This window comes from Dipodomys ordii, unplaced genomic scaffold (genome assembly GCF_000151885.1).
Source record: "Dipodomys ordii isolate 6190 unplaced genomic scaffold, Dord_2.0 Scaffold90, whole genome shotgun sequence".
Lineage (NCBI taxonomy): Eukaryota > Metazoa > Chordata > Mammalia > Rodentia > Heteromyidae > Dipodomys > Dipodomys ordii.
The window spans coordinates 4,670,538-4,742,626 of NW_012267306.1; the positions used below are offsets into that span (position 1 = coordinate 4,670,538).

At 37.0% G+C, this 72,089-nt stretch overlaps 1 protein-coding gene across 3 annotated transcripts; it reads left to right on the forward strand.

Annotated features, from left to right (window-relative positions):
* The first annotated feature begins 25,539 nt into the window (after positions 1-25,539).
* On the forward strand, positions 25,540-51,301 carry Steap4 (STEAP family member 4). Of its 3 annotated transcripts, none has more exons than XM_013026084.1 (5): positions 25,540-25,659; positions 43,563-44,020; positions 44,805-45,332; positions 47,041-47,205; positions 48,489-51,301. In XM_013026084.1, exons 2-5 carry the CDS (start codon positions 43,565-43,567, stop codon positions 48,750-48,752), a joined length of 1,413 nt encoding a protein of 470 aa, XP_012881538.1. In that variant the 5' UTR covers positions 25,540-25,659; positions 43,563-43,564; the 3' UTR covers positions 48,753-51,301. The 3 variants fall into 3 exon arrangements, with proteins under 3 accessions (XP_012881538.1, XP_012881540.1, XP_012881539.1); XM_013026085.1 differs by lacking the exon at positions 25,540-25,659 and adding an exon at positions 34,781-34,814; XM_013026086.1 differs by lacking the exon at positions 44,805-45,332.
* The last annotated feature ends 20,788 nt before the right edge of the window (positions 51,302-72,089 follow it).

The window sequence follows — 72,089 nt, forward strand, 5'->3', positions numbered from 1 at the left end:
TCCAATAAAATACTCAGAAAAGGCCAGAAGTGGAACTGTGGCTCAAGTGGTACAACACTAGCCTTGAGCCAAAGAATCTTAAGGACACACACACAAAAATAAAAATCACGTAGTACATTAAAAACTCTTCCTATGATATATCTCCTGTTGTCACTGTACTTGATTTGGGTATCCTGCATATTTTATATACATTTGTCTACTTATGGGAATGAAAGGGGTATAACAAAATTCTGAAACAAGGACACAGGATGACCCATTGCAACAATGATACTCACAGAACACTATGTTGGAAATGAACTTTACAACTTGGGGGAGGGAAGTGAGGGAAGTGGGGGAAGACAAGTGATAGTAGGGGAAAAACAAAAGAGGGAGTAACAATGCTCGACAAGAAATGTACCCATTACCTTAGACACGCAATTGTAACCCCTCTGTACAGCATCTTTACAATAAAATAATTTTTTTAAAGAAAAGAATCTCAAGGACAGTGCCCAGGCCCTAAACTCAAGTCCTGGGAAAGGAACAAAATAAAAAGCTTCTATTTAGTACTGTGAGACATGGTACAGTATCATTGCCACTGTTATGGATTCTGAATATGGTTTAAAATTCACATGGCTGGTCCTATGCAGCCATGTGAACCAGAACAATTCACATTCAGTCCCTGGGCCTTCATTTTATCACCTGTAGTAAGGATCAATACTCTTAACCCAATATTGGACAATATGGTAAAAATTTGCAAATTTTAGCAGTAAATTAACAGTTCTGCAAAGTCTGTTAGCTTGAATTAGTATGAATTATTTGAGAAAAAAGAAATCTAAATAAAGTTTGCAAACGTGTTTTATTTATATCCAGATGTTAACTTATATATTGAGAAAATGAAAAAAAATGAGACTAAAAATTAAAAGCAAGTGACTTTGACCTCAACCGATCCTTTTTTCTCAGTAACTCTTAGTATGGAATAAATTTTCATTGCACACAGCCACCCATTTATAATACATACGTGTGCATGCACACACACACACACACACACACACACACACACACACACACCAAACTTAAAAAGGTTTCGGAAAGAACAGTCATTGCAGTCTTTTGTACTGTCTTCTATTTCCATTTATCCAAACACTGATGGCAATCTGTGCATCTCACGATTGTAACCTTTTAAAGAAATACTGTATCACCAATTTTTACAATGAGAAAACTGCTCTTCCCAGTCCTGACCTCTCTTCCATTTAGACAAGCTCCCTTTTGTAATAAGGGAAACAGACAATTCCCAACATAACCTGCTACCCTGATTTCTAGTCCTGGTTTCAGCTATTCTTCTCAGCCCTTTCGTGATCTGCAGGATATAAGGAATCAATGTTTTTGCCTGGGAAAATAAACCTCTCTCTGTGACCTAAAGTTCTTCTGCCTAACATGGACATGGGAGGCAGAAGGCTCGAGAAGGAAGAGGTTATTAACCTCTAGAGAGCTGTGAAGAGCCTCTTTCAAACCCCAGAATAAACATCATGACCTTAGTCATTTTATCCAATTTGTGGCCAAAGTAGCACATGGCACACAGCATCTAATTTAATCCATGACACTGAAACACCTACCAAAGGCTTTAGAGACTGAAATTTTGTATGACAGCAGATGCAAGGCCAGATTAAATATATTCTAAGATAAACAATGATGATTTTCATAGTAAGGTATCATTTTTATTTTTCTACTCAGGCCACTGTGTATCATAGAATTCCACTTTTGGTCATGGTTCACATTTCTTACATTCTTTTAAGAACATAACTCTACTCATTGGTATTCATACTTGAAGGATTAAATTAAAGACCAGAGAACTTTATATCACAAAGCAAATTATAGAGTTCTAAAGATAGATGTTACTCAATAATGTGAATGTACTTAATGGCACTCCCTTATTTATTTAAAAATTATTAAACAATAATGTTCAATCATAATTAAACTGTTATTTTCATTTCATCACAATTTTGAAAGTAGATTTGTTTAAAGTTTTAAATTTGAGTTCTTCTTAATTTAAATCTTCCCACCTTGCTTCTAAAAACCAAAAATAAATACATAAATAAATGAGCATGTATTATATTTAATAGTATATCAAGTAGGATTTAATTAATTATTTAGATCTTTTAATCTGTTATTTGTTACCATTTTCTAGTCTTTGTGATTTGAAGGAATAACCAGAGAAATCAGAACTATCCTTCTTAATCTCTCATTTAACCAAAAGTCTCCATGCATTCCTACCACTTTTCCACTGATAAATTTCTTCAGAATAAATGGGTATTTATAAACTGTTATTTTTACTCCTGAAATTTTGTGGCAGAAACCTACGACTCAATTACAATTGTTTTTTAAAATAATCTCTGTGGAGAATCAAACAAACGTACTATTCTAAAAATATTAAAATAGAAGGATTGCTTAATAATTTCTTGTTTGATTGCATCTCAAAAACTAAAGAAAATAAGGACAGTTTATCTAGATGCCTCTATTAAGTTAGGTATAGTTTTTAAACAGAGCCTTGAAGGAAATAGAATAGCAGTTCATTTAACATAAGCTTCTCATTGACCTTGCAAGACACCCACCTAGCATCCTTAATAAAGAACGTGTAAACAAGTATGCTCTCTTACCTTTGAATTTTGATGACCTCAGAAGGCATTGGAGCTTCCCCTCTGTGGTTAAAGTGTCATTGGGCTCTGTTTCTAGTCATCTGTGAATAGCTTGGTTGTAGCTTCCAATTACCATACTATATATGCTTCCCTCTCATGCTCATCTTATTACCCAAGCAAACATTCTACTAAGAGACAAGCTACTTCATGTAAGATTTATTTTAAAAATCTAACTTTAAGCTTGTTTCCCAGAGCTTGAATAATGCATTTAGTATCTCTCATTCTTAATTCTAGTCTTGAAATGTAATAGCATGTCAGCCACAGTCATATCCTCCCTCACTGCTCTTAATGTCCCAAATAACTGATAAGATGTTAAACCCAATCTAACAAAAATCTAAGGCTAAATATATGGATACTTGTTTATCCAAAAGACGAATGTGGTAAAGCTAAAGGTGTACAGTTAAAGTCTATTTTGTGGCACTGACCTAATCTAGCATCAAAATTAATTTCTAGCCAAAAACAGCAAATAAATATCTCCAGTATGGATTCTGCAGTGTACAATCCTTATGTACTTAAAGATTTGAACAAGGGGAGGGGGGGTCGGTCAGCTTCCTAGAATTTCAAGGACAAAGCAATGCAAATAGCCCTGGCTAGATCATATTCATACAAAAACTAAATCACAAAAACAAGCTGCTTTTAAAACATCCTACCAAAGAGATTCTGTAATTAGCATAAAGATCAAAAGATGAAGATTTATAAGGGCATACCTTAAAAGTAAACCATTTTATAAAGAAAGAAATCTCAACCTTGGAGCCCTAAATCTCTTTGTAAACAGGAAGTATATTTCATCCAAAATGTTAGTGGAATTTTATTTTCATTAAACAGAGAATTTAAATAGCTATGAAGGATTAAAAATAATCAAATGTATTTTACATATTGGCCAGTTTGCACTCTTTCATCTTTAGATATTCCCCAGAAATCTTTTAAGCTTGCAGCCAGGAAACCTTTCCAAGTGAGTCAGCTATGCTGAGTTCTTCTTCTTCTTATTACAATCTACTCTGCATAAGTAAGTGGCTTCTGAGAATTGTTGCTCTTTCAATTCCTACTCCTCACTTTGATTTTCACTAACTCCTTCTACTCCTCTACTCAAGAAGAAAAGAACTAAAAAGTTTTTTAAGGAGGGAAATGTGAGGAATTCATACAAGGGGAAAAAATAAACAAAAGCATAATTTACATGAGTCAAAAATACCTCTCTTCATTCCTTTCTTTTTTGCAAGTTAACTAAATTCAGTACCCCTGTATTGAAATTCATTCTGATAATAATAATAGATCCCATTTAGAATATCTTAAGAGTGAGGCATTGTTGTAAGCATGTTACAAATATCTCATTTGATATTCATAACTCTACAAGATGCGTAATGTTAATGTTCCATTTTGAAGACAAAAAAATGTTCAGTAACTTGATTCTGGCCACAGAACTAGTAAATTCCAGATCCAGCAAACAGTGCAATAAAACTACTTATAAATCTCTTATTTATTATCTTACATTGCTTTTCTGTGTTAGAGGACTCACTAAGCACCCATATACTTGTGGGTTCTGTTTTAATATTCTGCACTCATGGGGCAAGGTAATACAATACTAGGGACTTCTTTCTTTTAAAGCACTTATGATAAACATATTCTACATGATTTGCCAGGCTTGTACTGTCTGAAAGAGACAGAAATATTAATAAATCCTGTTCAAGGGTTAGGTAAATGCATACTCCAGTAACGAGGGTAGGCTTTATACAATTCAGTGAAAGCAGTGATTGATTACACTAAGATATCCAATGGTGCTATTGAGAATGAGGGAGAGGTGCTGGTGTAGCGATAACTAACTCCTTGGAAATCGTTCAGGAAATTGTTGCCAGGAAGGTTAAAAAGTGATCAAAGTTCGGGGGGACAAGAATTCTTTAAAATAGGAAAGGCAGAGGAAATCAGATGTCCATATTTTGATGCTTTATCTTTATTTAGGAGCTCTGAATGTCCACATTCCACTTCAAGAACAAATATTAAAGAAATAATCTTCAAACAGGAGGAGAAGCATACATCACAGAGTAGTCATACAGTCTCCAATCCCTTTGCAGTCCCTGCTCTAATCTTTTGAGAGCTACTTATATTCTTAGTCCTGTATCCTACTTTCCTTTTATTTAACTCAATTTGATTTTCATCAGTTAAAACCAAGTGGATCTTAAATAATATTTCAGAATCTATGTGACATGTTATTATTAGCCCATTATCTAGGATATAGTGACAACGGGAGAAAGGAAGGAAGGAAGGAGTAAGAGGGATGGAGAGAATGGAATGAAGGAGAAATGGAGAAATAAATTATTGTCAATTATCTATATCTGTCACTACTTAAAACTCCCACTCCACTCCACCATAGGGAAGATGATAGTTTCATATCCTAGGTTTCAAAAGTGCATTGATGTATTTCCTATAGGGAAGTAGGGAGGTCAGGTCTGGCCTGTGCTATATTGGCCAAATGGTGGATGATAGGGTTTGACATCTTGTCTTCATGGTGGGAGAAGGTGAAACCCCTGCCTCCCAAGTGATGGTGTGCCAGATCACTGGAGGCAGGGGCGGGCACTTGGCTGATAGGTTACTGAACCTATCAGTCCAGTGCCTGGGCCTGGAAGTGTCCTGTGACCCTGCCCCCTGGCCTGACCCTATTTAGGCAGAGAACAGCAATGGTGCCATTACCCATTTCATGTGTCTCCGTGTTTACATCGTGTGTCCTGTCTCCTGGCTCTCCTCTGGTCATCATGGCCTCCCAATTCAGCTCTCCACTGGAGCTGAATTGGTTTGTTAGTATTGTTTTTGTCTTGTCTTTCATATGTGGCCTGTTTCCTAACAATGTTAAGTGAATTTGTGGGTGGCTGGTCTTTGTAACAATTGGCTGCCTGCAGATTGCTAGCACTTTAATAAAGACTCCAAGATTCAATCTCTCAAAATGTGGGTTCTCTGAATTCTTGCCTTACAACAATAGAAACAATTAATTTGGTGATTTCAATTTCCAGATGAATTTATCAGTGCTTTTGGAAAATGAACCGGGTGGTAGGTAGTGGGTAGGATGGGGAGTAAAGAGAGGAACATGGAAGGAATACAAAGGAGGGATCAGTTGGGAAAGAAGGAAAATCGTTACTGTAGACAATGAGAAATGAGCCTGACAATACCTAGAAACTAACCAGCTGCATGGGACAGTGAGGGAAAGGAGTCAAAGGTGACTATCTCATGGTGACTACAAGGGGGAGCTAAAGCCTGACATCAGCAGGAAGACTGCATTTATGGGGATCATGAATTCATGTGGTATCAGCTGGCTTCTGTGGAAAGGTCCCACCTGCTCAGGAGGAAAAACAAGAGCAGAACTACATATCTGGGTGTTTTTCCATGGGGCTGATGGATGACCTGAGCCCACTTAGGAAAGACGTTACAAAGATAGAAGAAGGACAAGAGCAAAGTCATGAGGAAGAGTACCCACATTTAAGAACATATGGAGGAAAGAAAATATAACCAAAAAACCACAAACAAAGCAGGTGGAACCAGAACAATGCAATGCTGGGGATGCTCAGGAGTTTTAAGGAGGTGGACAACAATGTTAAAGACATTAGAGAGGTCAGGAAAAAAAATTAAAATTCTGAGAGTAGCCACAAAAATCCACAATTAAAAAGCAGTTGAGCATTTTCAACAGGTTTACATAAAAGAATATCAGATTGCAAAGGTGTGTGGAGTTTAGCAGTAAGAATCAAGTAAGGAGAAATCTTTGAAGAAGCTATAGGGAAAAGAAACAGAGAAAAAAGACCTGATTGTGACCTTTTTCCTCCTTTTTAAAATTTTTGGTCTCTTTGTTCTTCCCTTTCTTTTTCTTGTATTTCCCACCTTTGGATATAGAGGGCCTATGCATAGCAATTGGATATAAAGGACGACGGCACAGTGCACACACAGATTAAAAACACATATAAGAGTAAAACTGGTAGAAACAAGATTCTCAAGGAACAGAAAGCATGACTGAGCGTAATTCATCTGATTTAGAGGTAAAGGCAATTAAGAAGGCCCAATGGCATCTACCCTGCCTGTTGAGCTACAAGAAGGATGGCCTCCAAGGTAAGGATGCTGGCATACAAACACACAATATACAGTACAGACATATGACACAAGCAGCACCTAAAGATACTGTCTCATGTGCACATCGGTGTAAATATACACCCAACAATTTCTGTTCCTGATGGTTTTTCAAATTAGCTCATAAAAGGAAGAACATTCTACAGCCATCAGCCCCAAACAGACCCAAAAGTGACAATAACTTCTACTTGTATCAGACAACAAGAGGGGCATCATTAACTGATAGGCCAGTGAATCTGGCCATACCTATCTACTAAGAAAGCCAATTCATCAGTGGAATAATTTGCCATTATGACAGGCAAAATAAACTGAGAACATTTTATTTCTGACAAGGAAATTCCATGATATTCTTCCCACATGAACTTCTGCTATTGTTGTTTTCCTAGAAAATGGTTTTGTGCCTTCCATCATGAATATTTGCTTCTATCTGACCCAAATAAGGCTCGTCAAAATATGAACAAGACAGAGTAAAGATTCTAACACATGTAAAACTAAAACTGACAGTTGAAGATGATTGAAGATTATAATAGAGTACCCCTTTTTTCAGAAAATCACATAAAATTTGCCCAGTATTATACATATGAGCTTATATATGTGGGTGTGGATTGTGTAAAATTTGCTCAGTATTGCATACAAACACACACATACCTACACACACACAACAAGACCTTGGGTCCTTAAGGAAAATTGTAATGTTACTTATGGTCAGTTACCTGTGTCCTTGAAAGGAAACATGTTTAGTAATTCAATTTGCTCAAGGACCAAATGATCCAATAGTCACAAAGTTTAGCTATATTTCTTACAAAGAGCTAACGCAGTAATTAAAACTTTCTGTGTCATATACTTCTTTGGCAACTTGACAAATGCATCTGAAATATATATACACATATATATGTATATACATATGTATGTATACATACTATATACGTGCTTTTGTTGGTGTGTATGCATCACAACTCCAGAGTTCAGAACTTACAATAACAGTTGAAAGAAATTGTCAGTTTTGGTGTGAGCTTAATAGAATCCCTCTCCCCATCTGAAAGTTACAAGCACCAGCTTACAAGCTTGAACTCCAATTTGTCCCTTTCATATAAACTGCAAATATTGTTAGTGTTCACTGACTGCAATTGCTAACTAAATTAACACCATCTCTTACCCTCTAAGAACTTCTAAGACTTCACTTAGTTTTCAAAGAGCACAGAAATAGAACTGTGGCTATAGCTACAAAGGGAAGATTAAAGTTCCATGAATGTGGAGAATCTCTGATGTACTCTGAGAAACAACATCTAAGAAATTGACTTCACTGTGAAAGCCACTCTCGGAAGAGCCCTGGAAAGATGAGTATGCTGGTGCCTCTCTCCATTATCCCACACAGCATGCATTTCTCTCTGTGCTCTGAAAACCCATAATGTACAAATGATCATCTTAAATACCTAAGACTATGCTGTCATGTATGTTTCCTCACTGTAACATGTTCATTGAGCCTTGTCTGGAAGATCCGAATTCTACTAAAAATAAAAAAAATTAAGATTCCCCCAAATCCTGTCAATCACGGTTAATTCGAAAATTAATGAAGGATGATCATAATGAGATTATTAATAAAGCCATATATAAAGCACTCATAAAATAGTTAAAACAGGGGGCTGGGAAGGTGGCTCAGTGGTAGAGTGCTTGCCTTGCATGCCTGAGGCCCTGGGTTCGATTCCTCAGCACCACATAAGCAAAAAGAAAAAAGCCGGAAGTGGTGCTGTGGCTCAAGTGGTAGCACTAGCCTTGAGCTGAAGAGCTGAGGGACAGTGCACAGGCCCAGAGTTCAGGCCCCATAACCAGACCCCCCCAAAAAAATAGTTAAAACAGCAAATTCATAAAACTAAGATGTCTCTTTATTTAGTTGGCTGGTTGATGGTTGTTGATATAGGATTGTTTTTACTATAAAGGATATAAAGATAGCCTTTATCCTAGCCAAAGTGGCTATCTCATGATGCACAGTAGCAGAGGATCTTTGTGGCCTCACTCAAACCAGAATTTATTATTTTCCTACTTATATGTAAAAATATTCATTTCCTAGAGCTATTATAGTAAATTGCCCAAAATCACAAAACTTTACTCACAGTACTAAATGCCACCAGTAAAAAATCAAGATGCCAGGAGCCAGGATTGATGTTGCAAGACTGCCATTACAGAACTCAAGAGACAGAGAGGACATGAGTTCAATTCCAAACTCAGCTACATAATGAGATCCTGTCTCCATAAATAAATAAAACAAAAAAAATAGACCATGAATGTAGCTTAATTATAGAGTTCTTGTTTAGGGTAGGCCAAAGATGATGGGTTGGAATTGTAGCACCAAAGAAATATATGTCTAGGACAAGCAGAAAATGTCAAAAGCTATGTACATTGACCATATAAGATGATGCTAAATGAAATGAACCCCAAGATAGGGACACAAGGGGTTTTGTTTTTCTTGCTGTTGTTTTTAATGTATTTCTAATGTACTATGTGATTTTTTTGTTGTTTCTTTTGTATATTCTTCCCCCATGGTATAATCCCTGTTTTCACTGTATTTCATTCTGATGTCCTGCATCTTGTATATACATATTTCTAATTTGGGGAGGGAAGAGAAACAACAAAATGCTGAAATAAGGTTGACCTATTGTAACAATGAGATATACAAGATGCTATGTTGAAAATTAGCTTTACAGTTTGGGGGTTGAGGGAGGGAAAAGTTGGGAAGGTGGGGAGGGAAGGGATGGTAGGAGAAAAAAATGGGAGGGGATAACAATGATCGATAAGAAATGTACTAATGTGCTAGCTTCAGCAGAACATATACTAAAATTGGAACTATACAGAGAAGATTAGCATGGCCCCTGCACATGGATGATACGCAAATTCCATATTTTTGAGAATGGTAATGGACACAGGGGAGATACAGGATCTTCCCATCCCTGCCCCCCCCAAAAAAAATCAAAGAACTCTTTTTTGTACCTTTTTTAAAATTTTTATTTTTTAAAAAAATTGTTTTCTATTAATCTTTTTTTTCTCTTATAATTTTTATTCTAGGTGTATATGTATGTGTGTGCTGTTTTTTCAAAAATCTCTTTGACCTTTTGGTCCTTTTTTGTTTGTATGCTTGTTTTATTCTTTTTATTTTTTTCCTCTATCTTTTTTGCGTGACTTAATTGCTATTCTGCTCAACCCCAGATATATACCCATCATCAATTGTTAGACCTTATCCCCCGTTGTGTACATACTTAATCCAGAAATTTATTACTCAATTCATACCTCTTAGGCTTAACTTCTTTAATAGCACTATTATCTCTTTATAGATATATAATTTTCAAGTAACTAACTTTAAGAATTTTTATTTTTTAGTTTTTCATATATCCTTTCTATCCCTCTCCTCCTCTCATCCTATCTTTTCTTCTCTCAATATCATTTCTTTAAACTTACATCATTTTTAAGTGTTTTACTTTTAAAATTTGAATTTTTGTTTTTCCTTTTTTTTCTTTTTTTTTTCTTTAATCTATCAATTTGTCCAATCCATTTCCCTCTCTGAGTTTAGGACTTGGTTAAATTCACTCCTTTTACCTCTCCACATCCCTCTACTCCTATTTTTTCCCACATTTCTCCCTAACCCTAATAATTTCTGGTTTGCCAAATTCTTCTTTGCTGTTCTTAGACCATTAATCCATAGTTGGTTGATGCTGAATGCATTGTATCTGTTGAACTAGATTGTATCTTCAGCCATTTTGACTGTGAAACTACAGGACTCTGGTTGATACTTGCCTTAAAATAGTGTTCTAGGCACAAAATTGGTGTTACTTTCATACCAAATGGACAGAACAAGCAGGAAAAACACAAGAAAAATGGCAAGTCTGGGTATCTCAACTCCCACTCATGATAATCAGGTGACAGAACACTACTGTCACTACTGGTAAAAATGGTAAATGAAAAGACAGAAAACCTGCAAAGGACTCAGTGTGAGCATGCTGGGGAGTGGGAGACAAACCAAAGATTAATGCAGGAATCTCGTGAGCGTGAGGAAGCTACTCAAAGATAAATACAGGAATTGTGTGAGCAGGTTGATAACAGTTAAAGAGAAATAAAGGAATTGTGTGAGCAGGCTGAGAACAGTCAAAGAAAACTACAGGAATTGTGTGAACGTAAGGAAGCTAATCAAAGAGTAATACAGGAATTACAAGAGCAGGATGACAATAGACAAAGATCCATAGAGGCATTCATGGAATCCATAAACAGACATCTGAAAGAATTCAGGGAGACCACAAAGGGAATGCTGAATGGAGCCAAACAGAAGGAATGGGAGTCCAAGGAAACCATAACCAATCAACTAAATGATTTGAGAATAAACACTGAACACCAAATTAAGGAAGTAAAGAAGTTCATACAAGATCTAAAACAAAGCTCAAACAAAGAATTTGAAGCCATCAAAGCTGACCAATTAGAAGGAAAAGAAATAAAAAACAAAGTAGAAAGTCTTGACAGTAAGTTAGACCATGCAGAAGGTTGAATCTTGGGATTGAAGACAGCCTAGATATTATAGAGAAAAAGGGACAACTATCCAAGACAAATCCAAGAAATATGATAGATCTATCCAACACTTGGAAGACACCATCAGAAGGCCTAATCTAAGGAGAATGGGTGTAGAGGAGCACCTAGAGACAGAAGTTAATGGTTTAGGAAATTTGTTTAACAGGATCCTAGCAGAGAACTTCCCAAACATGCAAAAAGATAGACCTACTCAGATACAAGGAGCTGTTAGAACCCCAAATAGACCAGACCAGAATGGGACATCCCACTGTCACATTATAATCCACACAGGATCAACTCAGACCAAGGAAAAGATCCTTAAAGCTGTCAAGGAGAAAAGGATAATCACCTATAAAGGGAAACCAATTAGAATCACCTCAGATTTCTCAGCAGAGACAATTAAAGCAAGAAGAGTCTGGAATGATGTATGCCATGCTGTAAAGACAAACAACTATCAGCCAAGAATACTGTACCCAGCTAAACAGAAGGTCAAATAAAAGCCTTCCATAACAAAGAAAAACTGAAACAATGTATCTTCACCAAACCAGCACTACAACAGATTCTTAAAGATGTCCTACACATAGAAAACCAACAAGACCACAATAAAGGCCAAGGAACTGCATTCAAACTGAGAATCAGAGAACCAAAGGAAGAACCCAGTTGTCATAACCCCCAAAAAGGTAGATAACATGGCAGGAACTACCAAACACCTCTCAGTACTAACTCTCAACATTAACAGACATAGACTGTCCGTTAAGTGACATAGACTGTCTAGTTGGATTAAAAAACAAGATCCTTCTATCTGCTGCTTTCAGGAGTCACACCTTGCCCATGAAAACAAACACATTTTGAAAGTCAAAGGCTGGAACAAAATCTACCAAGCAAAAGGCCCACATAAACAGGCAGGAGTTGTAATCCTATTATCAGATAAAATAGACTAAAAATAAAAATTAGTGAGAAGAGATACAGAAGGTCACTACATACTAAGTAAGGGATCGCCCTTCAGGAGAATATTACAATTTTAAATAACTATTTGCCAAACAACAGAGCACCCAAATTTCTCCAAGAAACAAAACTTTCCCTCAAATCTCACATAGATCCAAAGACATTTATTGTTAGGGACTTTAACACACCACTATCCCCACTAGATAGATCAACTCAGCAAAAACTCAACAGAGAAACTGCAGATTTAACAATTGCATAGATCAAATAGATTTAACAGTCATCTACCAAATATTTTACCCAGCAGCATCAGAATACACGTTTTTCTCAGCAGCACACAGAACATTTTCCAAAATAGGTCACAAAGCAAACTTGTACAAAATCAGAAACATTGAAGTTATACCTTGCATTGTCTCAGACCACAAGGGAATAAAATTAGAACACAGCACCAAAAGCCACCAAAGAAAGTCCTCTAACACATGGAGGCTGAACAACACACTGTTGAATCACCAGTGGGTCATGGAAGAGATTAGAAAGAAAATTCAAATGTTCATGATATTCAACAAAAATGAACACACAAATTACAAGCTCCTCTGGGACAGGGCAAAGGCAGTACTCAGGGGCAAGTTTATAGCTCTGAGTTCCTACATCAACAAGTTGGAGAGATCTGAAACCAACAATTTAATGAGACATCTGAACCTCCTTGAAAAAGAACAGCAAGATAAACCCCAATCCAGTAGACAGAAAGAAATAATAAAAATTAAATCAGAATTAAACAAATTAGAATCAAAAAAAAACATAGAAAGAATCAACAAAACAAAGTTGGTTTTGGAAAAAATTAGTAAAATTGACAGAACCTTAGCAAATCTTATCAGAAAAAGAAGAGAACACACCCAAATTAATAAACTCAGAGATGAGAATGGAAACATCACCACAGGAAAAAAAAAAAACAAGATTCAGAACATTATAAGGGAATACCTCTCAAACCTTTATGCTAATAAGTTTGAGAACTTGGCAGAAATGGACTTTTTCCTAGCAAATATCGACATGCCGAAACTAAACCAAGATGAGTTAAACCATCTTAACAGGCGTATATCAAACATTGAAATAGAAACAGCAATAAGAGACCTCCCAGCTAAGAAAAGCCCAGGACCAGATGGATTTACAGTAGAATTCTACAAGGCCTGCAAAGCAGAGCTCACACCAATACTGCTCCAACTCATCAATGAAACTGAAAGTGAAAGTTCACTACTGAACTCATTCCATGAAGCCATCATAACCCTCATCCCAAAATCAGGCAGGGACTCATCAAAGAAAGAGAACTATAGACCCATTTCTTTGATGAACATTGATGGAAAACTTCTCAACAAAATTTTGGCCAATCGACTTCAACAATTCATCCAAAAAAATCACACCACAATCAAATAGGATTCATTTCAGGATGCAAAGCTGGTTCAATATATGCAAATCAATTAATATAATGCATCAGAAGAATAAGAACCACATGGTTATCTCAATAGATGCAGAAAAAGCATTTGACAAGATCCAACACCCCTTTATGATGAAGGTTCTTGAAGAACTAGGAATCCAGGGAACATTCCTCAATATAATAAAGGCTGAATATGACAAACCTACAACCACCATTACACTTAATGGTGAAAAACTAGAGCCATTTCCTCTTAACTCAGGAAAGAGACAAGGATGTCCATTCTCCACTTCTCTTCAATTTAATATTAGAATGCCTAGCTACAGCAATAACACAAGATACATACATAAAAGAGAACCAAATATGGAAAGATGAAGTAAAACTCCCCCTCTTTGCAGATGACATGATCTTGTATTTAAAGAATCCCATAGACTCCACTCCCAAATTACTAAAGCTGATCCAAAACTTTGGCAAAGTAGCAGGATATACAATTAACTCTCAATAATCAATGGTTTTTCTGTATGCCAACAATGAGAAAAGGGTGGCTGAAATCAGGAAAGCAACTCCATTCCTAATAGCCCCACAACAAATAAAATACCTAGGAATTAACCAAAGAAGTGAAGGACCTCTATGATGAAAATTTTAAAAACCTGGAAAAGGAAATCAAAACATAATTTAGAAAGTGGAAAAACCTCCGATTCTCCTAGATTAGAAGGATCAACATTGTGAAAATGGCAATATTTCCCAAGGCTATCTACAAATTTAATGCAATACCTATCAATATTCCAACCTCATTCTTCAAGGAAATACAAGAGGCAATCCAAAAATTCATATGGAACAATAAAAGACCCCAAATAGCAAAAACGATCCTCAACAGAAAGAACAATGCTGGAGGAATATCAATACCAAATTTTAAACTCTACTAAAAATCCATAGCAATCACAACAGCTTGGTACTGGCACAAAAACAGACCTCAGGACCAATGGAATAGAATTGAAAACCCAGAAATGAACTCAGACCTATAAGCCTTCTAATCTTTGATAAGGAAGCTAAAAAAATAGAATGGAAGAAAAACAGCCTCTTCAGTAAATGGTGCTGGCAAAATTGGTTAATCACTTTTAGAAAACTAAAGCTAGATCTTTATATAACATCCTGCACAAGAATCAACTCCAAATGGATCAAAGACCTTGAAGTCAAAGCAGACACTCTGAAAACTTTACAGGATGGAATAGGAGAAACCCTAGGTCTCCTTGGCACAGGCTGAAATTTTCTTAATAAAGACCCAGAAACACAACAAATCAAAGAAAGGTTGGACAAATGGGATTGCATGAAGTTGCAGAGTTTCAGCATGGCAAAGGACATAACTAGCAAGATCAATAGAAAGCCCACAGATTGGGAGAATATCTTCACTGACATTCAATTGACAAGGGTCTCATATCTAAAATATACTTAGAACTCAAAAAATTAAATGCCCCAACAACAAATCTTCAAAGATACAACTGCCCAATAAATAAGTGGGCTAAATACTTACAGAGAAACTTCTCTGAAGAGGAAAGAAGGATGGCCAATTGACACATGAAGAAATGCTCCACCTCCCTAGCCATAAAAGAAATGCAAATAAAAACACCATTGAAATACCACCTCACCCCAGTTAGAATGGCTAAATTGTTTAAATAGGGATACAGGTGGACCCATTGCAACAATGAGATGTTCAAATCCTTGTGTCGAAAAATGAACTTTACAACTTTGGTGAGGGGAGGGTAGTGGGGAGGAGTGGGGGGTGCGGATGATGGGAAAGGATGGGAAAGGGAAACAGAGGATGAGGCAACAATGCTCAATAGGTATTGTACTCATTACCTTGCTCATGTAATTGTAACCCCTCTGTACAGTATTTTTACAATAATATATAAAGAAAGGAAGAAATGCCTACATAGATTGATTTATTAATTAATTAAAATATTAAATGCCATGAGGATCCAGTTCCCTCTGAAACAAAAATCTCTTCCCTGCCTCGCTTCCTCTTTCTGGTGTTTACCAGCAACTCATTATATTCTCTATCTCAGGACTACAAAACTCCATTCTCTGACTGTCAACATGCAGGAGGAAGGTCTCCCTCCCTAAATCCAGGATAATCTCTTCATTCTTATCTGATGACATCTATACTCTATTACCAAATAAAGTTATATTCTCAGGTACCAGGGATTAGGAATGACATGCTATTTTAAGGGATATAATTCTACCAACTATGCCAAAGCTTCCTAAAATTACACATACTTTATTGCAGAAACATTTTAGTCAAAGACAATACAAAACATCAACCTGTATCTCCTCCTGCCTCAGTCTCTGAAGTGCTTTGACTACATGTGTACACCATCATGCCCTGTAGCATCCTATTTTTAACTATAATTACAAGTGACCAGTATTTGTACATTTGTATCAGAAATACACAAGAATTTTCACCAGAATTTATTCAAGGAGTGTATGTATTTACAAAATAGACACACGATGTGTGGTTAAGATCAAGTTAAAGCTTGATAAATATAGCCCCAAATCAGAAATTCTCAGAAATCTCTTCTGAAAGTTGTGTTTGTTTACCTTTGAAGGGTGGGGGTCAGTATAGGATGTGAGCGTGGGTTTAGTCCCCATTACTAACAATTCTTAGTGAGCTAAGCTAAGGATCACCCAATCCGTACTGAGCTATGTCTGAATTGATTAAGATATGCTGTCCATATTTATGTTTAAATTAAAGTTTATAAACTATATATAATTAATCAAGTAGTTTATACCCAGTCCTTCTAACGGAATGGTCTATGTTTGCATAATACTAAAATAACAGTAGAAAATATTCATAATGTAGTACAAAAAGAAAATGGAATCTCATTTGTGGAGACCATATAATACCTGCAGTCATATTTTTTTTCAAAAGGGGAGACTACAATGATGCCCAAATGTGAGAATTCATTTGTGGAACCAACGACTTCAACATAGCATGAGAATTTTAAAGCTAGGTGCCAAGGTATGGTAATATGGTTTCATTCATATACCTAACTTCATAAATATTTTCTATGCACCAAGGTATGGGGATATGGTTTTATTTAATACACCTAACTTCATAGATATTTTCTGTCCCTGAAATGGAAAGCATACTATCATCTAAGAATTAGAAGTGCACATGTAAATACATAATTGGTCAATCTATTTGCTCTTTGCACTCAGTGACACTGTGCAATATACTCTTTCTTAGACTGACCTAATGGAATAATCCTATGTCTTTCTTGAAAGAATCTTGTTTTATTTATCTTTGGTACCTCCCACAATGTCTAGTACAGTTCCTGGTATCAAGGAGTCCACAGTTGGGATTAACTAATACTTTCTGTTAACAGTCCACCTGTACAAGGTACCATTTGCATATGAGGAATTCATCTAAAATAAATATTACTCAATATTTTTTCCACTGAAGCAACTATGAAACCTGAGTTTGGGAGCACATAATTGTTTCAGTATACACCAGGCTTACGTAGCTGATATGGAAGTTATTGCTTCAGAGCTTCGATGTTCAAATAAAGCAGTATTTGTAAAGTATTCAGAAGAATTTGATAGAAGCACTTTCATTAGTAATCCTGGTAGTATTATTACTGTTAAAACTTCCCTTCTTGAGAATCTTCAGAGCCATCATTGATTGAAATCCATTAACTTGACTGAATCAGAATGAATTTCTGAGGTGTCTTTTATTTGGCTTTCTTTCCTCAGGACAAATGAAGCTTCATTCTTGCAGAGAACAGGGCACTACTGTTGACCCATGCCAACTACTGCTGACAGTAATAATAATTTTTATTTCTAGCAAGTGAATTTTTATAAGATTTGACAAACTTCTCTAACTTTCTGGTGTTCACCAATGTTCTTCCAATCAAAAATGTGCTTATAAATAGTCTTCTTCCCTATGTTAAAAATGATCTTTACAAGTTGGGGGGGGGGTTGTGGAGGGGGGGAGGGAAGGGATGGTAGGGGAAAATAAAGGAGGGGGTAAAGATGCTCAATAAGGTACTCATTGCTTTACTCATATAACTGTAACCCCTCTGTACAGTATCTTTACAATAAAAAAAATTAAATTGTGGACTGGGAAGGTGGCTCAGTGGTAGAGTGCTTGCCTTGCATGCATGAGGCCCTGGGTTCGATTCCTAGGCACCACATAAGCAAAAAGAAAAAAGCCGAAGTGGTGCTGTGGCTCAAGTGGTAGAGTGCTAGCCTTGAGCTGAAGAGCTGAGGGACAGCGCCCAGGCCCAGAGTTCAGGCCTCACGACCTGACCTCCCCCCCCAAAAAAAAAGTTGAATGTACTTTCACACGAAGGAGGATTTTCCTCTCTGGCCTATCTATTTCAATCACTATTTTACAAAGGCAAGCCAGTATGAACTAAGAAAATTCTCAAATAGCCAATGGATATATCCAAAAGGGACTGGTAAATTAAGTCATTTACATTGTCTTTTCTCTACTTTGTCTTCTAAATTTAAAAATGCTTTTACTTACACCAATTGAGCATACACATCCATGTCCCTGCAGCCATCATACAAACGCAGAGATGCTGGTTGTGAGGAGTTAGACCTCTTCCAGTTCCTGCTGTGCAGTTGCATCATATGAGAGAGAAGTATCCACTCCATGTATGTGATAAATTATGCTGGAAATCCTTCCACAGTCTGTTTACACCTGCTAACTCTCAGGACTTAGGAAACAATATCTCACTATAGAAATTCTTTTTATAAAAAAAAAAGGCCCAGGAACTCTATTATATTTTCACAAAATGCTATTGCAGACATAGAAGAAATGGAGCTTTGAAAGAAGTAATTAAATGAAAAGGTTATAAATGAAAAAAAGGAGTCTGGAAAAACATCAGAAGCCTGGGAATAACAAGAGATGAACTAGCCAGGGGCATTTGGCCTTTTCTTAACCATTTTAGCACAGGACTGTTTGGCAATGTGGAGAGACATTCTGCTTTAGGTGGTGAAGCATGACTTTAACCTCTCAATATGTTTTTGACATGGATAGTTTCAAAGATTTTGAATTTCTATATGTATGTCATTCATCCAACAATGTTTATGGAGAGTCCTTCCTATGTGTCAGTCACTATTTTATGTGAGAGAGAGAAAGTGCAAAATGCAAATTATACACACACACACACACACACACACACACATTGTCATCATCTCTCTTGAGTTCCATGAGAACTTAATTAATAAAAATAAAAATGTAGTGAGTGTTATCAACATACAAGAGTGTGGAATAGAGCAAACTGGTCATGTGTGATTTTAAACAGAACTACCTTGATGGTGGCACTATTATAAGTGGTTTCTAAGTTACATCATTAAATGAAAGGGGCTAAATGTAGAAGAATGCTACTACCATGCTACCACTTGTATTTTATTAAGAATAAATACATATATATGTATTTAAAAACTTAGTTTCCCCATCTCTGCAAACGTTTTTGAACATTATATTTGATAACATCATAACTGACTTTTCCTCAGATCAGCAAATACAATTGGGCCTCTTCTAGATTTCTGTTGATGATGGTCAATCCATACCCATCCAGTGCCCTGGAAGTTTCTGGAATCAGTGCAGACTTTGTAAACCAGGGAATCAAAGACTCAGATAAAGATGATAAGAATTCCTTGCCCATTTTCTACTTCTATACATACTATCCCTCCATCCCAGTTTCTGTCCAAAACTTCTTTAAATATTATTATTCCTTTATATCATACATTTACTACTTTCACTTTTGCCTTCACTTGAACCACAGTCCTTTTCTTTTGGGGCATGTCTTCTTTCTCCTTCTTCTTCTTTTTTTTTTTTTTCATAGTCCTGGTGCTTGAACTTGGGTCCAGGGCACTGTCTCTGATCTTCTTTTGCTAAAAGCTGGCACTCTATGACTTAAGCCACAGTGCCATTTCTGGCTTTTTCTGTTTATATGTACTGAGAAATCAAACCCAGGGCTTCATACATGCTAGGCAAGCAGTCTACCACTAAGCATTCCCAGGCCATTGGGAAATATCTTATTTTTAAATTCTTTATTGTTATACCTGACCACCACCTAGCCCAGACTCCAGTAATGCCAGTGTTCCCATCAGAGCTGTTTTGGGATACAAGTGGGCAGTAAAATGTTTGGTTTTACTTCCTGGTCTGTGTTGGCAAAAGTCCCATGGATGGGTTAAAATCAAGTCAGTGGGCTGGGTTTTTCACTATAACTTCACTATAACTTCTGTGGAGTAAATGGAGGAGGAGGATTCTTTTTAGTCCATTTCCCCATAGAGAAACATGAAGCAGAAAAAGTTTACTGAAACAGGAAGTTTAATTTCAGATTTACTGGGAAGTAGCTGAGAAACTTCAGCCACAGAAAACAACAGTTTACCCAAATCTCAAATGTACTTCCAGAAAACTCAGAATGGTTTGTTTTGAGTTTTTATGTGTTTGTTTGTGATTAGCAATGAATACCATCCTTACTCTAATTGATCCTAAGTAAGAATATAATTTTAAAAGTATGACTGATGGGCTGAGAATGTGGCTTAGTGGTAGAGTGCTTGCCTCGCATGCATGAAGCCCTGGGTTCGATTCCTCAGCACCACATACACAGAAAAAGCAGGAAGTGGTGCCGTGGCTCAAGTGGTAGAGTGATAGCCTTGAGCAAAAGAAGCTCAGGAACAATGCCCAGGCCCATAGTTGAAGCTCCAGGACTGGCAAAAAAAAAAAAGTATGACTGAGCCAAAACCATTTTCATCTTACTATTTCTAGTTTATTAGTCAGGACTATGTAAATAATAGCTAAAAAAAAGACACTTAGTATATAGAGCCCTCTTCAGGTATGCAGTTCCAGCAACTTAAGAAGTCTGTCTCTTCCCATGTCTTTGCTCTCCTTTTGCTTAAAGAAGCTTCTTTGGGGGCTCATTTTCTTTTCATGGCAACCTAGGTTTATATCCTAGTGGTTCATATTCTACAGTGAACTGCTTTACAGGATATTTCAAGAAAGATTTATGTTTGCCCTCACTCAGATCACATGCCATCACTGAACCAATTACTATGTTCAAGCCTCAACACAAGAACCAAATTTGTGCAAGGATGTTTATGAAAAGAAAAGGGATGCTGCAGAGCCAAGACCACAATTCAACACTGAGGTACCAAAGAAGCAAAACTGAAGGCATTCCTTTTCAGGTTCATGGAGGGTATTTTTTGGCCAGGGGGTGGGGGGGTGGGGGGGTTCCTGTCATGGGGCCTGATCTCTGGGCCTGGGCGCTGTCCCTCAGCTCTTCAGCTCAAGGCTAGAGCTCTACCACTTGAGCCACAGTGCCACTTCTGGCTTTTTTTCTTTTTGCTTATGTGGTGCTGAGGAATCGAACCCAGGGCCTCAGGCATGCAAGGCAAGTGCTCTACCACTGAGCCACCTTCCCAGCCCCATGGAGGGTATATTTTTGAAAGTGTCTCCTCTATGGGCCCTAGTCTCTTTCCTCGCCTCACTTTAATTCTGGCCAAGAAATAGATAAAATATTCATCACATCCATATTCAAAAATAGCTCCTAGAGGGCCTGAACTTCCTACTATTTCATAATTGGAGCTTCATTTCTTTAACCTAAGCAGAAACCTCTCAAAGAGTATTTCCATTTATTTTTCTTCCTCTTTCTTTCCTTCCTTCTTTTCTCTCTTTCTTTTTTTGTTGTTGTTGGTTGTGGGACTTGAACTCTGGAGGACTGGGTACTGTCTCTCAGCTCTTCAGCTCAAGATTAGCACCCTACCACTTAAGCCACATTGCCACTTACAGTTTTCTGGTGATTTATTGGAGATAAGAGTCTCACAGACTTTCCTGCTCAGGCTGGCTTTGAACCACAATCTTCAGATTTCAGCCTCCTAAGTAGCTAGGATTACAGGCGTGAGCCACCATCACCTGGCCTGCCTGCCTTTCCTTACTTTTCCTTTCTTTCTTTCTTTCTTTCTTTCTTTCTTTCTTTCTTTCTTTCTTTCTTCCTTCCTTCCTTCCTTCCTTCCTTCATTCCTTCCTTTCCTTCAAACAAGTAGGGGGCAAATTTAAGTCAGTAATAGTGCCCCATACTTGTATTGATAGAGTAAGCAACCTCCAGGGCTAGAAGTAGCAGGAAACACTCACCGAATCAGAGTAAACGTGGAAATTCCTAAGCAGGAAGACTTTGAGGCTGCATCACTTCTGGGAAGATAATCACGGAGTTCTGAGAACATAACTACAGAAAGAAGGATGAATCCTGCCAATACCAAATCCTTGACTACTCAGGTTACTGGCAACTTTTGGAAGCTTAATTTTTCCCTACAGCAAGGTTTAAAGAGAAACTAGGAGAGTTATGAATTGTATGTCCTCCCTATGCCGAAGGGGGAAATCAATCTTTAAACCACAAGAAAAGTCAAATGCCTTTTAAGTTTAGTACTGACATGAAGTTCCATCCTTCATATCCCAGTAATTTAATATATCTTTTCTGGGACTTTGATTGCCTTCAGCAAAGAAAAGAACTTACATAACTAAGATATATTTGTGTTTCATAACAAGCATGTTCTAAAATTTTTCATCTACCTAATAGTGATAAATCTATAAAGGTATGATTCTTTTAGTAGTTAGAGGCTATATCTGGTAATATGCTTGTCCAAAAGTCAACTCAGACTGGAACCAAACCAAACTGACCTGTTCCATAAATGTAAGCTGTTAGTTTCTGCTGGAAGATTGGTAAAAGGTACTTTACCAATAAGAATTTAGTTAATAAGTTTTTAAATATTTCCTGTAGATTTGGTAATAAAGATTTCCTGTAGATATGATAATAACCATCAAGTCAATCAACTGCAGGGCCAGTACCCATTAACAATGAAAGGCGGGGGTAAAGGGTATTGAGCAAACAAGACCCAAACCAAAGGAAAGCGAGTCATAGAAAAGAAAAGAAAAAAAGCTTGATATTCCTCTACAACAAGGGTATAAGGAAAAACTAAAAGTTATGAGTGTCTCTCTTAGAACTAAGTGGAAATTCAAGTCCACTTTGAGAAAATAAGAAAGTCATTGGTTGAGCGGCACATATGACGATGGCTCGGGAACAGGGATTCAAGTTCTCCTGAGTGATGTGTCCCACCATGAGAAAAGTTACAAGAACTCCTGTAACCACAGGAAAGAGTCATGAAGCAATGTCTTTATACAGTAACATAGGTCAGGTCATCAGCTACCTCAAGGATGGAAATCTGTGGGATTTAGATGTGGTCTTTAACACATTCTTACAGTCAGTGGAGGGTAGGTTGAACAGACATAATAATAACATCTAAGAATTTTATCTACTAATAGTCAAGAGAATATTAGGTCAGATAGGTGGATAGGAAATGACTATTAAAAAGAGCTAAATGTAGCCCAAAAATTTTTGGTTCTTGCCCTACTATACTCTGTTTCTCCTCAATTAAGTTATTCTACTGAGGTTACATGCAGGATCTTTAGTATAGAGACATCTTTTTCATCTTCACACAACTTGAGTTCACAAACCACAAAATAAGTTAAGGACCTCTTAAATTAACAAATAAGGGTAATTTATTTTGTGACCTATTTTAAGCTATGGTGCCACAGATATCATTGACTCTCTTAACCAGGTGCCAATAAATTTTGGAATCCTGTGACTCACCACCCTGCAGCATCCTTACAGATTTAAAAATGGCTTACACAAGAAGAATCCTAAGGAAGAGAATGCGGGTCCCAAATATCTGGTGTTATCCACAACTGTCTGTTTTCACTGTATCTGTTTGTTTTCTGCTCCATCAGCAAGTGACAAATGTGATTATAAACATCAGGATCCATGTGTGGAGAATCAAGTTGTCATACACGCAAGGTATAAAGTCAGTGCCAAAAGATCTTAGCAAAGCACTTATCTACTAACATTGACCAATCACAGAGCCTCTTAGGAGCACATTTACAAGCATTCTTCCCTAGGTAATTATTCTTCTTTCACCTATGTCTTCAACCTAGGACAATTAGATGTTACGACATCAACGAATACCTTCTTTAAGTTTTCTCTGGTCTAAGATTCCTATCAGATTAACTCTTTGCAAAATATTATTTTTGGCATTAGGTTTGTTAATGAATGTGATAAATACTTCTTAGTGCCAAGGACTGTACTAAGTGTGGTGAATTCAGATAGGGTGCCAACCCTTAGAGCTTGTGTACCAGAAGAGGAATATATAAATAAGTCTCTTGAGAGGCAAACTATCCTAACTGCCATATTAAATATATAAACTATACTAAATTAAGAAAGAAAAAAAAAATGATTACAACTAGTGGTTCCGGGAAGACTTTTTCGATGACATAGGCTCTAAACTGACCCAAGAGATGCCCTAGGGAGAGGTACGAGTCAGGGAGACGGGAGGTTGGCTCTGAAGTGCTGGAAACATTCCTTACATTTGACTGGGAATATGGACCTTGGCAAGCACATCATGGAATTTACAACCAGATGGCCAAATGAACCACTTACTGGGAGGCCTCTATGTTTCAGACTGGAGGGTCTATGACTGGAGGAGTGCTTTGCCTGTGAGATTACTATGATTGGAGGAGTGCTTTGCCTGTGAGATTACTATGATTATTTAAATATTATACTATGTGGATGTGGCTTTTGAACAAGTCCTGTACAGAAAGACACACAAACCCAATTACATATACATTCAGTTCTAGGCATCTGAGAATGTCCACTGTGTAAATTCACCCAAAATATTCAGAAAGACATGTTTTCATCAGTTTTGAACATAGACAGTTTTTATTATTAAAACAATATAATATAGTGTATTTATACCGCATTTCCATTGTAATAGGTTTTGTAAATTACCTGGAGATAATTTAAAATATGTTATACAAAGGGCTTGAGCTTTCCAGGATTTTGTTGTACAGGGCAGTTCTGGAACAAATGCTTGTAGAAACAGATGGTCCTCAGTACATGATAAGATCTCCTCATCCTTGTTTTATTGTGTTTTATTTGTTTGAGTTTGCTTGGTTTGGTTTGGTTCTTGTGATGGTTGTTTTATGAAGGGCTGAGTTTGGGGGGTTTTTTTCTTTACTTTTTTTGGGGGGGAGGTTGTGGGAGGTATGTGTCAGTACTGAAACTTGAACTCAAGGCCTAAGCATTGTTTCTGAGCATTTTAATTTTTTGTTTATTTATTTTTTATTTTATTTACTTATTTATTTATTTTTGCTTAAGGCTGGTGTCCTAACACTTCAACCACTCGAGCCACAGCTCTACATCCAGCTTTCTGGTGGTTAATTGGAGATAAGAGTCTCAGGACTTTCCTGCCAAGACTACTCAGCTTTCTGGGCAGTTAGGATTGCGCGCCCAGGCACATGTTTCTTTTTCTTTTCTTTTAAAAGTGATATATCTACCTGCATTAAGACTTGAGAACTCCAGCTCATTCAAACTCTGAGTCCCATGAGAACCCAGGCCTTCCAGGTAGAGAGGTACATGATGACACCTTTTACTCTGAAGAACAGACAAGAGAAAGAAAGACAAGCAAGTCCAGATGGTATTTTCTCAGCTTCTCAGAGACTTCTCTGGCTGGGATCAGGAAAGGGTTTGTCCTCTGCTTCTCCAAGCGGCAATCAGCCAGCGATGCACAGATCCCAGGGGCTCGGGAAAAACCCTGCTACACCCCAATCCCTCTCTGGGAGTAAGCAACAACATCTGCAAGCAAGATCCGCACAGGAAGTGCAGGTCCTTCCAGCTGCCCGGGAATCCCAGGCGGTCTGAACTCTTCCTGGAAACCTTTCTTCACCCCTTCTCTTGCGAAATCTCGCGGGCCCTCCCTCTTTTTCTCTTGCCTTCTTAAACCAGGCAAAGCCTGCCTGCAGCCGCGTTTCCTGGCTGGAAACCCCGCGAAGCTTTTCTCTGCGGGCCTGGCTGGGGAGCATCGCGACTGCAGCGCGGAGACTCAGCCCGGAGGCGCCTCTTCCTTCCGCAGGTGGGTCACCTGGCTGGATGTGGCCCCCTGCCTTTCCTAGGTGGCCCGGTCCCACTGCCCACCCGGAGCCCCTGTTTCCAGGACCTCACTCTGCAGCCCGCTTGCACAGTGGAGAAAGTGTTTGGAAACACCGGCGCCCTGGCACCCCTCCAGCCCAGGCAGCCCAGGCCGCGCGGAGGTCGGTTAGGTAATTCAGCAAACTTCCAGCTTTCGGAAGTTGTGCATGGCTCACCATTTCACTGTCCCAGGGTGCAGAGAAACACCAAGAAGGAAGAGAGGGGGGTTGGATTCCGTTTTCGATCTTAGTTCTGCACGGGTGCAAATCTGTGGCGCCCTTCAAAGGCAGCCTGGTTAAAAAAATGTGAATTTGACAATCTCAAAGTCCAGATGTGAGTCTGTTGCTTCAACTAGAGCTGAAGTTTGCCCTGAGACCTGGAACTTCTTTCTTCCTTTATCTTGATTTAAATTCACTGAGCACTATAGCAATTGCTTCTATAAAGGGGAAAAAAATTTTTTTAATGTTACTTTCTGCGAAGAGAAAATAAAGTCTTGATTCTTTGTCCGGAGACAGGTGGATGATAAGATCATTTTAGTTTAGGTGGTGTTTTTGTTTTTTGTTTTGCTCTGAGTGGTAACTTGAGCATTTTCTTTCAAAGATAAGTGTGTCCAGGGCAGCTAATTGTTTGGAGCAAGGGGAATGGGATGGAAAATTTTATTTCTAGTTACAACTAGAAGCTCAATATCCCAGCCTCAATGTCCATGGATGTAAAATTAAAGGCTTTTGGTCCGGATGACCCAGAATCAGCTTTAGTAAGATGAAAAGCCATGTAATTTAGAATATTGCAGATTTAAAATACATTGAAAGTCTTGTTAAATGGTAACGGTAAAACGGTGTAATTGTTTTTCATAATAATGCAGGTTTCATTTTTATAAGACAACTAGCCCAGCTGTTGGAAGGAGTGTCTCTTCCCACATGAACGTTTTAAAGTTCTACCACATTTATCATTTTGCGAATGCACTGGGTTTTCGAGAACCATTCTTCAGCCTCACTGTGTGAAAATGTCCTATTCTCTATAAATGGCAGTCATATAAATGTCACTCACATGAAGGAATATTTTTTTTCTGATACAGGAGGTGTAATTTTATAAAATGGCACATTTATTTGAGGCTGTAACTTTTTTGAGATATGGCCTTTTGCAAGGCCCTGAGTTTTTCAGAATGCTGTGATTTAGCACGGTATGAAATTTTACCTGCATGTATTCTACCTGCATGGCAAATGCTGCCAGCCCAGAAAACAAGATGAAGCACTCTCTATTATCAGGCTTCAAGGTTGTAAAGTAAATGGTACATGTGCACAGAGAAATTGGGTCATAGCACTTTTTCCATTTGGAAACATTTATGATTTTTCCTGAAGTTCAAATACCAACTGGAGGCTCAGAAAGCAGCATATACAAGGCCTGACCTCTAACTTGAGAGTGATTTCTAGACATCTGACTTGCTTGACTTGCTAACTGTTGTTTAGAGGGCACCAAATAGATTTTTGTAAACCGATAAGTAAGTTGAAAAACCTTAAGCCTTGTACTACATTGTATGCAACTTGAGAGAAATAGGTTCATCTGTCATAGAGTTTTGAAGTTGAAAAACTCTTGATGAATTTCTTAAAGGACAACTTTTTCTCTTAAAGGAGCACCCTAAGTCATCCTATATGATCAATATCATTATTTACAAGATATAGGTTCTACTTTCAAAATCTAGATGATGTGTAATTATTGAAATTCACTTCAGTGTTTTATGACTTCTAACATCTAGTTCTCTTTATAACTTTTTATCAGCTCTTATGTAAAAGTCATTGCATTGGAAAAAAATCCTCAGAAACTGGATAAACATCTAGTAAACCAACCCATACACACACAATTAAAAATAAAACAGCAACAGTATGACGGTGCTTCAAAACTGGAAGAGGTACCTGGTGGCTAGTTGTCTCTGTGTTGTCCTCTGAGAAGGTTATTTGTTAAGCATCTATAGCTATATCTACTCATAATTGTGCATAATGATTTTTTTCTGGATGGGCTGTGCGATAGTTTTTAAGTATAATCTAATAACAAAATTACAGAGGCAGAGCAACTGAAGTTACCTATCTGAGTCTGTTTTTCACATAGCCACAAAGAATGATTCCTTAATGATTCCTGCAATTCTACATGATATGTTAAACTTCTATATGTTATAACTTACTCACATTTTGTCAAAAACTTTGAAGTAATTTCCAGAATATTTGAATTAAAACATCGGTTTTTAGTTCAAAAGAAACTGAGTAAAATAACTGAGTAAATAACAAGAATAGTTTAAAATATTGTCTAATAAGGAAATATTGTTGTCGTATACACATGAACAATTTGTCCTTCCAAATTTTATTAAGGAATAAAGGAAGGAGAATGCTCACACTGTTTGAAGATCATTTCAGAACTCTCACTGAGAAAAGAATGCAGTAGTCTACTAAAATATTGCCACTAAAATTAAGTAGGCAAGACATTGATATCTTAATCTAATTTCTCCATAATATTCCAATAGTTTAGTCAGCCATGTGTGAAGTGATCTTATCATGTTATACATTTCCACTCACATATTGCTGAAAGTTATTTTGAAAGATTGGATTCTTTTTAATGCAGATTATAATATCAGAATAAAAGGTTTACTTTTCAGCTGGGTGCTGGTGATTCTCATATAATGCTAGCTACTCAGGAGGCAACATCTGAGGATCATGGCTCAAAGCCAACCTAGGTGAAAAATGTCCATGAGACTCTTACGTATTTAACACCAAAATGCCAAAAATGAAAGTGTGACCCAACTGGTAGAGTCTTGAGCACAAAAACTTAGGGACAGCACCCAGGAACTGAGTTCATACCCCATGATGGGGACACACACACACACACCACACACACACACCACACACACACACACAACACACACATACATAACACACACACACATAACACACACACACACACACACACACACATACACACACACTGAGTTCACTTCCTATTTTAAAAGGAAAGAAACTATGCTCAAAGAGTAATTTTGAAGTTAGAAACTACTATGCTGAATAAAAAGAAAGCTAAGAGGCAATAATATAACTTGTAGAAAAATTATTTGTATAATACCAAGTAGTCATTTTGGCATCAGCACCTAATATTAAAGGAAAAGTAATTCATCCAGAACAAAGCTGGAGTTCCCAGCAGGCCTTTAGTGTGAAATGGCACTACTAGCATCGTGGATTATGGCAATAGGAAGGGGCAAATAATGTTTCCACATTTATGAGGAAGCTCACCATAATGTGAAATCTTATGAAATATGCAATGTATTATGTATTACATTGTACATAATGTATTATGTCTTACATAATATATGTACATAAAAAGGTAATGCAAAATTACATTGTTACAGTGTAGAAACTGAGTTTTAACTTTGAACCTAAATTAACTAGTGCCTGAAAAAACCCTGTAGAGATCTTGGTAAACTTCCTTGTCCTTTTTCCTAACAGATTAGTATCCCTCCTCTTGGCTTCCAGCCTCTCTGCACGCTCCTCTACTCTGGCCCTCATACAGTGCACTATAGTAGTTATTCTGAGACCAAAACTTCTTGAAGTCAGGGAGATAGTGATTTATCATGCTTTCCTATAGTGCCTATCACAGTCATTCACTAAATCTTGGCTGGAAACAGGAAATCTTGGCAAGTCATTATTGATAACTCTGGGTTTTGTTTTTAGGAAGATGCTAACAAATATTATGGACTATGATGGACTTAGTAGATAAGAATAGATAAGTATGGATGTTACCTGTCCTGTATTAGCTCACAGAGTCAAAGTATAATAGCGAAGTCTGGATTTTAACTACATGCCATTTGGGGAGGGGAGGATGTTTTGTACTATTTAGTAATATAAACCATTTGATTACCATAATTTTTTTCAAAGCAGAAGAAAGTAGAAATTTTCTGATTCCTTTCAGCCACTCTAATTTTAGTAACCCTATTATATTGTTATACTGGATGGATTTTCATAATAAATTTACAAATATTAAACTCTGGATACTAATTCATTTTTTTAAATGGCATAATACGATTAAAGCATTTAACCAAGGTAGTGAAAATTGGAATACCAAATGTTTTAAGACTTTAGAACTTCAGTCAAACATTCTAGTCCTTATTTAATGCCTGAAAGCCTAGCATAAAATATAAAAATTACTCAACTATTCAAAAGAACTTGATTATGTCAAAGTATTCTCATATGTGTATTCACACACACAAACACATACACACATTTTTCTGGTCATTCGTCTCCAGCCCCGAAGTACAAAGGTGATTTTTTTTAATATAGTTAGTTTCCTGACATCTACTGTGTTTCTGATCATTCTTCTCCAGCCCCAAAGTACAAAGGTGATTTTTTTAAATATAGTTAGTTTCCTGACATCTATGTAGGGAGAATGTGAGGAGGTTAAGGAAAATGAAATGAGGTTGGAAAATGGTTCACTGCAGTTAATAATAAAAGTGTGCCAGTTGCACACTTTTTTTTACCCTATTTTGGGTCATGTCTAAGAAACTATAAAGTATTTGTTTGGGGATGAGGGTACACAAACAGCTCCCTGAATCTATTTCCCTGAGGGAAACAAGACTCTAATGGAAATAGATTTACAGTCAAAACTGTGTTGCCTATGAATATGAGGTAGATAGGAAGTGGACTCTTTATGGGTAGGAGAAAACACATTGGCTTGTTTTGATAAAGACCTGGGAGCCTTTGAAAAAAGAGGCTCCTAAAGAAAGAAATTCAGACCCAATGTGTAGTCAGGATGAAAGCAGTGGTGCCATCTTGTCAGCCCAGTTATTTTCATGAGCACATGCCACAGCTATAGGGCGCAGTGTATCAGAGGTAGGGAAAGACCAAGAAGTACTTTCAAAAAAGAGGCAAGAGGCAGGCGCCGGTGGCTCACATCTGTAATCCTAGCTACTCAGGAAGCTGAGATCTGAGGATCACGGTTCAAAGCCAGCCCGGGCACAAAAGTCCGTGAGTCTCTTATCTCCAATAAACCACTCACAAAACCGGAAGTGGCAAAAGGATCTGAAATTAAAATCCTGGGAATTAAAAACAGAGGTTATTTCTTGTAAATATTTTGCTGTCAAGCTCGTATATCAGAGTATGACAAAAGGAAGGAGAAATGAGTTGAACAAGCACTTTTCTCTGTAGGGTAGAAAATGGAGCAAGTGCAAGGCCAGATTGTGCTCAGCAGTTCCATCTGATCTACCGCAGTAAGCATTAGAGGCATTGGGCAGTGGGAGTCCTTTCCTCAAAAATGCCAAATTAGAAAAGGAGGAAAAAATGATAGGGAAAAGAAGAAAGGCTGAACAACTCCCAAGAACTTTCTAAAAATGGAGTTCCCCTGTCAAATGGGTGGGCTGGTAGGGAGGGGATGACATCAATCTCACATCAAAACTATCCTGTCCCCAAATTGAGTTAGTAGTGTTCAATATTTAAATAATTCCTAGAGGAAGGATTGTAAAGATGCATAACTATTTATAGGAAATTCTTATGTGGACAAAGTTGATTGAAGACTATAATTATCAGATCACTTTCTAAATGTCTACCACTCCAGTAACATAGAAAGAAAAACCCCTAAATGACACTAAATACTAAGTCAATTATTGCATGTCATCAAATTAGGCAAATATTCACATTGTGTGTATAAGCAACATACCGCCAAATCAATTAAATAAGACTTTGGGTCCTTGGTGAACTACAATTTTGTAAATTGCTCCTAATTTTTTAATGTAAAGAGATAGCAAAATGAAGGACCATAAGCACCCTGACCTTGTCCTCCTGAGATGCAGGCTTTAATCAAAGGAGCCAACCATCCTAGACAGAAGCTAATGAAATGCCAGGGTGAATCAGGAAATCATTACTGAATGAGGACCCTCCAGTCTCAGTCAGGAAATCAAAAAGATATCTTAATTTATCCTGACAGATACTACTGAGATGTAAAGAGTGGATATGATGAGGGGAACATGACATATCAGTGAGATTTTTAGTTCAACTAGGAAGTATCAACAAAGAACTTAAATTATAAATCACTTGTAAAATTCAATTGAAATAGATAATAGACCTTCATTATCTTGCTGGCCTCATAATTCACAGGGTGGCCTGTGAATCACTCAATAGCTCATTTACAACTAGTTGTTAGCAATTCATGTGGAAGTACCCATCTCCACCGAACATCAGTGATACCCTGTGGCCTGATCAGACTGAAGAAGTTGACTCTATTTTAATATTAGTTTATTGGCTCACACAAACATTGCTTATCAGTAAATTAAGTTTTGTGAGCTAAGTAACATTTTCTCACAAAATAATTTAAGTAATAATAGATTTCTGCTAGTCTATGGCTACTTTGATCGTTTAAAAGTTACCAGAATTTATTGTGAAAATCATGACTTAGCTTACTACGTAGTTTTCCCTTAAACTGACAGGGTAGTAAGACATAATATGTAGCTGTGAGATGTACACACATCTGTACCTCTAGCTCAAGTTCTTCTCTCTCATTTGAGAGAGAGAAAATAAATGAGTTCTTTTATTAACAAATACAAGTTTGGCATAATTAGAATCAAATTTTCCAGTTAAGTTATATTCTAAATTCAGAATGAATTATTTTGGTTGTCTTTGGTACTCAAACATGGACACTACTGCACAAGTTTGCAGTTCCTCTTCAGCCAAACTTGTCCATGTGCCACACTCTCCTATTACTTCATTATAAAGACCTACAAATACATAAAAGCATCGAGCAATCAGCTGTTTCATTTGGCTTACTAGGAAATTTTTGCAATGTCAGAAATAGCAGTTTTTTGAGATAAGGTCTTTCTAGGTAACCTAGGCTAACCTAGATCTTGTTAAAATTAACCTGTATTAAACTGAGTGTTTTGGGTAAGGATAGAATTTACCACCACAGCTAATTAATGCATACACCCTAGCTTTAACTTTCTCCTTCACCTAGAAAGATCCTTACCTTAAAGCCCTCCACAATCCCTAGGTATCAGCTTGATTCAATTTACCAGAAAATTCACAATGCCCAGTCAAACTTGAACTTTATGTTAAAAGTGTTTTAATGTAAATGTGTCCTAAACATTACAAGGGCTAGACTTGTATTCAAAGCTATTGGATAGTTGACAACAATTTAAACTTAATAGGGTACCATATGTTTGAATTATTAAATCTGGCAACCCTTCACTTGACTGGCACCTCTTTTTTAGAGAGACATCTACTGACCAGCTCTCAAAATGAGACAGTCCCTCTCCTAACTGAATTTTTATTCTGTAACCCTGTTCTGTCTTCTTTAGAATACTTACTCTGAAATCTGAAATCATATTTATCTGAAATTGCCTTATTTATTATTTATGTAGACATTGTCTAACTTTCTTACAATAATGCACACACAACAGGTTTTGAAGCATACAAATTCAGAATTCTGTCAATTTTCTTTTGGGAGGGGAGAGGGGGTGATCATGGAGTTTGACCTAAGGGCCTAAGTGCTGTCCCTGAGCTTTTACACTCAAGGCTAGCACTCTACCACTTTGATCCACAGTGTTCCTTGTAGTTTTCTGGTGATTAATTGGAGATGCTAGTCTCCCAGACTTTCTTGCCCAGGCTGGTTTTGAATCCAGAGATAGATAGATACATACATACATACATACATACATGCATGCATACATACATACATACATACATAGACAGACAGATAGATAGATTGACAGATCTAGATATCCTTTTCTTTTCCCATTGCCTGTAGTTCTCAGATATGTTTTCTCTTTACAATCCCTGAAGTTTATTTTGATTTTTAGGTTCAGATGCCTGAGCTCTACCTCAGATCAATAGATTCAGACTCAAAGCTGGCTCCCCGGAGTTTTAGCTGTTCTTTAGCTGATAGTAATATATGGCCAGAGAGGAAAACCAATGGAGCCAGCTATTAAAAGGAGCTAATAGCAACAACAAAACCCTGATAAAAGATTTACCACCACTGTCCTCAATCTGGACTACACATTAGAATCACCCAGGGGAGCTTTTGAGAAACACACACACACACACACACACACACATCAAACTCTATCCTAGACCCATTCAGGGTAGGCACTACAAGGTTTTCTGAATAAACTCACTGCCTTATTATCATGTACATCAGGACTAAGAACCACTGGCTTCTTAAAGAACCCATTGAAAAGTTTTCATATTTTTCACAAAGCTTAATGATTCTAGAAAGTTTTGAAATAAGGAAAGTTATGCTGGGAATATAGATGTCTATCTGCTTGTACACTACATGTCTCTTCTCCTTCTATACCCTCCCAGCTAAATTCTATCCATGTGTTTGTCTTTGCCTTCTTATCTCCTGTTGGATCCCAGCAAAAGAAATGTATACTAATGATAGTTTTGTCTTTCAAGTTGCTTTTTATTACTTCCAAACCTCTTTTATAAGGAACATTTTATTTACATTTTCACTTTGTATAAATATGTCAAAGTCAAATAAGCTAAAAAAGTTTAAGACTCCTTTGGATGTGTACAAATAACTAAGGTAGAGTCTTTACCTAAAAGAAAGTATGGATTTTCTAGAATTAAGAGGAATTCATAGAAGCTACTTTCTCCCTTCAGGGTTCTCCACATCAGAGAAAGATTTCTTTATATTCCCACAAACATTGTATTTTATATAAATTATATATAATAAATATATAATATAGGAAATAGATATTTTCCCCTTTATTTTGTAAAATTTGAAGGAAACAAATGGCCTGTTTGCTGAGTGCAAGGCAGTATAATGACCACCTTTTGAAAGAGTTGTGATTGGGTTATAGATTCATCCTCTTACCAAAAGAACTGGGGAACAGAGTCTACTCCAAGGTATAAGAAGGTACAGTGCCATTTGGTCTCACGATGATGATACACAAAAAATTTCAAAATTGAATCATTAACTTATCTTCTAATGGAATCCTATCCATAGATATCCATATACTACTGTTATACGTTGGTGTGTGTCTGGGTTTTTTTTTTTTGCTTTTTGTTGTTTTATTTTTGTCAGTTGTGTGGCTTGAACTCTTGGCCTGGGCACTGTTCCTCAGCTCTTCAGTTCAAGGTGAGCACTCTATCATTTGAGCCACAGTACCACTTCCAGTTTGCTGGTGGTTAATTGGAGATAAGAGTCTCATGGACTTTCCCACCTGGGCTGGCTTCAAATTGTGATCTTCAGATTTCAACCTCCTGAGTAGCTAGGATGACAGGCGTGAGCCACCGGCACCTACCTTGTGTTAATGTTTTTTAACAAGCTGTATTTATCACCTAAAAATATAATTTGTGTTGTATTTTTGGAATATTTTAAAGTATTTATTTTTGTAAGTATCAGCACTTGAATAATGTATAAATATGTAAGATTATTCTAGGATTTATATGGAAAGAAAAATGAACTAGAATAGCTAAAATAGTTTTGAAAAAGAAGGTAAGAAGCAGAACTACACTACTTAACTTGAAGGCATTATAAAGCTACAACCATGGACGCTTTCTGGCAAGAGGGGACAGTGCACAGATCTATAAAGCAGAACAGACAACCGTAAATTGGCCCACATCTACATGACAATTGACCTTTTAGACAAAGATTTAAAAAGCCATTCAATAAATAAGAAAAGTATTTCTACTAATTGATAAGCTAAAAGTACTTATAAGCAAATAACGGAAACTTGAACCAAGCTCTCCATTTCATAAAAATTTCAAAATAGATTATGGGTTTAACTTTAAAAAATTAAACTTGTAAAAAAGAAAAGAAAAAGAATTATTTTGAATTTAGGCTTTTATCGAGTTTTGTAGATCAAAATCTTAACCCATGGGCAAAAAAAAAAAAAGAAGAAATTGGACATCATCAAATTTAAGAACTTTTCAAAGCCATGATAAAAAAAACTATACGCTGGAAGAAGAGACTATATTCACAAATCACAGATCTGACAAGTGAGTTATAGATGAGACATATAAGAAATAACCTACAGTCAACAGTATATATATATATGAAGATGATAATTGAGAACTTAAGAAAATATTCAACATCTTTAGTCACTTGGGAAACGCAAATCAAAACCACAACGAGCAGGAAGGTATGGTGGTGAACACTTGTAATCCTGGCACTCAGATGGGAAGGGAGAACCACAAGTTCAGGTCAACCTGAGCTACAAAGAGACATCCTCACTCCCAAAAAAGAAGAAATGTCAGAGTAGCTAAAATTAAAAATACTAAGAACAGAAGCCATCGCTCAAATGATAGAGTATCAGCCTAGAAACATAAGGCCCTGAGTTCAAACCACCATATTACCAGAAAAAATATATATACTAGCACTCATAAATGCCTCATAGGAATGTAAAATAGTTCAGCCACTCAAAAATGCCACGGCTACTTCATGTACAGTTAAATATACATGACCCAGAAATTGTACTGTTGTGCCTTTGTCCCAAACAAATGGAAATTTGTTTTCACACAAAAACATGTTTATAAATGTTGACAACAAAAATTTTATTTCCAGTGATCTAAGGTAGAAACAACTAAAATAAAATGTTCTACATGAGATACAGACCTACACAAGACAACAGAAAATTCAACAGTAGGGTATATGTTTGGCTTGTGGGAAACCATGGGTTCAATCTCCAACATCAAAAGCAAAAAACAGGGGCTAGGAAGGTGGCTCAGTGTAGCATGCTTGCCTTGCATGTACAAGGTCCTGGGTTCGATTCCTCAGCACCACATAAGCAGGAAAAGCCAGAAGTGGTGCCATGGCTCAAGTGGTAGAGCGCTATCCTTGTGCTGAAGAGCTGAGGGACAGCACCCGGGCCCAGAGTTCAGGCCCTACAACTGACAAAAAAAAGTAAAAAACAAACAAAAAGTAGTACATCTGTTTCTTTAGATAGCACTGTACAACAACGAACACACATATAGCAACAACAACAAAGTAGATGAATCTCAAGACCACCATGTTGAATAAAGAAAATGCAACATCAAAAATTTCACACATAGTATGATTTCATTTTGAAATTCTCAAAATGACAAAATTACAGAGTATAGGTTTATGGTTTTCAGGGGCTAGGGTTAGGAGAGGAGGATGAACAAGATGTAAAAGAGTGCCATGAAAGAACCTCTCGGGGTTGAAATCATCTGTAGCATAATTACAATATGAGTTTGCAAATCTCTAGTTAGATCAAATGACATGGAAATAAGCATGTGCAGTGTACCATTGTCACTGTTCTAGCAATGTCAGAAGCGATGTTGGTTCATAGGATATTGTGCTAGAATAGTGTAACTATTGCCGTTGGAGAAAAGGTGAAGAGTGAACAGAACTCTTTTATACTGTCTGTACTATCTATAATTATTTCAATTTAAGAGTTTGTTTTTTAACAAATCCTGACTTACTAACAGCATTTAATTACTGAATTTTTAAAATCCTGTTTCAACATTTCCATGTTTTTAATAAACTGAAATCCTCAAAAGTTGGAAATGGTTTCAGCCAGTCTAGTCTCCAAAATGTAAGTGATAACATGCCAGGCATGCTAATACACACACATTTCTCAGTGACAGCTGCCTTCATGACCTTCAAACTCATCTTTGCTACCTTTGTATTTGCTTCACTGAATGCTAATCCTTAATCTATATAAACATTCCCATGGGATCACTTTACATAGCTTGGCTGTTTTGTGAATAGACTTCTGTGGGAGATATGTCCATAAGAGATAAACCAGTCCTGGTGAGTTTTTAAGCCAAGAGACACTGGTTGTTTATCCTCTGACATAATAGAGGTTTACACAGTATTCATGGACTGAAAGAAGGAGAGCACTGTTATATTTTAACTATTTAACTCATTTTTCCCTTAAGTCTTCTGATTATCCTTTCTACTTCTTATTATCCCTTGTCTTTAAACAAGTAACCTACTCCCCTCATAAATTGCTATTTCTACATAGCTTTCTGAGTTATAGCTATATTCACAGCCCTCTTTGTAGAGCACTTATTCTTTAATGCACCTGCAACCAGATCTCCCTTGTGTTTGAGAATATGCATATATTCCATATCTGTGAACTCCTATTATTAGAATATTTTTTCCAGGAGTTCAGAATCAAATTCCTCCAAAAATTACTAGTTTAGTTTTTTTGCATGTTATTTATTTTACCATTCCAATTATGGTAACTTCAAGTTTGGTAATATTTTCCATTAAAACTATTATTTCATTATCTTGTAAGTAGGGCCTTGACACAGGCCTAGATGCCAATAAAAAATTATTAGGTAAATGATTCAAGGGAACCAGGAGTGGGGACCAAAAGCATGACCAAAGAAAGACAGTACAAGAGGAAGTTCAGTTGGCCCCAACTACAGATGACTTCTCTGTTTTATGGGAGCTATATGATGATTCTTAAGAAATGTGTCAGAACTGGGTACCAGTAGAAAGAAAAGGCTTATCCATCAGGTTCTGCTCCCATTTGATTATGGTGGCCCCAAGAGTTGTACATGTCTCTGTGCTGACCAGGCACAGGTCACAGAGAAGCACAAAGACAAAAGTATCAAGACGTATAAGACTTAGAATCCAAATTTGAGTTTCTGTCAGGCAATGGAAGCCGAGCAGAGCTTAGTTACAAAGCTCTTGTATCTTTCATTTTCTAGAGCTGGGAGGATTTAAAGCAAAATTCCTAACATGACAAAATATCAACCTTAGAGTTTCGATATATTGCATGAAAACTAACTACCCAATGATGATAAAATATCACTGGTTGACTTAATAGAAATACAAAAATTTCTATTAAGAAATTAAGTCAACTAGTGATTTTTTTTATATCTTTTTACTCTTTTTGCATCATAACTTTGCTCCTTGATGTCTCTGAAGTTTTGAAAGTTAAAAAAAATACTAATAGTTGAGGTAACATACTAAGAATATTATATTGGACTGCCAAATAACATTTTTTTAATTTAATTTTATTTTATTTGTGAACATACTGTATAGAGGGGTTACAATTACATGGGCAGGATAATGCGTACATTTCTTACCAAGCATTGCAGCCTCCTCGTTTGGTTTACCCTTCACATCCCTTCCCAGCCTCCCCCCCCCCCCCAAACCCAAACCCTCCCCCTCCCCCCCCTCCCCCCCCCCGCACCAACATTGTAAAGCTCATCCAAATAACATTTTTAAAAAGAAATAATAAAATAAAATATGAAAAAATTCTAAATAAGAGAAACTCACACGATCTGTGTTTATAAATTCATATGCTGTAAAGCTGTTTCCATATAGGTTTTGATTTATAAGAATTAGTCAAGAAAATGTGGTATATATACACAATGGAATTCTATGCCTCCATCAGAAAGAATGACATTGCCCCATTTGTTAGGAAATGGAAAAACTTGGAAAAATTATATTAAGTGAAGTAAGCCAGGCCCAAAGAAACATAGGTCCCATGGTTTCCCTTATTTGTAATATCTAGTATATGTATGAGTCAAGCGGAAAAGGTCAGATAATGTGATGTCAGGAAAATGAACCGTTAGATGTGTATTTTAATGTTTTTTTCTTTCATGCATGTGTTTCTAACGCATTTATAAGATTATCTCTTTGTTGCTTTGTATGTCCCTCCCCCACAGTATAACCCCTGCTTTCACTATATTTGATGTCAGTATAACTTGTGGAGGAGATGGGGAAAAACCAGTTGTTTAAGGATACAGGTGGACCTGTTGCAACAATGAGAAGTACAAGTTGTCATGTCCAAAATGAGCTTTACAACGTCGGTGCAGGGGCGGGGGTGGAAGGGGGGGGAAGGAGAAGGATTGGGATTGGGGGGGGAGGGGGGAGGCTGGGAAGGGATGTGAAGGGTAAACAAAGGAGGAGGCTGCAATGCTTGGTAAGAAATGTACGCATTATCCTGCCCATGTAATTGTAACTCCTCTGTACAGTATGTTCACAAATAAAATAAAATAAAAGAATTAGTCAAAGTAAGAGCTTCCTAGAAATCATTAAACTCTAGTGATCATTTTGCATATTGACAATAATTACAGTTATGTAAGTATAATTAGACCTTAATTGGAAGGCTTTACATTCAAGTTACTTTAATCCAGTAATAATGGGTTATATGACTTAGGTACTACAATACAATTACTTAGGAAATACTGTACAACTACTTGGGTAGTTATTGGATTAAATAATGTATTAAAGACAGTCCATTTATTGAACATTTATCATATCTCAAGAAATGTTTTGAGATACATAAATTCATCTATTCCTCAACATCTCTCAAAAACATACTATCTTTTAAAAAAAAATAGCAAGGATTAGAGAGAAATGGAGAAGGAAGAGAAGCATTTCCTGCCCCCCAATCCATAAAGAAAATGAGAGGTAAAAACCTCATGTCTTACCGTGATGAAATCAGGTCCCAAAGTGTCTTGAGTAACTTGCCAAGGAAGCATTACCAGTAAGAGAGAACCAAAATAGTGCCTTGAAGTGGATGTCTTCATTTGATAAAAAGAAGAAGAAAAGAAAAGTGAGAATGGAATTAGTGAAGTAGCTAAATAGTGAAAATAGTCTAGGACCACTCTATTTGCAACATGACTCCAATGATAATGTTTCAATAATTAAATAATTTCTCTCATTGTAGGACATTGGAAACTTCAACAAGTCTACATTTTGCTTCAAAATGTTCATTTCGTGTAAGGGAGAGGAGAAAAAAGTAATTATATCAGGATAAAATAATGGAAGACAACATGAGATGAGTAGCCTCTTTGTCTTGTGACACATTAGCCAGTTCTACAAAATAAAATAATAAAGGCATCAGCCAGCAGTTTGAGGGGTTTTTGTTGTTATTTTTATATATAATCAGTTGTAAACTGATTAGCAACTAGCCAATCCAAGTAATTTAAAGTACTAAACTAGTTTGCATTATTAATGGAAGCTAAGAACCTCTTGTGGGAACAGCTGGTTCCATATCAAGAGCCATGATCATCTGCGGATGTTTTCTTATGTGGGTGTTACTTCTACTCACCTACAAATCCTGAATGGCCTGCTTGTCATAAGTTTCTTTCATAAATTAAAATCAAAGGGACAGATTTCTGAAAATCTGGTTTTAAAAAAAGCCAAGTAAATACATGCTCTATGATCTGCATGGAATCTACAATGTCAAGATTGAATAGTGATTATATTTGGCTCGAAAATTCTCTATCAAATTCAGTGACTTTTACTTTTCACCCATTTGAATGAAAGAACAAATGTCTTTCCAACATCCAACCCTACTTCTTTCCTTCTCTCTTTCCTCTGGGTTATTCTTTAATCATTCCACTTTCTCTTTATCTCCTCTATGCCTGGAGCACAGTCTACTTGCCAAGGAAGCATTACCAGTAAGAGAGAACCAAAATAGTGCCTTGAAGTGGATGTCTTCATTTGAAGACACTTGCTCAACAAGTACTTATCAGAAAGTGGTGGATTTCTCTTCTAGCACTGAAGATAAATTATTAAAAACCAGAGACTCCCTACACACACACACACACACACACACACACACACACACCTTAACTAAAAGCTTCAACTATATATAGAGAACTTGAAATAAAAATTAGCAATAGTAACCAGGCGCTGGTGGCTCATAGCTATAATCCTAGCTTCTCAGGAGGATCACAGTTCAAAGCCAGCCCAGTTAGGAAAGTCCATTAGACTCTTATCTCCAGTTAACCACTAGCAAGCCGGAAGTGGCACTGTGGCTGAAGTGGTAGAGTGCTTGACTTGAGCTGAAGAGCTCAGGAACAGCACCCAGGCCCATAGTTCAAGTCCCATGACGAACAAAACAAAAAAAATATTAACAATAGTGTATTATATGTATGTATGGAAACCTCTTACATTAGTTTATAGGTGCTAATTAAAAACAAAAAGAACACTTGGAAAATCTTCAAAAAGACAATGCTGAAAGAAAAATTATTTCTTTCAAAAATATAGATTGTAACCATATTATTTATATTGTATCATAAAAACAAGTTGCTTTTCGTATTTAAATTTTATAAAGTTCCAAGAAGGCAATCATTTTTGGAGTATCTAAATTTAGTTCTAATTTTCATTTGTTCTATTTCATATAAGATTCTGAATCTTATCTAATACTTACGTAATAACTTGAAAGTTTTTGATACTTCCTCAAAATAAACCATCAGTTGATATCCTTTTCTCAGTTTCTAACAGATACTTATGGTTTTTTTTTTCTTATTTATATCTATTGAAAAATTGTTGGTTATTTTCTGTTTTTGATTACAATTCTTTTTACTTTCAGAAATTATTTGTTTTATGAGATCATGTTTGATCATATGTGTTCATCTACTCTCTAATGTTTAATGATGTTGGAATAATTTTTCACGGTTGGTTCTATTTCAATTATAATTCTATTTTTTAAAGTTAAATGTATTTTAAAGTTACCTTGTAGTGAAGTTTGAGGAGATTAAAATTTTCTTCCAATTTGTCATTGAATTGTCTGTACTAGATACAGAATTATCTATCTTTTTTTCAATTACCTTGAGATGCCATCTTTATCACATACGTTTAGATATGTTTTTAAATTTTGTACTCCATTTTATTGAACGTTTTCTATACTATTGACAGTACCTCATTGTTTCAGCTTTACAATCTTTTAATATTTATTATGACTGTTTCCATGAATTATTCTGCTTTTTAGAACTGATAGATAATAAGAGAAAACTGACATTGTTGTGAAGCTTAGCTGCCCCATCCAAGAACATGCAATGCATTTTAATTTATATGAATATTCTCTGATTAAGATCGTTCTATCATTTTCTTCCTATCTTTCTTGCTATCTTGCCACATGTTGCTATCTTTTTCCATTTTGCTATAGCTATAGAGTCCTTTCCTCTAGCAAGTCCCCTAAGTGGTTTGATTTTAGAATATATTACAAATACTATTTTCAATTGGGTTCCTAGGAAAGATGTTGAATTTTCTCTATGTTCTATCCTTTTTTACTGCTGCTTTTTTTAGGTCGCTTAGTCTACAATTTTTAAGGTTATATATGTCAATTTTTTCTCTAAAACTTGTTAGCTACCACTTCTAGAAAAAAATACCCAAAGTGGCCAAATTTGACATATTTGACCTGCTTCTGATTTTATTGGAAATGTTTCTAAGAATTCTATTTTAACTGTGAAAATAGGTTAAGATACTTTCTGATGGTTAAGAAATGTCTGTCTGTCTTTCTTTTACTTTGAATGAAGAATAACTGTCAAATTTTAACATATGGCTTCTACGCATACATAAATATGACTATATTGACTATATTGTCTCATACGTGGTTACATTAATAGATTTTTCTAATATTGAATCTGAAGAACTAAGTTTTTTTTTGTAGAACAATCCCTATTTGATTGATGTGGACTTTCTCTTAGAAAGACAATAAGTTCTATTTACCAATGTGTTATTTGGTATTTTTTATCACTAAAAGTAAGTGAATGGCACATAATTCCTCTATTAACACATTCTTCATCTGATTCTGTTCTGAGAACTTTTGAAACCAAATGTTCAATTAATGTAATGTTATTGCAATTAGGTCCACAGTTTTAAATATCCACTAATGTCTTGGTTTTTTATTGCATCTTTTTGTACCACAAAAGTTTTGACCAGTTATATTACTCAGTACAATATACATAGAAACATACATGACCATTTTTATTCCTGCCTAGTTTTGGAGGAAATATACTCAAGGTAATTACAAGGTTAAAACATCAGCTAATTACACTAGTTAATTACACTCTAATTAATTATCTGTTCCTAGATTTTTCTCAATTTTTTTCATGCCCATAGAATTATTAGCTTATGTTTTTAATCGGTGTGTTTCTTTTTCAGTAATGGAGAAAACATATACAAACACCTTTCCTCTCACTATGACTTCTTCTGAAAAGCAAGAGACTATCTGTATTTTTGGAACAGGGGATTTTGGAAGATCACTGGGATACAAAATGCTTCAGTGTGGTTATTCTGTTGTTTTTGGAAGTCGAAACCCTCAGATGTCCAGCCTGCTGCCTAGTGGTGCGGAGGTATTGAGCTATTCTGAAGCAGCTCAAAAGTCTGATGTGGTAATTCTAACAATCCATAGAGAACATTATGGTTTTCTCACAGAACTAACTGAAGTCCTCAAAGAGAAGGTTTTGGTAGATGTCAGCAACAACCTCAAGATTAATCAGTATCCAGAATCTAATGCAGAGTACCTTGCACAGTTGGTGCCAGGAGCCCATGTAGTAAAAGCATTTAACACTATCTCGGCCTGGGCTCTCCAGTCAGGAGCGATGGATGCGAGTCGGCAGGTAAGATTAAGTGAATTTGTACTCAATCTTTAGAAAGGGAATTTTTTTCTGTTGTTTTATTTTTTCATTTTGTTTTGCTATGCTGTGCTTTTTTCTTACACACCATTTCACCATGTAGCCTCGGCTGGTCTTGAATTTGCAGTCTTCTTGCCTGGGCCTCCCCAGAGCTAGGATTATGCCTATGGACCAACAACCCACATGACTCCGTGAACTATCTCGTAGCTGCATTTACCTCAAAGATCCCAAGGCACGGTTCTAAAATAAATTTCCCAATAAATATTTCATGTTCCTAATATTTGCCAAGAATAATTGCCTTGAATTTGACCAAGCATAATACTCAATTCATTTACCAACTATCTCCGTCATCAGTTTTTAGTTCGACAGAATACAAGGTATCAGAATCTGAAGGCCTCTTGCCAGTACTAGAAATAAGACAGCTTGCTGGATGTCTTACCACTTCCATTACCTTGATTAGAAGAAACTGTAAGTGATGTTTGTTCCCACAAATATGAAAGAAAGATTAAACTGCTCAGAGTATAGAGAACCAAATCTTACAGCCATGTGAGATGCTGAAAATCTCCTTCAACTGAAAACCCTAGTACTTAGCTACACAACACTTGAGTGCAAGTTTAAAACATCATCTAGCTAGGTATGTTAATTCCACATCTGTTTTGAGAAACAGCTCACTATTACATGCCATTTTCCTACAGTGCTTACGCATAGATTTTCAATACAATTACTACATAAGGAGAAGTAAATATAGAATTAATTCTTTTTAACCCAGGTTTTTGTCTGTGGAAATGACGGCAAAGCCAAACAAAGAGTGGTGGATATTGTTCGCACTCTTGGACTGACTCCATTGGATCAAGGATCTCTCCTAGCAGCCAATGAAATTGAAAACTACCCCCTGCAACTGTTTCCAATGTGGAGGTTGCCCTTCTATTTGTCTGCTGCACTAGGTCTCTTCTTCTTTTCCTACTGTGTTCTAAGAGATGTAATCTATCCTTACATCAATGAAAAGCAAGATAGTACATTTCGCCTGGCGATTTCCATTCCAAATCGAGTCTTTCCAATAACTGCCCTTATCTTGCTGGCTTTGGTTTACTTCCCTGGTGTTATTGCTGCCATATTGCAACTCTACAGAGGGACAAAATACCGCCGGTTCCCAGCCTGGCTTGACCACTGGATGCTTTGCAGAAAGCAGCTTGGCTTGGTAGCTCTTGGATTTGCCTTCCTGCATGTCATCTACACACTTGTGATTCCTATTCGCTATTATGTTCGATGGAGATTGAGGAACATCACCATTGCCCAGGTAAATCTTTCTCCCTGTCTTCATGAGGAATTCTGGTATATCACATTCTATTTCACAGTCGTGGAAAAATCTCTTTGCTAAACATCTTCATTTTCTAAAGTAAAAAGAATTAGAAACATCAACCCATTGAGACCTCATAGAACTATGAAAAATAAAGGCTATTCCCAGGCTTTTGGGATCCAAAATCTGTCATCTCAAGGCTCATTGAGACACTGTCTGGCATATTTGGGGCTCAGGAACCCTTATGACACATTCTTGAATTCCTATGGGTGGAAGACAGTGGATTTTGTACAATAAGTGAAAACCCATGTGTTTTCAAGCTTCTATTTTTATGCATGCTACTTCCTTTTGGAAGTCAAAATAACTATCTTACAAGTAAAAAGGCTGTTCAAATTCATGCCACAGTAATGTACACAAACTTATGAAAGGGCACTTATAATTCAGCAATATTTAACTAGTGAGAAGCTGTCCTCAATAACTAGAAAACTAAGCAGTTCTGGACAAAATACCAAATATATGCTGTATATAGTCAAAAGTATAAGAATCAGGCTCAAAAAGTCTTAAAGCATCAAAGAGAAGTGCTTTAAGTCAGTTCTAGTTTAGAAATTAATGGCTCTGATGTACCTTACTACTATCTCAAAAGTTGTCCTAATTTGTTGGTGATACTTCTTTGGGCCTCCTTTCATTATTTCCTGGGAATGATTGAGAGTTTGTTGAATAAGTAATATTACAAAGACTATGGTTCCTTTTGACCTGAAGTGTGACAGAGTTTATGCTATAACTATGACATAGTCAGTGCAAATGGCCTAAACTTTATGTATCTGTAAATAATCAACATATAAAACAGAAAAGTCAAAATCTCCTATTATAATTTGAGAACATCAAGGATTATTTTTCTGCCTTGCTCTTGCTAGGTAAAAGCACTCTTCCAGCCTTGTTTTTTGCTAATTATTTTTGAGCTCGAGTGTCTCTTTTTGTAGGCACAATCCACCTATTTTTGGCTTCCCATCATAGCTAGGGTAACAGGTGCATTCTACCACTTCCAAATCTCTCAAACTTTTCTGTCCAGCCAGGCTGTCTGTAATCACGATTCTCCCAACTCAGCCTCCCAAGTAGCATGTATATCAAGTTTTGCTTCAGGACCAAAAGTCATATGGTAAAGAATGTTTAAGTGAATATTTAATTTGTTTTAGATAGTGCAAGGTAAATTAAAACTCTCTGCAGGACTCCTAGAAAATATATACTATAGGCTGGGAAGGTGGCTCAGTGGTAGAGCGCTTGCCTTGCATGCATGAGGCCCTGGGTTCGATTCCTCAGCACCACATAAGCAAAAAGAAAAAAGCCGGAAGTGGCGCTGTGGCTCAAGTGGTAGAGTGCTAGCCTTGAGCTGAAGAGCTGAGGGACAGCGCCCAGGCCCAGAGTTCAAGCCCCACGACTGGACCCCCCCCCAAAAAAAAGAAAAAGAAAATATATACTGTAAAAACTGTACAAATCATAAAACAAAGCTACAGTGCAACCAAACCAGGACCATTTTTTTTTTACAAAAGTAATTCTAATTGTGTTTTTCAACATTTTTTAAATGATGAATGAGAAGTGCCATATAATTTGCTCTGAGCAAATTTCACATGAGAAGTATGTCTTAGTCCCTTAAAAGTGAGGTCAATTTCTAATTTAAAAAACTGTAATTTTTTTTTATAACTTTCCTTAGATCATGGACAAGAAAGAGAATCCATTCAGTGCCTCCTCAGCCTGGCTGAGCGACTCCTATGTGTCTCTGGGAATCCTGGGATTTTTCCTGTTTGTTCTCTTGGGCATCACTTCCTTGCCTTCAGTTAGCAACACAGTCAACTGGAGGGAGTTCCGATTTGTCCAGGTGAGAACTTCATAATTGAAACTTCTTTAGACTGCAAAATGAACATAACGTTACAACCATTCTCATTTTTTTCTCTCCTATCATGCCTATGTTTCATTTTGCTCCATCACTTCTCCAGCTATCTCATTTAAAACTCATATTAATGTTGGACAAGAAAGGTATTCATTACCTTATTCATGTAACTGTAACCCCTCTGTACAGCATCTTTACAATAATATAAAATTTTTAAAAAATCTAAGGTACAAGCTGGCAAGTTCCATGGCAGTTTGGTTTTCAAATGAGGACACCTTGCCAGTATTACTGACTGCTCCCACTGCCGCAGCCCAGGCAATTGAAAAGCACCACTAGTTAGGAAAGTAGGCATGGCAATGGACTAGGTAGAAAGTGAAGAGAAATCTAAAGACAAATTTGTGCCTTCAGAAAGTGAACCAGACAATAGGAACATATTGATAGGAAAAGGCAGATACTGCAATAAAATTTAAAACCATTCAAGTAAGATTTGATAGAATCACTCTAGAGATTCTTGGTCTGTAAGAAGCAAATTGGTTTTTTGTTTTTTGTTTTTTTGTTTTTTGTGTATCAGCCACTCACACACTGCATTCACAGCAATTAATGACTATTCCTGGAGACTAATTGTCCTCAAAGTATGGCCTCAGAACCAGTAGCAGCAGCACAAAGATAAATACATAAAGCACCAAACCACACCTAGACCCACTGAATCAGACACTCTGAAGACGTGGCCCAAAGAGTTACCAGGTCTCTAGATGAGTCAAATGCTTGCTCATTGTGAACCATTGTTAAGACAATAGACCATTAGTAGTGGACATTGGAATGGATTATCAAGTCCTACAATTCCTCCCAGAGATCAGATTACAGCCCAAAGCTTTTCATGATAACACCTTTAGTCAAAGTAAGACAGGAAAAAAACAAAAAACCAAACCCTGAGTTTTCGAATTTGGGCAATAAAAGATGATAGGTAAGAGAGTTTTACCACTGGAGACTAAGGCAAGGGGCATTATTATCATTCTAAGAAAACTTTTCCACTCATCCAAATTAAGGGATAACTACCAACTCATTTGTCACCATCGTTGATTTTTTTTTTAGTCAAAAAAATAGTATCTTGAAGAAAGATTAATACATTTTACTCCCCATGGCAGCATCGTAAATATTATAGGTTTCAAACTTTGTGGTTGTTCACAAATACACTTTATTGGCTTGAAATGTTTCTCAGTTTAAGATATAAGTAATGTTAATGTACCTATTTTTTTCCTTCTTGTTTATAGTCCAAACTGGGTTATTTGACCCTGATCTTATGCACAGCCCATACTCTGGTGTATGGTGGGAAGAGATTCCTGAGCCCTTTAAGTCTGAGATGGGGTCTTCCTTCAGCCTACGTGTTAGCGCTCGTCATCCCTTGCACAGTGCTGGTTACCAAGTTTATACTCATCATGCCATGCATAGATAAGACCCTTACTCGGATCCGCCAAGGCTGGGAGAGAAACTACAAATACTCAAAATCAGCACTGAATGGAAGATCCGACATTTAAAGCAAAGTTGAGCTTTTTCCCTCACCATGCTCTGAGGTGTTAGGAAATGTTGCCTGACGTGGAGAACCTGATGTATTGAGAAGCAACACTTATTTTATTTCAGGTTTGTGATGAATCAGACCAGGTCTGGAGGCATGAAGCCGAGATTGAGATTAGCATAGTGGTTCCACATTAAGAAGTTTCTTGAGTGTCTGAGTGTCGGCAGCATGAACAATGTTAGATCTTACAAACTCCAGAAGAAGAAAAAAAGCGTATCTCCCTTCTATACGTCGAAGGCAGAGATAAGTGAAAGAGAAAACAGTGATGAAGGTTTTGCTATAGGCGTGTGTCTGAAGAAGCAGCCTAAATGAAGCACAAAGAATGTAATTTGTTTCTATCTTTCTTTTCCAAAAATAACAGTGATCATAAATATTGCCATAGTGATTTTATTCTATTTTGTTTGTTAACAGATTTGGTGGTGGTGGTGGTGGTGGTGGTGGTGGTGGTGGTGGGATGTTTCTCTTGCTTGCTTGCTTCTTCTAAAGCTCAAACTCAAACCCAGGGCTTCATGGATGGTAGGCAAACGATCACTGAACTATATCCTCTTCTCATCCTATATTCCCTATGAATCAGACTATTTTATGACACAACAAAATGGTCACCATCCAATCGGAAGCAACCATGCCTTGAGTATACACAAAACTGCAGTTGTAGTAAGTCTTCCTCTACAAAAAGTAGGTAGAGGAAAAATTGAAAAAGAATAGAAATATATTCATTTGGATTTTTTAATGTGTAAACAAAGAAGGGTTAATAGATGCTCTTGCACATAAAAAAACTCACAAGCTAGAATTTTAGTTAAGAAATAAATACTATAGAGTTTCATTATATTATGTCTGGCATCATGAGGATATTATGGTAGATTTAATAAATTATATATTCTGAATATTGCTCAATATTGGCCATTTATGAATTTAATTTCTAGTCTGTTATAATTTTTAAGCAGTCAAATTAGATGAATTATGTGAAGTGTGAATTTGAACAGTGCAGAGATGAGTAAGAACTGTGGGAAATCAGAGACGTGAGAGCAGTAGGTGCAGTATAAGACCCACTTTGTTTTCCAATTCTTGGTGCAATGTAAATGGATTTACCGATTTGCTGTAGGTCCCTTTCCAAGGTGACCTTCAACAGGATTAGCCATCCTAGCACAACCCTGGAGCTAAAAGGAGACTGATGCACAGTCTTCCCACATATCACTGAAATAACTAAAAAGCATTGGATCTGACATTTTTCTGCCTAATCTACAAAGGCCATTTATAGTTTCTTATTTTCTCTCTTTTTTTTTTACTTTTGGTATCACATATTACATATGACATTATACCAAGTGATTAAAATATGTGAGACCATCACCCACAATCCACCTTATTTTTCTATACTACTTTTTGAAAATAGCTATATCTATATACTTCTATTCTATTTAACTTTTCTTTTAGTCTTTATTTATTGAAAGTTTTACACTCTTATACATGATATACATATGTATTTAATGACTGTATAACATTACATCAAATCAGCATTTAACTTCTGCCTTAATTGAACATGTAGGAAATAGCCATTTTTTTACTAAAACAAATATTTCATATAATATCTTTGTACTAATAAATTTTTTATATATGCGATTTACTATGTTCGGTCAACTAATTCTAGAGTGGCCTCATTGATACCATTTTTATTGGATGAGGGTATTTGTTTCATCATAGATTTGAAGTTCTATGATTTTTTTAAAAATAACTGCATAAGCCCACAGAAGATATGGTCCTCTAATGTATCAGCTCAAGCAAGTCTGCAAGAAGCTGGAAGACTTGGAATGCTAAGAGATATGAGATTGGCCCAGGAGCATCAGTGGCGAAGAGAGAAAAATGTCATTGCTTATTCTTGTTATGTGAAACAGCTCGATGTTGCCGAACTGGCTAGAGAGTTGTTTGATTAAAGCTTCTCTACCCTCAAGGCTAGTCTAAAGAAGGCTTTAGGATTAATTACACTTCCTTGTCAGTAATAGCTTGATCCATCACTAAAAAAATAGGAAAAACCACATCTAGATAAAGCACTTGCCTAAAGTAAAAATGAACTCTACTTTGATAATCCACTTTTTAAAAAGCTCTAGTGTTTGGGGCATAACAGCTACATTAACAGACATGACCTTTGTCCCCAAGCCATAGTGGTTGGCCACAGAAAACCAGCATTGTCCAATCCCTCTCAACCTCATCCCTCCATCTGCCCCAAATTCATGAACCCAAATTAACCACCTTAATAAAGCTGATTCCTTCAGCTAACTTAGACAGTGGACACAACGGGTTTACAGCCAATGTGATAGGTGCTTGCATAAACTCCTTTTAACAGATGCAGACTTTTTGACATTAATAAGAGACTGCTTTCCTTGACCGCTGCTCCGTTTCCTGTATCCTGAAAAATTTCTACTAAGTTCATAGACCATTTATTTTTGTATCCTTTCCCCATGTTAAGGAATAACAGCTATGGTAAATGTATACTCATTAAATGTTACTTTTGAAATATTTTCTAGCTTTGTTAATTCTGGTCTTGACTCATCAGCTTTCCAAAGAAATTGACTGAAAGGTTTTGAATCACAGTAAATCCAACTATAGGGACTAAAAACAGCACTCTACAAGGATCAAGGAAAAAAAACTAAAAATTAAAAAGGAGATGCAATATGTGTGTTTGAAGCAACTACATGAATTTATAGCTTTGTGCAATATATGCTTGAGCTCAGATACATGGTGCCTTGGAATGTGCTGTGGATGCTTCAGTAGTACCCTCAGAGAGAGGGATCCACTGGCTAAATAGAGGGAAAAGACTATTCCACCTTTGGCTTCTGTAAGAATTAGAAAAAGATGCTTTCCTTCTGCAGGTACATCCATTAGGCCAGGGCTAATAGCCGACAAGTGGATGTCAGGTTGCATTGAGACTGTGTGACCTGTTATTAAATTCCCTGTTCAACTAGACAGCCACAGCCTTAATGGGTGATATCATTCTTTCAAAAACAGAACTATAAAAGAAAGAAACAGTATTTTCTTTTCAGCAACTAACTAGGAGGAAATCAAAAAGTCTACTTAAAACTACTTTGATTAGAAAGACACTCAAGAGCCCTTCCTACATTTATTGTTTTGGGATCACAATGGAACTATGATGATGAACATGTACGATGCAGAACTCCTCACAAAGTTAGGGTGCCTGGCAGTCAAAGTGTTCCACAGAGTGATCACAGTTTTCCTTCTCTCTTACCATGTCCCACACCCCACCAGCACATAACCAATGCAGGTGCACATGCACATACACACGAGCATGCATGCGTACACACACACACACACACACACACACCAGAAGAGCCCACAAACATCCTTACAGGATCCCAACTCCCATTTTCTATAATAAAGATTACAGTCTAGAAAAACCTTCCACTCCTCTAAAACTTTGTTTGGTAGAATTTAGCTGAAAAGAATTAAGTTACTCTTATATGACCTTTCCTCCAGCTCAAGGCAAAACCCAAGCCTTGTTGAGATTGGTTTGGGAAGAGAGAAGGAGAGGAGGGAGATGGCTAGAGGAGTAAGTCTAATCAAGCTATACTGTATGCATATATGGGTGTGTCCGAATGAAATTCCCTTGTACAACAAACAAAGAAATAAACAGAAAAAGCTTGTGTTGCCAAGTAAGACTCAAATGAGGAAGGAAAAGAATCAAGGGTAAAAGTACCAAGGCAAGAGAAAAAGGAAATGTGGAGGGGCGAGGGAAGATACCCTGGCCCTAGCCCAGCCAACACAAAAAGCACCTAGTCCTTACCTCTCCCTGCTGCAGTATGGTTTCAGAAGGGTTTTGATTATGTTTTGTACATAGTATGATGGGTATATCCTGTGCTAACATGATATGTTAACATATTCCATGTACAAAAGAGCTCTTTATTGCTATTGCTACATGGTTAGAGAAAGAAACTGAGTCTTAAATACGTAGCACCAGGGCTCAGTTCATACAGCTAGTAGGAAGCAGAGCTGGGGTTTGAATCCAACCCCTCTGACTCCAGGCCTTCTTCTCTAAACACCATCAGACATTCTCAAATTTCCTTTACAATCCAAAACTTGGGGTACATAAAGCAAACTATCGACAAAGCCGGAAACATTTTTTAAAAACACAAAGCCCATTTGCATTTTAAATACATCCTGATTACCTTGTCCAACCATACCAACGGTTTGTTTAAGCTGATTTCAATACAGCCTACAAGGTTGTAGCAATGTAGGACCTGCAGGTTCCACATTGGGTTCAACACCACTGCCACTATCATTTCACTCTTCTGACTCTGATTTAGCCACAAGTCATCCTGAACCCTAAAGAGAGTCTTGCCTGGTGGATGGACAGGTATAGGTGAGAAGCGTCTAACTTCTCTCCAGGGCCTAAGAACAATGTTTCCTTTTGCTTGGCTTTTGCCTTTGTGCTTTGTGTGCTGAAGGGGCCTATTTGTTCTTGAGATTTAGTGACTCATGCAGAAAATTTCATAAAAACCATTCGACTGGAACTTGCGGTACACCACCACCTATCAGGATGTGACCAACTAGAATCAAGCTCTTCCCTGTGATTTTTAGAGGCTGAAGTTTTTTAAGCAGCATAACCAGAGAGCGGTCCTGTCCTCATTTCATTAGAGCCGAATAGCAGAATCTGCCACCAACACAGCTATCGTCCAGTCTCTCATACCCAGCCTTCTTACCATACAGGCTTTTAATAACAGAGCATTGACCTCTACCGGGAGGAAGTCTTTGGTCAGTTTTAACCACTGGGAGCAATTAGGAAGTTCTTACTTGCATATAATCAAAATGTTTTCTAATTGCACTTCTATTCATTCTCTATAGTGTTATTGCTTAAAGAGAAAAGTACCAATATTATTTTTCCAGCTCATCACAGATCACTGTGTGTAGACATAAAACACAAAAATCTCACACTTGAATATGGTAGCAACATCAAACTTTCATGAAAGCTTGACAGCAAGTACTTCACAAAACAGCGCCATCTGCAGGCCAGATGTTGAATAGCATCCGGAGATGAATGAAACCACCTAGCTTGATTTAAATCCTCCAAAAACTGATCCTGCCGCAAGGATTCTGGGGCAAATACTTTATCCCAGAAGTGAAATCACTAAATACCTGGAATGAAAGCAAAGTACACAGATGAACAAAGGAACGAATGTGAATTTTTAAGTTCTGTTCTGGTGGGAAACTCTGAAAGGCAGCGTCAAATGTAACTCAGAGTTATCCCAATTAACAGGAAAGAAAACTGGTTTTCATCCATCAAACCTGTCATGGAGTGAGAGAAGATACCAAGCATGAACTTTCCGGCACTTGTGAATTCCCCCACAACCTCACATCCTATAGCACTTTGGCCAGGAAGAAGGGCCCACAGGTAAACTGTCACAGGTCTTGATTCACAAGAGCCGCTTGCAGAGATGAATTTCAAGAGGGAATTGCTGAGACATTAGCTTGATCCATTGGGAAATTGCAAAGGCTGTGAACAGAAACTCATAGGAGAAATATGTGAAAACTTTTTCACAATGAAATGTATGAAAAGCAACACTTATTGAAAGGCCACTTCCTACATAACAAATGGGCAAGAATCCAACAGATTGAACACCCACTGGGTGGCGAGGCTATGGAAATACTTGTTCTCTGGCACTGATCTTGCAATGCAGGACCACCCTTGCAGAAAACAATTAGGCAATATCTTTCTAAATTAAAATGTACATTAACTTAACCCAGGAGTCCTAGTCTTGAGAAATTATACCACAGATAAGTTCATAATCATCTGTAATGACAAACAGATATTGTTATTCATATTATTGTTTTTGCTGAGTGAGGGCATTGTAAAAGCAGAATATGAGCAATATCTTAAGCATGTATCTGTAAGATGACTTCAGCAAACTCTGATGCTTTCAGGGGATGGAAGAGCATGCAGCTATTCTAAACAAACAAGGTGCTGTGTTCTTCAAACACAAAAGCATTTCGAACTGCATGTGATAAAGAAAAATAAAGACATGAATAAGTGCAAATAGGTAGGTTAGGATAATATGTTATTTATAAAAAAAGAAACAGCATATACAGAATGGTTTATTTTACATATCTGTGTTTGCTTTTAATTGTCCGAAGGAGCATTAGAAGGATCCAAAAGAGTCATCACTAAGCACGATGGAGAAGAGAAGAGTATGAATAGAAATAGAAGCACTGTTCACCTTTTCATGTCATCTTGATTCTAGAGTTGCATACTTGGTTGTTTTGCAAATGATTAAAATACGTTTAATTGAAAAAGTAATTAATTGCCTATCCTACCTAAACTTTCCAGCTGGCTTAACCTTGTTCATTCTAAACCATTCCAGTTTATCCAGGACTTTCTCTCATATAATAATTTCCAAATCTTTTTTATCGCCCTGGCCCCTCTTCTTCCCTTGTGCCTTCTAAAAGTATGTCAATGTGTTGTTTGTTTGTTTTTTCAAATGCAGTTCCTGAACCACAGGCAGAATTCCAGCTAAGGTCTATCCAAGTGAGAGCACACCAGAACTGCTTGTTCCCTTATGCTAGATGGTGGTGTCCATATGCATGATGTGAGAATTCACAGGGCATTTTGCTTTGTGTTTGGCAGTTACATATTATCAGGATCACATCAATTGATATAACGATATTTTTTACAAATGTATTAAATCTGTCCCACCCACCCAATCAGTCTCTTTTTCCACCATGCACCCTACCATGTATGATAGCATATTTTCCCACTTACATGAGAAGCAAAAACCAATAATCACTCTGTACTATCTCTGTAATAATTCCATAAATCTAAAGGTGTTCAAAGATCAATTAAAAAATAACCATGCACAGTACCTTTATTACATTTTATCTTACGGACATTAATCAATAATGTAGTGTCTATCCTAGAAAGTTGTTTAAATTAATAATCCCATTTTCCAAACTATGAGCTGGCTATACATCTCCTATGGTTTCCACATTTTATGTGAGGGTATGTTGGTCCTGGGGCTTGAACTCAGGACCTAGGTGCTGCCCTGAGCTATTTTGCTCAAAGTTAGCTATAGCTCTACTTCTGGCACTTTGGTGGTTAATTGGAGATAAGAGTTTTACACAATGTCTTGCCCAGACTAGCTTCAAAACCCTGATCCTTAGATCTCAGCCTTCCGAGTAGCTAGAATAACAGGTATGAGCCGCCGGTTTCTTTATCTTTAGATTTTGATACCAAGTATAGAAACATTTAATCCATAACTTCCATCCTCAGCTGCAATATTTCATAGGCTAGATGAAGCCTATAAACTCATTTCACAGATGTGAAAACCAAAGCCCATGGGGGTGAAGCAATTTCTGTAAGGTCACACAGCTACAGATGACTTGATTTCCAGGCTTAGGTATCTTCTGGTCCTTTTGGAAGCAGGCCATTCTGTTGAAAGCAAACTGGTTGTACATCAAAATCAAAAGGGGCAAAAGGTCAGATGGATCAGAGGCAGATACACACACACACACACACACACACACACACACACACATTCACCTACTGATTCTTCTATTTTCAGTCAGTAATGAGTGCTTTACCTCTAACAAAATAACAAGGTTAAAAGACCAGCATTGCCAAGGTTATATTTAGGCTGTGATTTATGTGAGTGCTACATAGTAATAAAACATGTATATATCCATTTTCTATATTCTCAGATTTTTTTTTAAAAATTAAATTCTTAGTAGACATTTTAAGAATACTTGACTACAAAAATTATTTCGTCCCTGTTGGAATTCTTTTCCCATAGGACAGACTTTGTCAAACGATATAAATACAGGCAAATAAATACAATAAAATACTTTTTTAAATAAAACTGGCTGAATGTAGCAAGCAGGCTGCACTAGCATTCACAAGGAAGGTGAGCTACTCAGATGTCCTTTAAGACAACCTGCCCAAAGGGAGCCTGACTGGTTGACAACCTTTGGCTGCCATACTTTGGAATGTAACAAGTCATTCACAGGAGCCACTGGTCCCTGGGCTGCCCCGGCCAATGACCATTCATGAGAGGTACCAAGCCAGCCTGTCTCCTGAAAGTTTCTGCTAGTGAGTAACATTTGCTTCGGTATTTCCCAAAGCCCAGATGACAGTTTTTCACAACTGCATTATGATGTGAACTTCTGCCCACCTGATTATTTTTTAATCATTTCATTTTCTGCAAGTATAAAATCTGCATTGTAATACAAAGGCTTCTGCCTCCTTTACCCTTCAAGGGGCTTCCTCCCTGGACATCTTTCTCCCTGGACTGGGACCTGTGGCCTGGTCATAGAGCATGTGCTCAACATAATTAACACCCAGAGTTCAGTTCCTCGCACTAAAAATAAAAGCAAAACAAACTAATAAAGAAAAAAAGCACCCTTTTCTTATATGGCTATTGCTGTCTCCTTCTTGGAATACTTTAGTGACAAAGGTTTGATGTCATGGCAGAACACTGAAAAATAAATTGTCTTTATCAAGAATATGTGGTAGCAATAATAGCATTTATGAAATCCTTTACCCAAGTACACATCTCAGTAGTTAGTTTCACTAATTGCTGTGCACTAAGATGTTAGGTAAGAATAAGCAAAAGGGCACATGGACAAAATCGGTTAGAAAAGGATTCTTTTTCCTCCCCAAGTTCTAATTCCCTGCTGATAAAATAGAAGACAACATTCCCTGCAAAGGCCTGGAAATATAAAATGTCCTTAAAAACACAAATGCAAATTTTAAAACACACACGTTTCTATTTTAACCACCCTTCTGATGCAGAGAGGCCGACAGCTAATGAAGAGAAGATATTGAGACAGTAACAAATAGTGCAAGTAGAAAAAGGCTGAATCATGGAGCTCATGTCATTAACATCCTGAGTCACAGAGAGAAAGACATGGAGCGCATGTCATTAACATCCTGAATCACAGGCAGACAGAGGAATGAGAATTATGGATTAAATAGCCCCACCACTGAATGACGTCTTACTAAGTGTTAGTAAACTACAAAAGATTTTGTCTTCTGTGTGGCAGAGCTCTAAGAACACATCTCTCTAGACAAACCTAAGTGGAGCCCAGTCTGTTTTTATTGCTATGAACAGAACAGTTTAACTAAACTATATTAATTGTACCAAGGAGGGTGTCCTTGTCAAGATTTAATGCATACCTACTGTTTTTGTACTTTGTGACCTCTGTTTCTCTTCCTTAAGCTCCCTCTCCCTCCCTCTTTTTTTCACAAGAGTTTTAATGGAGTTCGTCATTGGTGTAAATGCATAAAATGTATTTAATCATATTCACTCCTTTCCCCCTCCTGCCAGTTTTCTTCACAGTCTCCATTTTGGAATCATATAATTTTTTTCAGTTTTTTAAGGTCTAGATTCTGCATACGAGGGGGAACGTGTTACTTATCTTTCGGCATCTCCAGATGCAGTCTTTTTTCTGTCTCCAGATTCCTGTCATTGGTTGGAGCTTTCCATCCTTTCCAGCCTTGCATTGGAAGTATTCTCAGTGTCCAGGCAGGATTGGACAGTAGCCAGGTTGACGTGCAGATTGCCACTACTGGGCTGTTGTTCCATTTGTCCACATGCTGAGGCTACAGGCGCAGTCCTCAGAATGACTCAGAGAGAAGAAAACTATCCGGAGCCTTAGCCGTACAGGCTGGTGCTCTATGTGTGCTGAGGATAGGCTTGGTGGAAGATCAGGTGTCCTCTTCTGGGCTGCACTCTGTTTAGAAGCTTCCCTTCCTACCTACACAGGGCTGCTGCTGACCACAGGAGCTCTGGAGCCTGTGGGCCAGGCAGGCTCTCATTGGTCCCATAGATCCCTCCCTTTGTATTGTTATGGTCAGCATGCATGAAAGCCAAGTGTGAACCCCAGTGTCTTGGAGCGCTGTGATGTGCCCAGAGGCTCAAGCACACTACCTTCTGTCTCAGGCCTGAAACACTGCCCAGAAGACCATCACCCTATCAGAAAGAGGAGGCTGGGGATAGAAAGAAATAAAAATTCCAATGAAAACTCACAATGAAGCAAGGTAAATCACACTGGACAATTTTAATTCTTCCTTTTGTCTTTTTGTGCTAATCCTGGGGTTTGAACTCAGAGCCTGAGCAATGTCCTTGAGCTCTTGTTTGAAGGAGAGTGCTCTACCCCTTGAACTCCAGTGCTAGTTCCAACAATTTTAATATTAAAAAAGAGGAGAAACTCTATAGAAATATCAAATAAAATAAAGTAATAAAAAGTGGTTGTATGATTTTCAAAATTCCCCCAAATACATAGTTGCCAAGTGGGCGGGAAAAAGATATCCTAAAATAGAAGTTATGACATAAGATTGATAACAGTTCTGTAAATTTTCCTGATAATATTGCCATGACACAAAACAACATAAATGATATCAAAAGCCAGATGATGAACTGAGAGAAAATATTTGTACTACAAATTGGAAAAAAAATAACATCCTGTAAGGAAACTGTTGAACTGGTGATATAGATAGATGGGGTAGGGGAGGGAGGGAGAAATACATAGAGCTATCAGCAGACATTTCACTGAAAAAGAAATGAAAATGGAATGTAAATGCATGAAATGATGCTCAAAGTCATTCAAGGGAAGTGCGCACAAAAACTATAAGCAGCTACAATTTCTCACCTATCAGATTAGCAAACATTTATGTCTGATAACATAGTCCATCCTCAAGGTCATGGGAAACAGCTGTGCTTAACAATGACAGCACAACTCCTAGGCAATAGAACTTGATGATGTCTACAAAGGCAAATGCTCACCGCGGCCCAGAAATCTCATTTCTAGGGATTTTCCCCAAAAATATTCTGGTAAACATACAAAATGACTTATATGATGCGCATTTTCTAATGGCAAGATATAGAACAGTATGCATAGGATGCTACCATTGAGATTAAAAAAGATTTAGGCAAATTCCCTGCATAGACATTGTCTGCATTCCCTAAGTAACAAATCAAAAGCAAAACATTGTTTTGAGACATTCAGGGAATTGTTACAAATTGATCATATTAAACAATACCAAGAAAGTGTAGATTTAACCAAGAGTGATAATAATTCCATGATATTTTAAGTCCATTTATGATAGAACTTGCTGAAATATGTCAGGACAGAAAAACACTATTTGAGATATTTTTCATTGTTCATTATCACCACAACTTTGTTACATCAGTTACATTTTATTATTATTAAGTGGTTGTACAAAGGAGTTACCATTCAACAAAGATCTCAGGGGAAAAAAATAAGGAATGGAAAACATGCCCAATTTCAAACCAAATGTGGTATTGTAGCTCCACCTTGTGGATTTGGGGCAGTACATCGAATAACCACGTTTTATGTTCTGACTCATTTCCAGATATTGTTCTCAGATGTTTTTATGATTTTTTTCTCGTCCTCCATTAAAAGTTTCAGTCTTAAAAAAAAACACTGAGATTTTAGCTATTTGTTTCAGAAAGTTTTGTTTTGTATGAAATAATAAAATGAGATCTGGTATAAAGTTCATCATACACGTGGGCTTCCTGGAGGGTGGCTCCTAGAAAGAGCATGAAAACTTCTAGCCCTGCCCCCCTACCCTATTCCTTGTCATATGTATTGCTTCATCAGTATTTTCTGTAAGAGCCGGGTGCTGGTGGCTCACGCCTGTAATCCTAGCTACTCAGGAGGCTGAGATCTGAGGATCGCGGTTCAAAGCCGAGATCTGAGGATCGCGGTTCAAAAACCGTGAGACTCCTATCTCCAATAAACCACCAGAAAACCGGAAGTGGCGCTGTAGCTCAAGTGGTAGAGCGCTGGCCTTGAGCTGAAGAACTGAGGGACAGCGCCCAGCCCAGAGTTCAAGCCCCACGACCGACAAAAAAAAAAAAAAAAATTCTGTAAGATGACTTATAATAAGCCAGTAGACATGTTTTCCTAAATTCTATGAGCTATTTAAGCAAATGAATTGAACCTGAGGAGTGGGTTCCTGGAATTTTATTTAAAGCGGAAATACAGGTAAAATATCTTCAAATTTGTGTCTGGTCTCTACCTGAGAAATCTGATTCTATCTCCAGGTAGGTAGTGTTAGAATTAAGTAGACTTATACGATACCCCACTGGTGTCTACTGATGCATAATTGCTTTCCTTCTGGTGGGAGAAATCTTTACATGAAGTGTATGCATGGATTACGGTGTACGTGTAGAGGAACAAACACTTTATTTCTGACAACTATGTATCCCCTAATTACTGAAGATCCAATTAGAAGACTGAAAAACTCAGAGGAGGAGAATAATTCTCAGTGACAGTTTTTAAGGTTTTTTTTTTTTTCATGTTTGAAGATTAATCTGTACCTGAAATGAGATTTAGTGTGTCAAACAATGCTCAATAGGAAATTACCTTGCTCATGTAACTGTTACCCCTCTGTACAGCATTATTACAATAAAAAAATACAAAAATAGAATTACCAAAGACGGGTCATTAAAGGTGACATGTAGGAGGGCCTGTCCAGGTGGACTGGGCTAGAACACAGATGACAAGGGACATGCAATGATGACAACAGTGTGAAGGGGGAGGCGGCACAAAGGTGAGTGAGAGAAAATGAGATGGATTGGGATACATTTGATGCACTATGAAACCCCTTTGTCTAACTAATGTAGGCTAATAGGAATTTTTAAATGGTTTTAGAGAGGAACACTGGTCAAGTACTACTTCCGTATGTACTGTTAATAAAACTCATTTGGGAGCCAAACTGTATCTTGTTTTGATAGTGCATATGAATTACATGTGTAGATGTCTTGTTTCCCTGAACAGATTACACATTTACAAAGCATAGATGTCTAATAAATGCCACAAATTATACCATGTGCTACACATCAGTGGTATACTGGTAACAAACTACAATACTATATGGAAACCCTGTACCAGCACATGTAACAAAGTGCTTCAGATTCCCAAAGGGGATGTGATTAATTGCAAGCTTCACAAAAGCATAAAACAATTCCTGCATTCTGTTCACATCACCCCCAGAGCTTTTTATTAGCTTTACAACAAGCTAATAAATACTGGATACATGAGTGAACAGAGGAACTAATGAACCAATAACAAAAGAAAAGTGCAACAAAGAACAGGATACCAGGAACAAGAGAATTACCCAAATTCGTTGGAATTTTAAAAAGTAGAAAAGCAAATTGGCGCCCAATGTTTGGAACCATGAGATCCCAGAGGAAAACGGTTATACCTGAGGTTCTTCAAAGTCGCTAGTAAGCACAACTCATCCTTCTTTTTTCTTTTTTTAAATTTTTTGTTTTATTTTTTATTGTAAAGATACTGTACAGTTACATGAGTAAGGTAGTGAGTCCATTTCCTCCTGAGCATTGTTACCCCCTCCTTTGTTTTTCCACAATCATCTTTTCCCTCCCCACTCCTCTAATTCCTCCCTCCTCTCCCACGTTGTAAAGTTCATTTTCAACATAGTGCCTTGTACATCTTATTGTTACAATGGGCAGCCTGTATCCTTGCACAACTCATTCTCATACAGGTAAGAAGAAACAAAAGTTAAAAACAGACCATGGTTACCTGATATGGGAAATAAAATTAATAAGTGATTGTTTTAGTTAATTAACTAGTAGGTATATGGAGGAAGTGAGAAAGGAGGAATTTAGGCTCTAAGCATCACAATTAGTAAGTCCTACATGGAACTTCAAACTTTATGAAATCAGAAAGACTTCAATTTACCAGATATGTCATCACCTAATATCAGTTTATTGTTTAATGACTGCTGCATGCAGTAAAATATTAAATTTTTTCCATGACACATGGGATAATAATAAATGATAAATATGAATTATTTCCATTTTTCATTTATTTTTCTCTCTATTTTATCAGTCCTGGGCCTCAAATTCTGGGCCTGGGCGCTGTCCCTAAACACCTATTGCTCAAGACTAGCATTCTATCACTTGAGCTACACTGCTACTTTCAACTTTTTCAGTGATTGATTGGAAATTAAGAGTCTCACAGACTTTCCTGCCTGGGCTGGCTTCAAACTCAGCTTCCTGAGTAGCTAGGATTGCAGGCATGAGCCACCGGTGCCCAGTGCTTCATATTATTTAAGACCATTAATTTTCATAAGACAATATGGACAGGGAAAGAAAGGTGCATGTACCATTTACATCCTTTAAGACCACAGTTGTGTGGAGGAAACAGCTTATTGGCTTACAGGCAAAGAATTTAATTTCTAATGAAACTGAACCTTTCCAAATCGTTTTAGACACTGATTGAAGAATAGCTGATTGCCCAATCCCTTGAAAACATTGATATTTTATTACTTAGTTTTAAAGACACCCCCATGTAAAGCCTAGCACATAAAGATCTTGCATATTAAATGTTGGCTATTATCATAAGAAATGGAAGACAGAGTGAACAGGAGTGTGTATTATGAAAGGAGCACTCATGATTTACCCCAGCTCTGCTTCTTCTCAGCTATACAGCCTGGGGCAAGTGATTTCACCAGTCAGACTTCAGTATTTTTAATCTGCACAAGAGAGATAATGGTAGCAAATCCTGTAAAGATTCCATGAGATGTACACTTGATAGAGTCTTAGGCACATAGTACTTGTTAAAAATAGAAATAGCAGCACAAACAGCAGAGCAAGATCAAAATCAAGGCCTTTCATCTTCTTCCTCTATAAGAGAGTTGTTCTTTACTTTCTCTAACAGGTTTATTTTGTAACCTATGTGTTTTTTTAATTTGTCATTCTTATTTTTTTGTTTATGTGGTACTGAGGAATCAAACCCAGTGTCTCATACATGCTAGACAAGCGCTCTACCACTAAGCTACATTCCCTACCCCATATGTTGTGCTTTTGAATGAATATCTTCTCTTTTTTTTTTTGTCAGTCATGGGGACTGAACTCTGGGCCTGGGCACTGTCCCTCAGCTCTTCAGCTCAAGGCTAGCACTCTACCACCTGAGCCACAGCGCCACTTCTTGTTTAGTTCTACTTATGTGGTACTGAAGAATCAAACCCAGGACCTACGCATGTGAGGCAAGCACTCTACCACTGAGCCACCTTCCCAGCCCTTGAATGAATATCTTTTACACAAAATGATTTTTTAATCTTAATAATCGTAAATACTACAAATATTTCCCAACATTTCATATGTTATTGTTTGGTTTGGGGGGGAAGAAGCTTTACATACTTAATGCACACAAGACTATCAAACTTTTGTTTTCTAAAAATCTGTTGCTTGTAAGATTAACTCTTCTGTGGTCCATTGATAGCAACACCTTTTTCCATACTCTCATTAGCTTTAAAATACAAAGAGAAAATATTGTTTTCTCAAAAAAAACATTAACATACAATTAAAAGCCCCTGCGATTCCCATCTTCCTAACCCTGTCTAACCCCGTCTGTACTCATTCCTCTACAGTAAGCACGAAAGGTTGAGTATGCTCAAAGACATGTCTTTTGTATAATATAATTTTTAAAATGTTGCTTTTTAAATTGTGTTTGATAACTAGAAAAACATAATGTCCAATTGTTCTTTTTTTTGATCCAAGAGCATGTCCTAAAAAGCTGTTTGCACAAATCTACATATTCCTTTAAACAACTGTATCTGTATCACTTCTTTAATCATACTCTTAATGATTGACTTTAAATTATATCCATTCCTTTTGCTATTATAAACAATGCAGCAATGAACATCTTTCTGTGTGGCTTCTTAGCGTAAATGTGAACACCAATGATAAAAAAAATAATTTTTTTTGGCCAATCGACTTTAACAACTCCTCAAAATAATCATACACCACTATCAAACAGGATTGATTTCAGGGATGTAAAGCTGGTTTAATATACACAAATCAATTAATATAATTAATCACATCAACAAAAGCAAGGATAAGAACCACATGGTTATCTCAATAGATGCAGAAAAACCATTTGACAAGATCCAACACCCCTTTATGATGAAGGCTCTGGAAAAACTAGGAATACATGAAACATTTCTCAATATAATAAAGGCTGTGTATGACAAACCTACAGCTAGCATTATACTTAATGGTGAAAAGCTAAAGCCATTTCCTCTAAACTTAGGAATGAGACAAGGAATTCCACTCTCTCCACTTATCTTCAATTTAGTATTAGAATGCCTAGCCACAGCAATAAGACAAGATGCAAACATAAAGAGGATCCAAACAGGGAAAGATGAATTAAAATCTTCCTCTTTGCCGATGACATGATCTTGTATTTAAAGAATTCCATGGACTCCACTCCCAAATTACTCAAGCTGATTTGAAACTTTGGCAAAGTAGCAGGGTATAAAATTAACCCTCAAAAATCACTGACTTTTCTGTATGCCAACAATGAGAAGAGCATGGCTGAACTCAGGAAAGAAACTCCTATTTTAACAGCCCCACCAAAAAAAAAAATACCTAGGAGTTAACTAAAGAAGTGAAGGACCTCTACAATGAAAACTTTAAAAACCTAAAAAAGGAAATTACAGCAGAATTTTGGAAGTGGATAAACCTCCCATGTTCCTGGATTGGGAGGATTAACATAGTAAAAATGGTAATACTACCAAAGGCTATCTACAAATTCAATGGAATACCTGTCAATATTCCAACTTCATTCTTCAATGAAATAGAAGAAGCAACCCAAACATTCATATGGAACAATAAAAGACCCAAATAGCAAAAACAATCCTTAGCAGAAATAACAGTGCTGGAGGAATACCAATACCAAATCTCAAACTGTACTACAAAGCCGAAATAACCAAAACAGCTTTGTACTGGCACAAAAATAGACCTGAGGACCAAGGGAATGGAACTGAAGATCCAGAAATGAACCCCCAGACCCATAGCCACCTAATCTTTGATAAGGGATCTAAAAACAATAGAATGGAAGAAAGACAACCTCTTTAGTAAATGGTGCTGGCAAAATTGGATAAACATCTGTAGAAAACTAAAGCTAGATCTTTATATATCACCCTGCACCAGAATCAACTCCAAATGGATCAAAAACCTTGGAGTCAAAGCAGACACCCTGAAAACATTACAGAAAGGAATAGGAGAAACTCTAGGGTTCCTTAGCACAGGCCAAAATTTTCTTAATAAAGACCCAGAAACACAACAAATCAAAGAAATCAAATGGGATTGCTTGAAACTGCAGAGTTTCTGCATTACAAAGGACATAGCTAGCAAGATCAATAGAAAGCCTACAGATTGTGAGATCTTCACTACCCATATAATGGACAAGGGTCTAATCTCTAAAATATACTTAGAACTCAAAAATTAAATCCCCCAACAACAATTCCTTAAAGAAACAACCACCCCATCAACAAGTGGGCTACAGACTTAGAGGGAAACCTCTCTGAAGAGGAAATAAGAATGGTCAATAGACACATGAAGAAATGCTCAGCTTCTCTAGCCATAAAAGAAATGCAAATCAAAACAACATTGAGATACCACCTCACCCCAGTTAGAATGGCTATAATCAAGAAATCTAACAACAACAGATGCTGGAAGGGATGTGGTCAAAAAGGAACCCTACTGCATTGTTGGTGGGAGTGTGAACTTGTTCAACCACTTTGGAAAGCAGTATGGAGGTTCCTCAAAAGACCCCACATAGAGCTCCCCTGTGACCCAGCAATCCCACTTTGGGGCATTTACCCAAACGATCACAAACAAGGCCATACTACAGCTACCAGCATAACTATGTTCATCGCAGCATTATTCTCCATAGCTAAGGTGTGGAACTGATCCAGATACCCTTCAGTAGATGAATGGATCAAGAAAATGTTGTACATATATATACACAATGGAATTAATTCTATGCCTCCATCAGAAAGAATGGCATCGCCCCACTGGTTAGGAAATGGAAAGACTTGGAACAAATTATATTAAGTGAAGTAAGCCAGGCCCAAAGCAACACAGGCTCCATGGTTTCCCTTATCTGCAATAACTAATGTATGTCTAGGACAAGCAGAAAAGATCAAAAGCTATGTACATATGACCATATAAGATGATGTTAAGTGAAATGAACCCCAAGATAGGGACACAACTGTTTTTTTTCTTTCTTGTTATTGTTTTTAACATATTTAAAATGGTACTGATTTTTTTGCTTCTTTTGTATGATTTTCCCCCATGCTATAACCCCTGTTTTTCACTGTATTTGATTCCAGTGCCCAGCATCTTGCATATACATTTTTCTGATTTGGGGAGGGGAAGGGAAATAACAAAATGCTGAAATAAGGATACAGGTTGACCCATTGTAACAATGAGATGTACAAGACACAATGTTGAAAACGAACTTTACAACTTGGGGTTGGGGGAGAGAGGAGTTGGGCGGTGGGGAGGTAGGGATGGTAGGGGAAAAACAGAGGAGGAGGTAACAATGCTTGATAGGAAATGTACTCATTACCTTACTCATATAAATGTAACCCCTCTATACACTATTTTTACAATAAAAACATAAATTAATTAATTGATTAATTAATTTTCCAGCAAAGTTGCCTAATATTTTGGGGGGGGCGGGGGGCAGTCGTAGGGCCTGAACGCTGGGCCTGGGTACTGTCCCTCAGTTCTTCAGCATAAGGCTTGTGCTCTACCACTTGAGCCACAGCACCACTTCTGGCTTTTTCTGCTTAAGTGGTACTAAGGAATCAAACCCAGGGCCTCATGCATGCAAGGTAAGCACTGTACCACTGAGCCACCTTCCCAGGTCCTAACTAATGTTTTTATTTATATTTGTATTTGTATGGAACATAGTGAAGGCCAGTTTTCTTCAGAAATCCAGAGCTCTATCACTCTTTTCTCCTCCCCACCTTCCACTATACCTTCGCATATACTTACAGGCAAACTACTTCTTCATTAGGTATACTGATATTCAGATTTACCAAATACAGGTAAATGGCCTCCCAAATTGTTGTAACAAGTTATAGTACCACCAGTACCAAATGGGAATTATTTCTCCATATTGCTCCAACTCCAACATATTGGAGTATTTCCATTAGTTTTGAGGAAACAGCACTAATTTCCATAGTGGCTCTACTAATCAACATTTCTACCAACAGTATATTTCTCTAAATCCTCACCAGCATTTGTTGTTGTTTCTTTCTTTTTTTCTCTCTTTACTTTTTTCTTTTATCTGTGTGTATGTGTGTGCACATGTGTTTGTGTGTGTATATGTGTATGTGTGTGTGTGTGTTCTCTATACAGTCCAAGATAGCCTCAAACACAATCCTTCTGCCTCTGGCTCAAAATGCTGAGGTTACATGCCTCGATCACTGAGTATTTTTGTGAAAGTAACCAATCTGACTAAACTGAAACAGAATCTTTATGCAGTTTTTGTATATATTTCTCTGGTAGCTGAAAATATTAAACATTTTTTCTTATACTTATTGGTCTTTCAAGGTAACAACTATCCTGATTTGTCCAGGATTGAGGAGTTTCCTGGAACAAGACACTCAAAACAAAACCAGAACAGCACTGGGTTATTATAAATAAATTTGAATAGTAACATATATTATAGGTACAGTGCTTTCTGATACTCAGGATGTTACATATACTACTGATCTGGTCCAAATTTAACTTATCTGCATCTTTGCAGATGGCTTGTTAAAATCCATTAGTAGGCAACTTAGTGCAACATTTTTCCCCTACTCCTAGGGCTTGAATTCAGGGCCTGTGGGCTGTCTCTGAGCTTCCTTGCTCAAGGCTAGCACTCTATCACTTGAGCTACAGTGCCACTTCTGGCTTTTTCTGAGGTTTTTGTGTGTTTGTTCTGGTTTTTGTTTTTTTCAGATAAGAATCTCATGGACTTTCCTGCCCCTGCTGGCCTCAAACCACAATCCTTAGATGTCAGTCTCCTGAGTAGCTAGGATTATAGGCATAAGTCACTAGCACCCAGTTTAGTGGAATAATTTTTTTAAATTGTTAAATTATAACTATATCTTCATATGTTTTACCTGACAAACAGGTATGAAAACTACACAAAAAGCATACATTTGTCAAAATCAAAATTGCATATTTAAAAAGGAAGACTTTATTTTATATATAGCATAGCTCAATAAATCTATTTACAAAACCTTATTAAGTAAATGAATTTTAATTCCTCAGTCTAGTATAGGTTTATTTTTCAAATAGACATGTTCTTTTTTAAATCATTTTTTATTGTAAAGATACCGTACAGAAGGGTCACAGTTACATGAGTAAGGTAATGAGTACATTTCCTGTCAAGCATTGTTACCCCCTCTAGATATGTTCTAAAAGTAGAAAAGAATAAAATTATCCTTTGAAAGTGTTCTCAGTTTTGTTAGAGAAAGTGTTTTGGGCTACAGTAGCAGAAAACACTGACTCCGCTAGATTAAGCAATTAGGAAATCTATTTCTCATAAGTGTGGCAACTTCCCCATGGTAAACCAGTAGTCTATTTTGTTTTCTGAGTCTGTTGTATTTTTGTCTTCTACTTGAGATGGAAAAAGATGTCACAGTTCCTAACAAATATTTGTTAAGTTACTTTCTTAAGAGTAACCACTGACTTCCCAAATGCCCCACCCTTACTGATTCCAGCCCCAATAATTAGTTATATGCTCATTCTTTTTTTTTTTTTAAATCTGTCAGCCATAGGGCTTGAGCACTGTCCCTGAGCTCTTTTGCTCAAGGCTAGAGTTCTACCACTTTGAACCACAGCATCACTTCTGGTTTTCTGGTGGTTAACTAGAGATAAGAGTCTTAGGGACATTCCTTCCTGGGCTGGTTTTGAACCATGGTCCTTAGATCTCTACTTTCTGAGTAGCTAGTATTACACACCTGAGCCACCAGTGCCCAACTCAATCTTCTTTTTAATAAGATAACTAAGGATTAACTAAACTGTAGAAGAATCTTACAATTACATACTTTGCAGCCATCAGTATTAGGAACATTAAAGGAAAATATTAAAGGAAAAATATGATATTAGAAAAATAACAAATGTTATATGCATAAAATATTCTATGAATAAAATTAATGTGTCTAAATCAACCTCCAAATGGAAGTGATGAAGTTTGGCTCAAAGTACTGTTTGTACTTAGTGAACTCCATTCCAGCTAGCTGTGTAAAGCAATTGTAACCTAACCTAAGAATGTGTCTTTATAACCAAATTGAGCCTCACCAAATCACAGGAGTTTAGCTCAACCAATCACAGGCTGCTAAATGATCAGAACATGCCCATCTAAGGCAAATATTGGCCTCAGCCAACCAGGTTATATCGGTATATTACTTCCTTTTTTCTGAGTATAAAATATAGTTTTGATATTTAGTGAGGTGGGGCCTTCTGAACTATCTTTGACTTGGAAAGCTGCCCATCTATAGAACCTGGTTTTTTTGATTGGCTCATTTTTTCCCTTAAATTACTTATTTAGTACTATTTTTGTAAAAATTGAAAGCAGCTGGTTAAGTATAAATCAAAACAATAGCAATAGTTTTCTTTGAGTGGTAGGAAACTTTCATCTCTTATTTTTATTTATATTTTATAAATCTTAATTCATGCTATTTTATTTTTTTAATTCTTCAATAATTTATGATTGAATGTTAACTCTTAAAAAGGAAGTTTTCCAGTATACAATTACATTAGGCATCTGTAATTGCTTGCTGCAGCCAAAATGTAAGTGTTTCAGTGGGTATAATGGGAGTTGGAAAGTTAAAGAGCTCTTCAAGGAGGACCGCATGTAAATTATGGAGTTTAGACAGTCACAGATAAAGAGGAGAGACACGTAAGGCCCTGTCATAGCGGCTTCCAGAAAGAAGCCTGGGAGGGCCCCCAAACTTTTGAAAATTTACCAAGATATGTTACCTTCAGTTTACCAATCAATACCAAGCTCAAAGCTTGGTGCTTAGATGTACTTTCCTAAGTCCTTTAGTTCAAATGGCATCCCCTGGCTCTGAGGCTCTACTCAGTGATGGTAAATATTTAACAACTGGCTCTACGATACTAGGGTTACTTTCATGTACATACATATATATATAAGATGGTTATAAATTTTACCTAACTAAAGGATGTGGTCTCAGCTCAAGTTGCTATAATATACTACATAAAATGAGGCTTATAAGGAGCAAAAAATTGATTTTTCCAAGTCTGGCACTCACAAGTCCAAGTTTAAAGCAGATGTGATATCTGGCCAGGGTTCGACTTCCCACTTCATAGATGGCAACCTCCAGCAGCATCCTCACAGGATGGATGGGCTCTGGGCCTCATTTGTTAGGGCACTAATCCAATGCACCAGTGTTCTACCTTCAAATTGTCTAATTACCTCCCAAGGTCCCACCTCCTAATAGTGTAATATTGGAGATCAGAAAACCAGCACATGAATTTTAAAGGGACACAAATATTCAGTCCCTAGTGCATATGTCACCCAATGTGCAAATAATAAAATATACCTGCTATGCCAAGTTCAAACTGTTAAACAGTGTGATTAAGCCTGGAGTTGGGGAAATACGTCTAGCTGCATCACATGACCTAGTAAAACATAGAAGTGATGTGTTTGAGTACTTATTACCAAGTTTTCAGTAAGTTGAAATTTTAACTTTTACTATTGACTGTTCTGAGAATTGGCTCTCGCCAGCTCTCCTCATCACTGCTTCCATGTATAATTCTGAAGGTCTTCAGAAGACTATTGAAATGGTAGTAACTCCAAAGCAATGCCAAATCTTGGCTTGGGTACATGATTAGAAATACTCTTTCTGCTAGCTCTGGCTGCCTCAGCTAAGGCATTCTTTCTACCACAGAGACAAGCATGTGTCTCAGGAAACCCCATAAGCTCCCACATGAAGTTGGCGGAAATACAAATTTGGTTATAGTTAGTTACTGATTGCCAAGGATCTATCAGGTAATGTGAGTCATCAACCATTTCTCTTGAGATTTCCTGACTCTGCCATTTGGTTACTTCCCAAGGCCTCTAAGAATCACCAGCTTTCTACCTGTGGACATCACCTCAAAATGCAAGTATGTTAAAAAGAAAATGTACGTAGCGTTGGGCCATTTTACTTAACTCAAATAGTCTCATTCTACTACTCAGAATAAGAAAGTTCTTTACTTTTTACAAGTAGAAGGTGGTTTTTGCTTGACCTATAATAAGGGCACATATATATGAGGTTGCAATATGATAATTCTATACAAGCATACTACCTGCGATGATCAAATCCAGATCACTAGCATTTTTATCTCCTTGAATATTTATCCTGACTTTGTGATAGGAATCTTGGCATACTTCTCCTCTAGTTTGTATAAAATATACACAATATTCTTTATAAAATATATACAAAATTGTGGTAAACATA

What these genes read in the sequence shown, in the direction of transcription:
- Steap4 (XM_013026084.1), top strand. Translation starts at nt 43,565, where the DNA reads ATGGAGAAAACATATACAAACACCTTTCCTCTCACTATGACTTCTTCT. An exon ending in CGATGGATGCGAGTCGGCAG is followed by an intron (nt 44,021 to 44,804) that starts GTAAGATTAAGT and finishes TTTTTAACCCAG; the next exon opens with GTTTTTGTCTGTGGAAATGA. An exon ending in GGGAGTTCCGATTTGTCCAG is followed by an intron (nt 47,206 to 48,488) that starts GTGAGAACTTCA and finishes TCTTGTTTATAG; the next exon opens with TCCAAACTGGGTTATTTGAC.